Here is a 72089-nt window from a genome sequence, read left to right as displayed (position 1 = left end):
GGCTTGTGTGCTGACTCCTGGTGCTAATCCCTGAGGAGTCTCCACTTTCCCCTGAGGCTTTAGCACCCCAACTAGATCACCTTCATGTGTAGAAGCCCTCATCCCCCTGAGAGGTACTGAGTGGCCACACAGAGCTATCCAACCAGGTAGACAGCATCCTTACCTTGCCAGTCTCTGAAACCCATACCAGCTCTGCCTTCTGCACAGACACTCTCCTCAGCCTATTTGACCACTGCACCCAATGCCAGGACATCCACAACCAGGCAAGGATGCTCTCCTTACCCTACTAGGCACTAAGGTCCCACGCTGACATCCACCATAGAGACACTCTTTTATCATGCCTGGTCGGTCTACCCTCTGCAAGGAAGATCCTTTCAACCTTCTGTGTCTCTTCAAACTCAGCATGGAGCCAACACTATGCACCTGTGCCCTCCTCACATTGCACGGGTACCCTCCTCACCAAGCCCAATGCCCTCCTCACCATGCATGATACTTACCTCACCATGCATGGGTACCCTCCTCACCTCTCCAAATGCCCAGTTCCTCCATCAGAACCCTCTTCTCTCCTATTTGTAGTTCTGACTCCCCACAGGAAGTGACCTAATGAGTTCATACTCTCTTCACCATGCTGGAGCACAGACTCACTACAAGTGACCATTCCACAGCATAGTTGCCCTACTCACCTCTCAGGCTCTGAGGTCTCACAGCAGACTGCTGCTTGGAGACTCTCTCCTGAATCCAGACACTTTCTCACCAGCATGCTGACATTCCCCTCACTGCTTGCGTTCCAGTTCTGCTGTAAGGCCAGCCCTCAGCATGGTCACCTAGACCCTGGGCCAGACCATTGCTGCCCCCCACCTGACCCTTCCACAGACACCTGCCTTGCCCTCCCTACACCATTCTTTATTCAGTAAGTTACTAAGTAACCGAGGTGCTGCACGGATGGAAACAAATATGACAGAATATGAAGTCCTGTGTGATTATTAAACCTGTTGAGTATTTCCATAGTGATAAATATGCCTACACACCTCTTCACTCCAGTCACAGATGCTCAGGGATTTTACCCTCTCAGCAAAATACATTTCTAAGTTATCATATCCCACATATACTAGAATAAGTCACAGACAATATTAATATTCAGGTGACTTACAATAACAAATAATTCTCATTTGTGTATGTTCTTAGGGTCTGGCTATGGGTCACAGAAATTCTGTTCAGGTTCTTCCCACATTTATCATTTTGGAGCCAGATCATGGAGAAAACAGCTCCTTGTAAGCTGAACATGTAATAGACTCCTGCATTTAGCAAATCAGAATCATTTTCATCTATTGGCCAATGAAAATCACCTGAACAAATCTGCCAATTGGGGTTGAAAACATACTTTATATATTGCCGGTCAGTTTTGGTACAGGCTTTAATCCCAGCACCTGGGAGACATAGGCAGCCAGATCTTTGTGAGCTTTAGAAAAGCCTGGTCTACAGCACTAGTTCCTGGACAATCAAGACTGTTACACAGTGAAACCCTGTCTTAAAAAACCAAACAAAACAAAACAAAACAACAAGAAAAACAAACAAAAATCTTGAGTAAATTACACTCTGTATACACTGCAACTGAGAAAGATCTGTCTGTCTGTCTGTCTGTCTCTCTCTCTCTCTCTCTCTCTCTCTCTCTCTCACACACACACACACACACACACACACACATACACACACACACACACACACACACACACACACACACTTATGAAAACACTTGAGGGACTACAGAAATGGTTCAGTGGTTAAGAGTGTGTACTGCTCTCACAGAGGACTTAAGTTCAGTTCCCAGCACCCATAACCTGTGACTCACAACCACATCTAACTCCAGCTCCAGGGATCTGACCTCCTCCTCTGCCTCTGCAGGCACTGCACTCACATACACCAACCCACACACAGGCACGTGCATATATACGTTTTGCCACATGTCCCAATTATGCCTGATTGGAGACCGCTAAAACAACAACAACCGCCCCCCAAACAAAACACAAAAACAAAAACAAAAAACTACACAGGCAGCTGGTACTGAGTGTGGAGTAGAAAGTCATGTGCCATAGTGCCCCTCGCTGAAGGATCTACCTGAGAATCTTGTTGGAAACGCTGATTCTAGGCATGTGTAGTATTACATTCCAAGAGTGAATGCCATTTTGCATGCTACAATTCTGTATTATTCAGTTCTTTTTTATTGCTTTTTCTTACAAAAGTTGGGAAGATTTTTAAACAACATTGTAAAACAAAATTTAAAAAACCTCATTTTTCTGATAGTACCAAGACTTGATTTTTTATTTTACCATATTACATTCTTTGTAGAAACAAAACCTATATATGTCCAATTACCTGAGTAGTTAGAGCCTACCTGAGAAAGTTTCCCCATTACTTTAGACTGGGTGGGGTGGTTGTGGCCCTAGAACATGGGAAATAGAATGAGGAAGAACAGAAATGTCAGGTCGTCCTTAACTATACAAGTTAGTGTAGCTGGTTTGTTAGCTAGCTCATGGCTAACCTGAGCTACATGAGACCCTACTGCAAAGAAAGACAATTTTCCATCACCCGCAGCTAGCAATACCATGCTCCTAGTGATTTTGCCATAGATATTTTCAGGAAGAGCTGGAAGGACAGGACAGAACCATGACCCTGGGACTCTTCAACATTTCATGGAGGACACACTGAAGACTACATCTTAGGTGATAAGTTCTATTAAATATGTGTGAACCCCAGGAAGAAAGCTAAGGGAGAAATGAGCTAATTCAGAGCAGTTCCAGGTTACCTGAGTGTGGTGATATTGTGTTCCCCAAAATATTGTGCACCCCAATAAGCTTATCTGGGGTCAGAGAACAGAACAGCCACTAGATATAGAAGCCAGAAAATGGTGGCACACATGCTTTAATCCTAGCATTCCAGAGGTAGAGATCCCTCTGGATCGCTGTGAGTTCAAAGCCACATTGGAAACAGTCAGGCGTGGTAACAAGAGCCTTATATCCCAGGAAGTGATGGTGGGAAGCAGAAAGGTATTTAAGGCATGAGGATGAGGAACTAGATCCTGGTTAAGCTTTTAGGCTTTTAGTAGCAGTCAGCTGAGATCTATTCAGATGAGGACTCAGAGGCTTCCAGTCTGAAGAATCGGGATCAACTGAGGAATTGGCAAGGTGAGGTAGCTGTGGCTTGTTCTGCTTCTCTGATCTTCCAGCATTCACCCCAATACCAGGCCCTGGGTTTGTTTTTATTAATAAGAACTTTTAAGATTCATGCTGCACCTGAGCACAGAAGTTATAAAAGAGCCCGAAACTGTTCAAAAGGATTTTGTTTTCATCCTCTTCTTTCCTGTATCTCCCTCCACCCCAGCTAGCTCTGATTCTCAGGGTCCCCACATGTTCATGGAGTTCCTAACTTAAATCTAACTCACCATTTCTCTAGAAATTGAATTTTCTTTATTCTCTTCCTCATCTCCCACATGTCCCTGGAGTCACTGGATTCTGGCTTTCCCTTCTGCTCATTTACCAAACCGTGTTAGAAATGGACCATCAGCAGCTCCTCCTGTCCACTGATCTGTCCTCTGTGATGAGACTTCCCACATTACAAAAGCCTGCTGGTTCTCTTCCTCCTAGCTGTTGGGAAACAGTGGTTCCCTCACTTTTGCCTGGTCCTGCTGGCTACTGTTTCCTGTGCTCTCTGCTTCATGTTTCCTTTCACATTCACCTCTCATAAAATGGAACACTGCACCCAGTTCCATCTGAATTCCTCTTTCTCCTCCAGTTCCTCTTCCTTAGTGATATTCATGGTTCTGGGTTGATGGGGGGTGGGAGTGTTTGTTTTGTGTTTTAGTCTGGTTTTGTTATCTGCTGCAAAGGTCTTCTAAAATGTATACCTCTTTCCTAAAACATGTTAATATGCATCCAAATAAATTTGTGCATTTAAGATTTAGGTGATCATAAACAAAACTTCTATCTTCATATTCCAACCCAAAACTGCTATTCATCTTCTTCCTCTTCAAATATCTTCATAACTGATAACCTTATGAAATCAGAATATTAAAGTCATACCTCACTCCTCTGAGTCTCCTATTCTCAGCTATCAATATTGATCAAAACATCACCTCCTTATGTCCAAGTTATCTCCTCTCCTGTGCATCACTAGCATGGTCCTTGGATCAAACCCCTAGGCTGCTCAGATGGATTCTGTAGCTTCCTAATTTCTGCTTCCCTTCATTTTCACATCTCTGTAAGAACACACTTGTCTAAGTTTTAATTTTATCATGTCCTGCTTCAGATTCATCAGGGGATCTCCAAGACTGTTGCACATTGTAAAACTGGACACACTTCTCAACCTTCCCTATGTAAATATCCATTTAGACTATGCCTTTGCAGTTCCCTACTCAAGAGACTGGTCTATGTCTACATCATCTCATCTGAGCTGCTTTCAAGAGTGCTTTGGCTACTAAAATACACAAAGGCAAATGTGTGTGTGCTCCATGTTGGGCTTGGCTTACTGCTTCCATCTGTCTTGCAAACGTGAAGTTGCCATGGTTGTCTGTTACTGATGCAGACTCCATGACAATGAGTAAGTTCACCTAGGACCATGGGAATCTCCCAGTTGAAACCAGTCTTGGTGAAGACACCAAGCAAGAACTAATTAAATCGCTCAATTAACCTACTAAGTTTTAAGCTGGCTAATGGTTCAGCCACAAGTACAAAATAAAATAACATTTAGAGGGGATCCCCTGCAATATAGTGTGCACTATTTTGTGATCTGAGTTCAGTTTTTGTCTGTCCCTACAGTTTCATGCTTAGTTCTCCATGTAGCACTATACATGACAGTAATGTGCACCTATATTTGCCCATATTTTCCATGCACCCATATGTCTAGGACTTTGCTGGCACACACAGGTCTAGATGTCATCTGCTCCAAGCTTTTCTTAGCCCCCTGTGTTTACTCCTTACTTCTCATCTGCAGAGCATTCCCCATGCAATTTTTTAAATAAATATTTTTATTTTATAATTAATTTAATTTTACATATAAGCCATGGATTCCCCTGTCCTCCCTCCTCCCACCCCACAGGCTTCCCTCCAATCCACTCCCCATTCCCACCTCCTCCAGGGCAAGGACTCCCCTGGGGAGTCAGCCCAGCCTGGTGGATTCAGTTGAGGCAGGTCCAGTCCCCTTTTCCCTACATCAAGGCTGAGCAAAGTGTCTCAGCATATGCCTTAGGTTCCCAAAAGCCAGCTCACTCACTAAGGACAGGTCCTAGTCCCACTGTCTGCAGGCCTCCTAAAGAGTTCAAGCTAATCAACTGTCTCACTTATCCAGAGGGCCTGGTCTGAGCTCCATGGGAGCTCATCAGCTATTGGTTCACAGATCATGTGTTTCTACTTGTTTGGCTCCTTGTCCCTGTGCTTTTTCCAATCATGGTCTCAATACCTCTTGTTCATATAATCCTTCCTCTCTCGCGCTGATTGGACTTTTGCAACTCCACATAGGGCTTGGCCGTGAATCTCTGCATCTGCTTCCGTCAGTCACTGGATGAGAGTTCTATCATGACAGTTAGGGTATTCAGCCATCTGATCACCAGAGTAGGTCAGCTTAGGCACTTTCTCTTAGGCACTATAGACTACATTACCACTAGTCTATACTGGAGGTATCTTTGTGGATTTTCTGGGGACCTCTCTAGGACTCTGCTTCTTCCTATTCCCATGGGGTCTTCATTTATTATGGTATCTCTTTGCTTGTATTCCCACTCTGTTCCTGATCCAACTGGGACCTCCTGCTCCCCTAAGCTCTCTTTCCTCCAACCTTGCTCTCCATTATCCCCTCACTCCCAGTTTGCTCATATAGATCTCATCTATTCCTTTGTTGTTGAGCAATCCCCATGTCTTTCTTAGGGTCCTCTTTACTAGGTAGCCTCCCTGGAGTTGTGAGTTGCAGTCTAGTCATCCTTTGTTTTACATCTAGTATCCACTTATGAGTGAGTACATACCATGTTTGTCTTTCCGAGTCTGGGTTACCTCACTCAGGATGATATTTTCTAGTTCTGTCCATTTGCCTGCAAACCACATGATGTCATTGTTTTTCGCTGAGTAGTACTCCATTGTGTATATGTACCACATTTTATTTATCCATTCTTCAGTTGAAGGGCATTTAAATTGTTTCCCGGTTCTGGCTATTACAAATAATGCTGCTATGAACATAGTTGAGCATGTGTCTTTGTGGTATGATTGAGCATTCCTTGGGTATATGCCCAAGAATGGTATAGCTAGGCCTTGAGAGAGGTTGATTTCCGATTTTCTAAGAAAGTGCCATACTGATTTCCAAAGTGGTTGCACAAGTTTGCATTCCCACCAACAATGGAGGAGTGTTTCCCTTGCTCCACATTCTCTCCAACATAAGCTTTCTTCAGTGTTTTTGATATTAGCCATTCTGATGGGTATAAGATGGTATCTCAGAGTCATTTTGATTTGCATTTCCTGATGATTAGGGATGTTGAGCAATTCCTTAAATGTCTTTCAGCCATTTGAGCTTCTTCTGTTAAGAATTCTGTTTAGCTCTGTAGCCTATTTTTTAATTGGATTATTGGGTATTTTGATGTCTAATTTCTTGAGTTCTTTATATATTCTGGATATCAGTCCTCTGTCAGATGTGGAGTTGAAGATCTTTTCCCATTCTGTAGGCTGTCGCTTTGTCTTGTTGACCATGTCCTTTGCTCTCTCATAGCTTCTCAGTTTCAAGAGGTCCCATTGATTAATTGTTTCTCTCAGTGTCTGTGCTACTGATGTTATATTTAGGAAATGATCTCCAGTGCCAGTGCACTCAAGACTACTTCCTACTTTCTCTTCTATCAGGTTCAGAGTAACTGGATTTATGTTGAGGTCTTTGATTCACTTGGACTTAAGTTTTGTGGTCAGTGACAGATATGGATCTATTTGCAATCTTCTATATGTTGACATCCAGTTATAACAGCACCATTTGTTGAAGATGCTTTCTTTTTTTCATTGTATATTTTTGGCTTCTTTGTCTAAAATCATATGTTCATATGTGTGTGGATTAATGTCAGGGTCTTCAGTTCAGTTCCACATGTCAGTTTTTATGCCAGTACCAAGCTGTTTTTATTACTGTAGCTCTATAGTAGAGCATGAAGTCAGGGATCATGATGCCTCCAAAGGTTGTTTTAGTGTACAGAATTCTTTTGGCTATTCTGGGTTTTTTTATTTTCCATATGAAGTTGAGTATTGTTCTATACAGGTGTGTGAAGAATTGTGTTGGTATTTTGATGGGGATTGCGTTGAATCTGTAGATTGCTTTTGGTAAGATTGCCATTTTTACTACGTTAATCCTACCTATCCATGAGCACGAGAGATCTTTCCATTTTCTGACATCTTCAATTTCTTTTTTCAGGGACTTAAAGTTATTGTCATACAGGTCCTTCACTTGCTTAGTTAGAGTTACCCCAAGGTATTTTTATATCATTTGTGACTATTGTAAAGAGTGATGTTTCTCTGATTTCCTTCTCAGCTCATTTGTCAATTGTCTATAGGAAGGCTACGAATTTTTTTTGAATCAATCTTGTATCCTGCCACATTACTGAAGGAGTTTATCAGCTGTAGGAGTTCCCTGGTAGAATTTTTGGGGTCACTTATGTATACTATCATGTCATCTGCACATAGTGAAAGCTTGACTTCTTTCTTTCCAATTTGTATCCCCTTGATCTCCTTATGTTGTCTGATTGCTCTGGCTAGAACTTCAAGTACAATATTGATTTATGGGGAGAGCAGACAGCCTTGTCTTGTTCCTGATTTTCGTGGAATCCCTTTGTGTTTCTTTCCATTTACTTTGATGTTGGCTGTTGGCTTGCTGTAAATTGCCTTTATTATGTTTAGGTATGTTCCCTGTATCCCTAATCTCTCCAAGACCTTTATCATGAAGGGGTGTTGGATTTTGTCAAAGGCTTTTTCAGCATCTAGTGAGATGATCATGTGGTTTTTTTCTTTCAGTTTGTTTATATGGTGTATTAAATTGACAGACTTCCATATGTTGAACCATGCTTGCATCCCTGGGATGAAGCCTACTTGATCATGATGGATAATTGTTTTGATGTGTTCTTGGAATCTGTTTGCCAATATTTTATTGAGAATTTTTGCATCAATGTTCATGATGGACATTGGTCTGTAGTTCTCTTTCTTTGTTGCATCTTTGTTTGGCTTGGGAATCAGGGTAATTGTAGCCTCATAGAAAGAGTTTGGTAACATTCTTTCAGTTTCTATTGTTTGGAACAATTTAAAGAGTATTGCTATTATCTCTTGTTTGAAAATCTGGTAGACTTCTGTGTTGAAACCATCTGGTCCTGGGCTTTTTGTTTGGGAGAATTTTTTTTTTGATTTTTTGAGACAGGGTGTCTCTGTGTATTTTTGCGCATTCCTGGAACTCGCTTTGTAGACCAGGCTGGCCTCAAACTCACTGAGATCCGCCTGCCTCTGCCTCCCGAGTGCTGGAATTAAAGGCATGCACCACTACTGCCCGGTAGGTTGGGAGACTTTTAATGACTGTTTCTATTTCCTTAGGGGTTATTGGTCTATTTAAACAGTTTATCTGGTCTTGATTTAACTTAGGTATGTTGTACCTATTCATAAAATTATCCATTTCTTTTAGATTTACCAGTTTTGTGGAGTACATGCTTTTGTGTGTGTTTGTGTGTTGTGAATAGAAACTTGCTTTTTATTCTTTTTTATAATTTAATTTAATTTTACATATCAGCCACGCATTCCCCTGTCCTCCCTCCTCCCGCCCCCCCTTCTTCCTAACCCACCCCCCATCCCCATCTCCTCCAGGGCAAGGACACCCCTGGGGATTCAGCTCAACCTGGTAGATTCAGTTGAGGAAGGTCCAGTCCCCTTCTCCCAGCCTGAACAAAGTGTCCCTGCATAGGCCCCAGGTTCCAAACAGCCAGCTCAAGCACTAAGGACAGGTCCCAGTCCCACTGCCTGGGTGCCTCCCAAACAGTCCAAGCTAATCAATTGTCTCACTTATCCAGGGGGCCTGATCCAGTTGGGGGCTCCTTAGCTATTGGTTCATAGTTCATGTGTTTCCACCAGTTTGGCTATTTGTCCGTGTGCTTTTTCCAATCATGGTCTCAACAATTCTCAATTATACAATCCCTTCTCTTTCTTGCCAATTGGACTCCCTGAGCTCATCCTGGGGCCTGGCTGTGGCTCTCTGCATCTGCTTCTATCAGTCATTGGATGAGAGTTCTAGCATGAAAGTTAGGGTGTTTGGCCATCTAGATCACCAGAGTAGGTCAGTTCAGGCTTTCTCTCAAATGTTGACAGTAGTCTATTGTGGAGGTGTCTTTGTGGATTTCTGGGGACCTCTATAGTACTTTGCTTCTTCCTATTCCTGTGGGATCTTCATTTATCATGGTCTCTTTTTCCTTGTTCTCCCTCTCTGTTCTTGATCTAGCTGGTATCTCCCACTCCCCTAAGCTCTCTTTCCTTTGATCCTTTCCCTTCATTACGTGCCCTCACATCCAGTTTACTCATGCAAATCTCATCCATTTCTCTGTTGTTGGGGGAGCCCTGTGTCTTCCTTAGGGTCCTGTTTTCTAGGTAGCCTCCCTGGAGTTGTGAGTAGCAGTATAATCATCCTTTGTTTTACATCTAGTATCCTCCTATGAGTGCATATATACCGTATTTGTCTTTCTGAGTGTGGGTTATCTCACTCAGGATGATTTTTTTTCTATATTCATCCATTTACCTGCAAACCACATGATGTCATTGTTTTTCTTTGCTGAGTAGTACTTCATTGTGTATATGTACCATATTTTATTTATCCATTCTTCAGTTGAAGGGCATCTAGTTTTTTTCCAGGTTCTGGCTATTACAAACAATGCTGCTATGAACATAGCTGAACATGTGCCCTTGTGGTATGATTGAGCGTTCCTTGAGTATATGCCCAAGAGTGGTATAGCTGGGTCTTGGGAGAGATTGTTTGCCAATTTTCTAAGAAAGTGCCATATTGATTTCCAAAGTGACTGTACAAGCTTGCATTCCTACGAACAGTGGAGGAGAGTTCCCCTTGCTCCACATCCTCTCCAGCATAAGCTTTCTTCAGTGTTTTTGATCTGAGCCATTCTGATGGGTATAAGATGGTATCTCAGAGTCATTTTGATTTGCATTTCCTGAGGATTAGGGATGTTGAGCAATTCCTTAAATGTTTCAGCCATTTGTGCTTCCTCTGTTGAGAATTCTCTGTTTAGCTCTATAGCCCATTTTTTAAATTGGACTGTTGGACATTTTGATGTCTAATTACTTGAGTTCTTTATATATTCTGAATATCAGCCCTCTGTCAGATGTGGGGTTGGTGAAGATCTTTTCCCATTCTGTTGTCTACAGCCATAACAACCTGAACATGCCAAATCTCGTCTGATCTCAGAAGCTAAGCAGGGTCGTGCCTGGTTAGTACTTGGATGAGAGTATAGGTTTTTGAAGTATGACCTGATGATTCTCTCCATTTTCTCAGCAGTAGTTGTTATGTTTCCCTTTTCATTTCTGATTTTGTTAATTTGGATGCTCTCTCTCTACCTTTTGGTTAGTCTAGATAAGGGCTTGTCTATCTTGTTGATTTTCTCAGAGAATCAACGCTTTGTTTCATTGAATCTTTATATTGTTCTCTTTGTTGCTATTTTATTGATTTCAGCTCTAAATTTGATTATTTCCTGGTGTCTATTGTAGATGTAACCAACTGTCTTATTAAAATAAGAAACACAGAACCAATGTAAAAGAGAAAGCCGAGAGATCAGAGCTCAGAGCTAAAAATCTTACCTCCTGCAGTGCTCCTAGCTTCCCCGAAAGAGAACTACTTCCTGTGTGTCTGTCTTTAAATAGTCTTTCTGTTCTGCCCTCTCATTGGTTGTAAACCCAAACACATGACTGCCTCATCACTGCCTGTAAGTACTTCCCTCCAGGTCTTAAAGGCGTATGTCTCCAATGCTGGCTGTATCCCTGAACACACAGAAATCTACCTAGCTCTTCTACCAAGTGCTGGGATTAAAGTCGTGCGCCACCACCACCACGTTCTTGCTATGGCTCTAATAGCTCTGACCCCAGGGCAACTTTATTTATTAAGATACAATTAAAATCACATTTCAGTACAAATAAAATACCACCATATTTCCCCTTTTCTATTTTAATGCAAAAGAAAAAAAGGCAAAAGGTTATAACTAACAAAATAAAAACTATATACAAAAGTACAATAACTATATACAATATAAACAAGTAACAAATACCTAAACAATGTCTAGTCCATTTGTATTTGACAAATCAGAGAAAATAATTCCCTTATCTATCTTATTTTGGAAAGTCCAAAATGTATCTTATTCACTTTCTATCCTAATTAATATTCAACTATAACTAACTAATCTTCAATTCCTTCAGAGACCCAAGAAGGAAATAATATTAGCTAACAAAAATAAAAACGGGAAGTGCATGCAAGCAACTTCCAAAAAATTTGTGAGTTGACAGAAACAGCCAGCTGCCTGGACAGTCACCTGAGGTTTCTCCGCAGTGTTGGGGTATCATCTTCAGCCTATAGGCTTATCATATCTGACAGACTCATTTGCGAAGTAGGATGTACACAAAGTCAACAGTTCAACCTCACATTGGGTGAAAGAAGTCCATGTACCAGAAACACCTGAATTCCACTAGTGTCATGTCATGATTCAGGATTTTAAATTATGGAAAATGTTGAATTCAGCTGTCGATTCTTCTTGGCTGTGTATATATGGCTTCATCTCAGCATCCCCTTCTTCTCCACATCCCTCTATTAAATGCCAGTCTACTATTGAGAGGCATGAGCTTTCATCTGCTGTTCCATTGCACAACAGAAGCCATCGGCCCACTGCCTGTTCAGCTGCCTTCGAAGAAAAGGGCACTGTACCTTTTCTGGATTGTGAAGGCCACTTCAGGGATGGTGCCATATTGTCCTGGCCTCAGAAGATGCCTTTTGATAAAGCCATAACCACACTTGTTTTGGCAAGAATCAGTAGTCCTTTGTTTCATGTTCTGTCTGTCCATTTTTTCCTGTTGATTCGAGGATACTTTGTTGTCCAGTGGCTAACTTTTGCCACAATGAAAGTTAACTCCATATGCAGTTTCTTCAATGCCCATATTTTCTCTGAAGTAGATTGGTACTGCCAGGAGCTGACATGCCTCAAAAAAGAAAAATTTCTAAGTTATTAAAATATTTTAAATGCCATATTCTGTAGATCTCTGAAGGGTTTGAAGATGACCTGTGTAAAATATATCTGCTCAATTTTTAAAATGTATCTAATATGACCACAAGTTCTAGTGTAATGTCTAACTACTAACTTTCATTTCTTTATATCCTAATAGTTGGTAATAATGTAAAGTATTTAAAACTAGTAATTATCTTTTTCTTTTCTTTTCTTTCTTTTTTTAAACAAGAACCTTAAATCTAATCTCTTTTTCCTACCCCTTGACAACAACTTGTAACCAACTCCCCTAAACAATGAAAATTATCCCAGACCCAAAACCCATTAAAAGAACCAAAATACCACCTGCCCCACACCACCTCTTTGGGAATGTGGGCGTTGTAGTCTTAAAATTGCTTCCTGTTGGGTATGGGCGAAGTTATCTTTATCCTGAAAGAAAAATTTTAGGTTAATTGTCAGATTCTAGGAAAGGTAACTATATCCTTCATTATCCAGTCTGTGTATAATGCCAAAGTTCAGGGTTTATCTCAAGTCCTTATTCAAGTAGTCTTTGAGACTGGATTATCTCAGCTAGTCATCTCAAAATTGCTCTAAGCACCTTGTAGTTCAAAGTTGATCTATAGATGATGGTTGTCAGGTTAGTGATATTATTATAGTCCATGTGGAATTGTTGTTGTTGTGGAGCCCCATCTTCTTCCTGGAGACTTCAGTTGATGTTAGGCCTGGCCGTGATTTTCTGCAGAAAACTGATGAGAGACTCAAACACAAAGACATATATATACAGCTAATTGAAGCCTTTTTTCTAGAATTAGTTAGTACTCTATATGACCATTCATATCGTAACAAAGTTTAAAATGTGTGTGTATATATATATATATATATATAAATCTTATAAATTTTGAAATAAAATTTATACTTTAAGAAAAGTTTAAAGAATCAGAATAGAATCAAAGAGTTGAGATTAGTAATAGAATAGTCCCTTAATTAATTTGGCTTTTGTCCTGTCCCATAGCAGAAGATGGCTCTTTTATTCTGGCATGATACAGGGAGTTTGCATTTTCCTTTTAACAACATGCTTGAGTTTAAAGGAGAGAGCCATTCTCCAACTCCAAAGTCAGCTTTAAATTTTAATTGAACTGGGACTATTAGAAGACCAATAGTGTTAAATCTTTAGAGAAAAGCAGAAACAAACATTTAGGAAGACATAAAATTTTTTAGATAATATATACCCATATGCCGTTTCACTCTGTTTCCTGGGATAGATGATTTGTCCCTTTTCTTCGGTTGTTTCATTTGTCTTGTGTTCTTCAGATTCCTTAACCTTCATTCTCCTAAAAGACAAAACCAAAAACCTTTCCCCAAGACTAATTTTGGGGATGTTCCTTTTTTGGCAAGTTATTATCTGATTAAATGAAAAGGCATGTGTTACTGGTACAAGTTAGTTTAAATTGGATGTTCATGCTGGTTGATGAACTATCACCTCCTCTAATTAAGAGGTTTCTCTTGTTCAAATCGAAACTTTATCAATTTTGATGGTACCCACAGCTTATCTTCTTCTGTAGAAACAAAAGCAAAACCTCGTCCCCAATGTAATACATGCCCTGGTTTCCATTCTGAGGTCAGCACATCCTTCAAATGTATAGGCTGATTTAATTCGCTAGTTTTTTTTTTATTATCCAATGTCTCCCTGCAGCTGTTGTTTCTTTCTTATTGGCATTCAGAAAATTCAAAGTTAGAAGAGCATTATGCAGTCTATTTCTGGGGGTTTTTGTTACCCCTTTCTGTTTATTTAGCATATCCTTCAGAGTTCTGTTTGATCTTTCTATAACTGCTTGAACTGTAGGATTATGTGGTATACCTGTAATATGCTTTATATTGTAATAAGCAAAAAACTGTTTCATTTTAACAGAGACATATGATGGAACATTGTCAGTTTTGATTTGTGCAGGTATACCCATGATGGCCATAACTTCTAGCAAATGAGTGATTACAGAATCAGCCTTTTCAGAACTCAAAGCAGTTGCCCATTGAAATCCTGAATAAGTATCGATAGTGTGGTGTACATATTTCAATTTTCCAAATTCTGCAAAGTGAAACACATCCATCTGCCAGATTTCATTCCTCTGAGTACCCTTTGGGTTACATCCTGCTGGTAATGGCATTTGATTGTAGAAGGAACAGCTAGGACATCTCTTTACTATTTCTTTGGCTTGTTGCCAGGTTATGGAAAAATCCTTTTTTAAACCTTTACTATTGACATGATGTTTTTTATGAAATTTTGAGGCCTCCAGCACATTTCCTATCAATAATTTATCAATCTCATCATTGCCTTGTGCTAGAGGGCCTGGCAGACCAGTATGGGATCGGATGTGAATTACATATGAAGGATGACTCCTTTTCCTGATTGTATCTTGTAAATGAATAAATAGTGAAGTTAATTCTGAAGCATCAGGGATAAATTCTGCAGTCTCAATATGTAATACCACTCTTTCAGCATACTGAGAGTCAGTTACTATGTTGAGAGGTTCTGAAAAATCCATTAATACCAACAGAATAGCATACAATTCTGATTTTTGAACTGAATTATACGGACTTTGAACCACTTTACTTAAATTTTCTGATTTGTAACCTGCTTTTCCTTATTTGTTGGCATCTGTATAAAATGTACGAACTCCAGATCTGGGTTTTTCCTGTACAATTTGAGGCAAGATCCAACCAGCTCTCTTTATAAGATCAATTCTATCTCTTTTGGGATATTTCCTGTTAATATCTCCCAAAAAATTACTGCAAGCTCTTTGCCAAGGTTCAATTTCTATCCATAATTTTTCATTGTCCTCTTTAGTTAAAGGTACGACAATTTCTGCTGGGTCTATTTCTGCTAATTGACAAAGTCTCAATTTTCCTTTCCAAATCAAGTCAGGGATTTTTTTCCCCCTAAGTTTTTAATTTTTTATTTGGTTTATATGGTAAAAATATCCATTCCAATATAATATCTTCCCTCTGCATTAATATTCCAGTAAGAGAACGCCTAGAAGGTAAAATAACCAAAATGCAATCCAGCTTTGGATCAATATGATCCACGTGCCCTTCATGTACTTTCTTTTCTACCAAGGCCAATTCTTTCTCAGCTTCAGGTGATAATTCTCTTGGACTATTTAAGTCCTTGTCACCTTCTAAGGTTTTGAACAAATTAGTCAGTTCATCATTTTTTACCCCAACAATAGTTCGTAGATGAGAAATATCTCCAAATAATCTTTGAAAGTCATTAAGAGTCTGTAGTCTATCTCTCCTAATTTGCACCTTGTACTCTGTTTCACCTGAGATAATGGCCCAATTCCTAACAGTTGAATGTTTACCTCCTGAAGAGGCCAAGTTGGATGCCAAAATTCTGGTGCAATTATGGTAACGTCCTCACCTGTGTCTACCAGAACAGAAAACAAAACACCATTTATTTTTATTGTTAATTTTGGTCTCTGTTCATTAATAGAAGTTTATAGAAGTTTGCCAAAAAATTTTCTTTATGTTTTCTCCTGAATTTTCTATTCTCTCTGTTTCATCATCCTGACCAGCATGATATATTCAAATAGGCATTTGGTTATTTAATCACTCTGAGCAGGGATTTCCTCTACGGCTGCAGGAAAGTTTTGAACTGGATTTGCTATGGGGGCCTGCATGAGTCCCCTCCAGGAGTTTCCCGAAAACTGAGGCAAAGGATTACCCTGTTTGTCCTTTGTTGATCTACATTCATTGGTCCAGTGTTTTCCCTTACCACACCTTCTGCATACTCCAGAAGGAAAAGGCATTCTGTTGCCATTGTTCCTTGAAGAAACATTGTTTCTAGGAATGACCTGTTTACAGTCCCTTTTCAAATGTCCTTGCTTTCCACATCCAAAATATCTAACACTCCTCAAACCTTTTGAAATTGCTTCTCCTACCCATATATCATCATGCTCATGAGCCTCAACATTAATTGTGTCTCTAGTCCAATCTTCCAAAGGTGCAGATCTTGCCTTTAACGGCCTGATTATTCTTTTGCATGCTGCATTCGCATTCTCAAAGGCCAAATATTCAATTATTGCCTTACTAGCTTCTGAATCCGAGACCATTCTCTTTACTGCTGAAGCCAGTCTTTGTAAAAAATCTGTGAAAGATTCTTTTGGGTCTTACATAACCTTTGTAAATGACTCAGGTTTTTTTCCTGGTTCCTCAACTCTGTCCCTTGCATTCAAGGCTGCCGTTCGACATAAAATTAGGGTTTGGACATCATATAAACATTGCGTTTGTACTGAAGCATATTGGCCTTCTCCAATAAGCTGATCCTGGCAAACTTGTATCCCTTTATCCCTCCATTGTTTTTCTATGTTTTTAGCTTCATCCTTAAACCAAGTTAAAAACTGCATCCTCTGGCTGGGTTCAAGAACAGCTTGTGCCAGCTCCCACCAGTCCTGTGGTACAATCCTATTATATGTTGACCAAGAGTATAAATTTGCTTTACATATTTGGAATGCATGCCATAAGATACTATTGCCTCCTTAAACCTTTTTGAATCTAACATTTCAATTGGAGCCCAAATATTTTGTGTAATCATTTGATCAGGCAACTGCTGTACGGTTACAGGATAAATTAAGGGTGACTGTGTGTAAACAGGCTTTCTTTCTGTAACCTTATGATCCAAACTTGAAACAACTTCACTGTTAATTTCTTCTGTCTGAACTTTTACAGGTTTAACAAGTTTTTCTAAAGCTGTCATCCTGGCACTTAAATTGACTATCTTTTTAAATTGTAAAATGAGGATAAGCATAGTGATAAACTGCATAATTCCAATAATACTAATCTTCTCATATAGTTGTTCCATTGTCAGACTGCCTAAAATTTCAAACAAAACCCATTCTTCCAATGTACACATAAACCCCATTTTTTTAAATGTGGAAAAAATTCTCTTTTAAATAGTTTCCTTTAAAATATCTGATATGTTGTGACTTCCCAAATCTGCGTAGAACAGTAAAAATCTGAGCGAATTTCAAAAGAGCCACCTAGTGTCCTAGGTGTGAATTGAGAGAGAGAGAGAGAGAGAGAGAGAGAGAGAGAGAGAGAGCAAAAGCGAAAGTGTAGACAGCTAAAGCTTAAATCCAGCCACGTGTTCCCTCTTGAGCTGAGTCAAGGCTTGGCTTTACAGGCAGGGGCCCTGTTTTGCAGGGCAGGCCTGAGTTGTTTGTAGCACCGGCTTTAAGCAAGTAGCTCATGGCTAGTCCGGCCTGAGGCCAAGCAGACCTGGGCCAGGGCTAGGGAGCCGGCTGCTCGGGCTAGGGAGCCGACCCCAAGTGGTTTTTAATGGATTCATGTCACGTTGGGCGCCAGATGTAGATGTAACCAATTGTCTTATTAAAATAAGAAACACAGAACCAATGTAAAAGAGAAAGCCGAGAGGTCAGAGCTCAGAGCTAAAATCTTACCTCCTGCAGTGCTCCTAGCTTCCCCGAAAGAGAACTACTTCCTGTGTGTCTGTCTTTAAATAGTCTTTCTGTTCTGCCCTCTCATTGGTTGTAAACCCAAACACATGACTGCCTCATCACTGCCTGTAAGTACCGCCCTCCAGGTCTTAAAGGCGAATGTCTCCAATACTGGCTGTATCCCTGAACACACAGAAATCTACCTAGCTCTTCTACCAAGTGCTGGGATTAAAGTTGTGCGCTGCCGCCGCCGCCACTGCCGCCACCACCACGTTCTTGCTATGGCTCTAATAGCTCTGACCCCAGGGCAACTTTATTTATTAAGATACAATTAAAATCACATTTAAGTACAAATAAAATACCACCATAGTCTATTCCTCCTGGGTGACTCTGCTTCTTCTGGTTCTAGGGCTTTCAGATGTGCTGTTAAGTTACTAGTGTGAGATTTCTCCAACTTCTTTATGTGGGCATTTAGTGCTATGAATTTTCCTCTTAGCACTGCTTTCATAGCATCTCATAAGTTTGGGTATATGGAATATTCCTTTTCATTTATCTCTAGGAAGTCTTTAATTTCTTTCTTTATTTCTTCCTTGACCCATTGGTGATTCAATTGAGCATTATTAAGCTTCCATGAGGTTGTAGGCTTTTTGTAATTTTTGTTGTTGTTGAAATCTAACTTTAAACAATGGTGATCTGATTGAACACAGGAGGTTATTCCAATTTTTTTTTTTGTATCTGTTGAGATTTGCTTTGTGGCCAAATATGTGGTCAGTTTTAAAGAAGGTTCCATGGGGTGCTGAGAAGAAGGTATATCCTTTTTTGTTAGGAAGGAATGTTCTGTAGATATCAATTAAGTCCATTTGAGTCATAATATCAGTTAAGTCCCTTATTTCTCTGTTAAGTTTTGATTTGGCAGATCTGTCCAGTGGTGAGAGTAGGGTGTTGAAGTCTCTCACTATTGATGTATGGGGTTTTATGTGTGGTTTAAGCTTTAGTAATATTTCTTTTACAAATGTGGGTACTCTTGTGTTTGGGGCATAAATGTTCAGAATTGAAACTTCATCTTGCTGGATCTTTCCTGTGATGAGAATGTAATGTCCTTCTTGATCTCTTTTGACTGATTTTAGTTTGAAATGTATTTTTCAAAATATTAGGATGGCTACACCAGCTTGCTTCTTAAGACTATTTGATTGGAATGACTTTCCCCAAGCCTTTTATTGTGAGGTAGTGTCTATCTTTAAATTTGAGATTTGTTTCTTGTATGCAGCAGAAATATGGGTCCTGCTTTCATATCCATTCTGTTAGCCTGTGTCTTTTTATAGGTGAATGAAGTCCATTGATATTAAGGGATATTAATGACCAGTGATTGTTAGTTTCTGTTATCTTTTGGTGGTAGTATGTGTGTACTTCTCTTTTTTGGGGTTTACTGCTGTGGCTTTATCTATTGCCTGTGTTTTAGTGGTTGTATCTGACTTCTTTAGGTTGGAATTTTCCTTCTAGTGCTTTCTGTAGGGCTAGATTTGTGGATAGGTATTGTTTAAATCTGGTTTTGTCTTGGAATGTCTTGTTCACTCCCTCTATGACGATTGAAAGTTTTGCTGGGTATATTAGTCTAGGCTGGCATCCATGGTCTCTTAGTGTCTGTATTACATTTGTCCAGGTCCTTTCTGGGTGAAAACTGAAAGATCAGAGAAACAGAACAAGCCAACCATGCTCTTACCTCTATGATATCCTCAGCCTCATGAAACAAACTTCCTGTTTACTCACACCTTATATACCTTTTTGTGCCATGCCATCTTAGGTCCTTCCTGGGATTAAAGGTGTATGTCATCATGCCTGGCTCTGTTCCCAGTGTGGTCTTCAACTCACATGGAATCTGCCTGAGGAATGCTAGGATTAAAGGCGAGTGCTACCACTGCCTGACCTCTATGTTTAATATAGTGACTGGCTTTGTCCTCTGATCCTTTGGCAACCTTTTTGGGGTACACAATATATCACCACAATCTATTTCTCCAGAGTGTCTGTCTCAGGTTTCTGGGTTGCTGTCTGTCTGATGGGTCCCTTTCCTTCTGTGTGTTACATGTCCCACTGGCATAATTACTTATCAAGCAATGGAGAATAAGGTTGTCAACAGCAGGAAATAGACTGTGAATGAGGTGAGGTAGACTTTGGAGAATCTATGACAACTTTCACGACTCATGGACTTCTTTAGAGGAGCTGAAGGACAAAACAAATTCATGTCTTGAGCTCTGTTCCTATTTCCTCTTTTTTCTCCTATTCTTCTCTTTTTGTGCATGATAAACACTAATAACATGATGTCTGAAATAACAGGAAATAATCATGTTAGTTATAGAAACATTACAATATGTACAAAATCCCTCATTCCTCATGTTAAGAATGCTCATTGTTCTCAGAGAACCCCACAGACAAAGAGGCAGAACGAGTGTAAGCACCTGAGGGGATGGGGACACCAGGAGATCAAGGCCCTCTGAATCAGCTGAGCCAGGGACAGAGAAGGCACAGAGACTGAAGCAGCAAGCACAGGGCCAGTACCAGGTCTTCTGCTTGGCTATTACACCTTTCAGCTTAGTGTTAGTATGGCACTCCTGAATGTGTGACTGGGTGGGTCTTTGACTCTTCTTCGTGGTCTTGGGGCTCTTTTCCTCCTATTGAGTTGCATTGCCCAGCTTCATTGTGATGACTTTTGTGTTATCTTATTATATTTTATTTTGTCATATTTGGTTGTTATTTCTTAAATGTCTGTTTTTTACTAATAGACAGAGAGGGAATGGATCTGGAGGACAGGGTTAGTAGGGAGGAACTGGGAGGAGTTGAAAGAGAAGAAACTATAATCAGGATATATTGTATGACAAAAGAATCTATTTTCAATAAAAGAAACAAAGAAAATGTCAAAAATATTTATGATAAAATAAATAAATAAAAGAAATTGTTGTTGGCCATCCTTCTCAAGCAGGTGCAAGCCACCCAAAGGACAGTCTGAGTCCTCAAGACCTGGTCTGGTGGAAAGATAACTACTGGCCCACTCAGCCCCTTATGGCACCAGGCAGGTGGGTCCCATTATGATGAGCAAGTATGTGGTGGAGAAATGAGAGTGAAAGAGAAGCAGAGTGGTTCACGTGCTGTGGAATAAGTGAACTCAAGGAGGAGTAGGCTAAGGTGAGAGGCCTTCTTGCTACCTGGGCAATGGTGATTCCCAAGATCAGCTGCTGCTAAGAGCCATGTCTGGGTTATAGACTTAACATGGCCAGGGTCTGTGTGGCCATCTATGGCCCATGTTGCCTCCAAAGTCTACAAGGATGCCTAGTGTGTGGAAATGCCACCAGTGACCTTGTAGGGGTTCAAAAGCCATGTAGCCACCAGAATCACACCGATCTTAGTGGCTAGTGTTGCCAACTGAGGCCAAGGTGTTGACCAGGCCTGGACTGCTTCTGAGGACCAAGTCTGGGTTGGTAGCCCTACAGCAGCCATGGTCTGAGTCATTGTTTGTGGTTTCTGTTGCAACAGAGGACCATGTGGTTGCCTGGGGTCTGATGGGCCACGTGGGACCATGTTGGTCCCCAGGTGTCATGCTGTATCCAGAGCCATACAGGTCTAAGTGGCACATACTGCTATCTGGTACCATGGTGACATCCAGGCCAGGGCTGCAGGTGGGGGCCATGTCTGTGTCCAAACTCCTCTTGGATATCCCAAGGGTGCCCTGTGTCATGCAGATCCTGCAGTTATTGTTCCACAGGACCAGTACCTTCACAAGCTCCAGCAGGTCCGAGATGGAGTAGATGTTAGGGTGAGCCTATCCCAGACCCAGCTGTGGGCCTGAGTGGTAGTTGAGCTGGGGCCATAACAGGCCACTGGGACCACCCACCTCAGGTGAGGGATGGGGCCAGATCTCCTATACCCATGCCATCAGGGTCAGCTCTTCCCAACCGATGGTGAGGTGCTGTGGGATGTCCTGTATGCGATGATTATGTGTTGATCTCATTGGTTGATAATAAAAGCTGGTTTGGCCTATAGTCAGGAAGAATAAGTCTGGGTAGGAAAGCCAAACATAGATACTGGGAGATGGAGAGCAGAGTCCAGGAAGACACTAGCCAGCTGCCAAGGAAGCAAGACTTGTAGAAAATGAGGTAACAAGCCATGAACCATGTGGCAAAGTATAGATAAGATATATGGGTTAATTTAAATGCAAGAGCTAGCTAGTAACAAACCTGAGACGTTGGCCAAGCATTTATACTTAATATAAAGCCTCTGAGTGGTAATTTGGGAAGTGATTGCCTGGGATAATCAATCCTACAGGACAGAAAGCTCCACCTCCATTTACAGTGAGGGGCGAGGCTATCTTTTCTGAGTGTAGGGGATCAGCTCTCCCATGAGGGCTGGGGCTAGCTCTCTTGCTGCAGCATCCAGTGTTACCTAAGGCCAGCAAAGGGCAGGGCTGGCTCAGCATGGCCCTCTGATTCCATCACACATGGTTCCCATGGCTCCCTGGGCCACAGACATCAACAGAGACCCCAGCTGCAGCAGGACCACAGACCCAGACATGGGCCTTGGCAGCAGCTTGGGGTTTTGGACGACATCCTGGCTGGCTGGAAGCACAGGACACTCAGATCAGGATGGCTCTGGTGGTGACATGGCCCCCAGACATCAACAAGACCACAGATTATTATGGCCTTACATCAGGCTTCTGTGTAACCTTTGGTGGGAACACAGACTTCTGTTGCAGTGGGACTATGGACCCAGACATGGTCTTTGGTAACAGCTGGGTCTGGATGTCACTATTGCCCCAGGTGGCAGTGAAGGTCACTCAGATATGCTTGGCTCCAGCAGCAGCATGGCTCTTGGACACTAACATGGCTCTAGGTCTCAGGCATTCACATGGCCTTCAATGGTAATAGGAACCCCTGACATTGAAACAGACCTTGGCTGCAGTAGGGCTATGGACCCAGACATGGCCCTCAGCTGCAATTCTGGCCTGGATGTCACCATGGCATTGGGTAGTAGTGCAGGTCACTGAAATTTGCATGGCCCTGGCTGCAGCACCCCCGGTCTGGATGTCACCATTGTCCTAGGTGGTTGCACAGGCCACCCACATCTGCATGGCCTCAGTAGTAGTGCAGCCCTTGGACACCAACACAACACCAGGTGGGGGCTCAGACCCCAGGGATCCACTTGGCTCTCATGGAAAAAGGAACCACAGATATCAACACAGACCCTGGCTACAGTACAGATCCAGTGATGATAGCATACCTGAAACCAGAGGCCTTGACTAGACCAATGACTCATTGCAATGAACATTTGCAAGTAAAGCTGATTGGTCTGTGTGATACATTGAGGCTCCCAGTGCCACCAGGATGAATAAAGAGGTGTTGGGGAGGCAGGAAAAATGAAGGAAAGAAGAATTTTTTGTTTTGTTTTGTTTTTGTTTGGTTCTTTGGAGGTTTTGTTAGTTTTGCTTTTTGTTTGTTTGTTTGCTTGCTTTGTTTGATTTGATATTTTTAAAATTTTCATTTGGGGGTGCTGCTATATAGGGGGGCAGAGGATATGGAGAGACTGGGAAGTGAGCAGAACTGGGGTACATGATGTGAAATTCCTGAAGATTCAATAAAGAAATTATGTTAAATATAAAAAAAGAATATTGGTTGTCTGTATTTTGATATGAATCTTTCCAACAAGTTAAAGCTTTTTACATTTTCCACAGCTGGAACATCATAAATACTGATTTCTGACCATCATTTTATTTTAATTTTTCCTTATGAATTTTTTCTTTAATGATTTTTTTGTTTTGATTTTTAGAGAGGATCTTGGTATGTACCCCAGGCAGACCTTGAATGCATTATGTAGTTCAAGCTGGCCTCAATCTCACAAAAACCCCTCTCTCAACCTCCTGAGTTTGTGACTATAGACTTGTGCCAACACATCTGGATGAACATTTTTCTATATCATCATGTCTTCTTTATCATTTTTATTATGATTGCATAGTATTTTATTATATACTCTTAAAGTCTTCCAGCTTGCTTCCAACTTCAAATATGCAATAGTCAAGAAGTCACATTTTATACTACAGTCACCATATTTTTAGTCACCATTTCTAAAAGTGTTACAATACTTCCCAACCATGGGTGACATCCTGGGTTCTGTCCCCATAACAGGAGGGAGAGAGTGAAAGAAGATACTCAACACCTGAATGCCAACAGACTATGACATGTCACCAGATAGAGGGGAAATCAGTGGGCCATGGTTTAACTTTGAAACAATTTATTACACTTATTCATGTGTGTTTATATGTAGAAAAGATACAATGAGGTGGGTGGTAGAATTTTTGCTAGATGGTAAAAGACAACACCTTCCTTCTCCATTGTATAATTCCAGAACCATTCACATCTGTCTATAGGCAGCACAGTTGTTTGAGACTCCAGTGACCCAGAGGCATGGACAGTGGCTAATATCATCTTTGTCCTTCACTTCATCACTCACTAGGAGTAGCAGAAAATGCTTTCTTACCTGGAGGAGAGTCTGCATCTATGTCTGAGAAATCAAGCTTTTTTATGAGGTTCTTGTTAATATAAATGTTTGCTGAAAACGTGTTGAGAAGAAATCTTCCCGTGCCCTCAGAAGATTTGTGCCATCCCTTCCTTAAAACAGGTCCTAAGAACCAGCTCAGCAGGACTCACAGGGCTCACAGAGACTCAAGCTGCTATCATAGAACCTGCACAGGTCTACACTAGGCCCCCAACATACAAACTGGGGTTGTTTAGCTTGGGGTTGTTGTGCGACTCCTAACAGAGGACATGGGGTGTCTCTGTCTCTTTTACCTGCTCTTAGGACACTTTTCTTCCTAGTAGGTTGCCTCATCGAGCCCTGATATGAGGATTTGTACTAGTTTTATTGTATCTGTTATGCTGAGTTCAATTGATGTTCCTGATAGGCTTGCACTTTTCTGAGAGGAAACAGAGGAGCAATGGATCTGGAGGGAGAGGGAGATAGCAGGAGACCTGGGAGGAGTGGAGGGAGGGGAAGCTATGGTCAGGATATATTGTATGAGAAAAGAATAAATTTTTTAAAGAAAAGAACAGAAATACACAATATGAAAATAATTCTCTAAACAAGAAACAGCAAATTGTCTTGCTATGAGCTGGGTGATGAGAAGCACTTCACAGAGAGCTGCCCTGAGTGTGCAGCATGAGGTCCAGTTCCCTGCCACACATTATCTTCAGACACAGGGCCTGGAAAATTGGACTGTGGCCTAATAGGGACTAAATAAACAGGACTTTTTCCTTATCTGCATACCTGTTGAACTAATTGTAATAAATCATGAATGGAGGGCCTGATGAAGTGAACCATGCGATTTCTAGATGTTGCATCACCCAGACTGTGTACTGAGAATCAGAATATAAGTTTAGAGGTGGAGGTAACATTGTAAAGGATGTATTTCATGGGTAATTCCATCTGATGCACAGAAGCTCCTGGGTGAGTGAAAAGTAGTGAGACATCTCTAGAAACCAGGGCACCCTACCATCTTTTATGTATCTACTAAATGCTTGAGTAAAGGGTATTGTCTAAAGCCTAGTGCTTTTAGGAAATAAAATAGCATGCTGTGGGTTTGGAGAGATGGCTCAGAGATTAAGAGCACTAACTGATCTTCCACAGGTCCTGAGTTCAAGTCCCAAGAAACACATGGTGGCTCACAACCATCTGTAATGAGATCTGGTGCCTTCTTCTGGCCTGCAGGCAGAACACTGTACACATAAATAAATGAATGAATAAATGGATAAATAAATAAATAAATAAATAAATCTTTTTAAAGATTGCATGTTTTGATGCAAAATCAACAAGTTTACTGGAAGGAGTGGGAAAGAGGAACTAGGCCATTAGAGAAGTCTGCCCTGAGATCCCAGCTCTCTGCACTATGTGCAAGCATAAAGTTCCACATGCAAATATGGTTTTAGGCAAACCAGACCACAAGAGCACACACTGGGTCATTAACTGAATTCACAGGCAAGTTCTGACACCACATTCTAGAGGACCATCTGCCCCTCACCATTGTGTGGACTCCCACTTCCCACTCAGCTGCCTCCTGCAGGGGGGAGGCAAAGCTCACATCCTGTTTATTCTGAAGCTGCTCCTCTGAGCTCTCTGCTTCCCACTGTCTTCATAACTCACTCATGGTTACTCTCCACTCACTGGGCCACTGGCCACATCCTGACACAGCTCTGGTTAGCAGCTGTCGGAGGAGGCTGTCTCTCTCCTCATGCCTCTCTTCCCTTGATCCCTGTACTGCTGAGCAGGAGCCTTGTGAGTTCACAGAACTGTTGGGAACAGTTGGGAGAATTAATTGATCACAATATAGCAGAGGAACACTAGTTACTAAAAAAATGAGATCATTTGGGTTCCTCCAGCAGTCGTTTTCCCGCTCATACCCCATGCTCAACCTTCAGCTCTTCCAAACACTTCCCTTCTTGAAATCTCCTCTAGCTACTCCTATGTTCATACACAAAACAATCAAACAGCACATGCATGAACACACACACACAAACACTCCCCCCCCACACACACACACACTCCACAGCCCATGCCTGGTCTACCGTATGCAAGGAAGCTCCGATCAACATCATGAGGCTCTCAATGTCAGCACACTATGGAGCCAACACTACGCACACGTGCTTCCTCACTCTACACAGGTGCCCTCCTCACCCTTCTGAACACCCAGTTAACTCCATCAGGACCGTCTTATCTCCTACTTACAGTTCTGACTCCCCACAGGAAGTGACCTAATGAGTTCATACTCTCCTCACCATGCTGGAGCACAGACTCCCTACAAGTAACCATTCCATAGCATAGCTGCCCTCCTCACCTCTCAGGCTCTGAGGTCTCACAGCAGACTGCTGCTTGGAGACTCTCTCCTGAATCCAGACACTTTCTCACCAGCATGCTCACATTCCCCTCACTGCTTGGGCTCCAGTTCTGCTGTCAGTTCAGCCCTCAGCATGGTCACCCAGACCCTGGACCAGACCATTGCTGCCCCACACCTGACCCTTCCACAGACACCTGCCTTGCCCTCCCTACACCATTCTTTATTCAGTAAGTTACTAAGTAGCTGAGGTACTTCAAGGAAGGAAACAAATATGACAGAATATGAAGTCCTGTATGATTATTGAACCTATTGAGTATTTCCATAGTGATAAATATGCCTACACACCACTTCACTCCAATCACAGATGCTCACAGGTTTTACCCTCTCAGCAAAATGTTTTTTATAGTTATCATCTCTCACATACACCTCAATAAGTCATGCACAATACTCAAGTGGCTTACAACAACAAGTGTTTTTCATTTGCATATATCTTAAGTGTGTCCTAAGTCCTAAGTGGCCTATGGGTCATTGTAATTCTGTTCAGTTTCTTACCACATTTATCATTTGGGAGCAAGGATCATAGAGAATAGTAACTTCTTGTAAATAATGTGTAGTATCCTCTTGTATTTAGAGAATCAGATTCATTCTCATTTTATGGGCCAGTGAAAGTCACCTGGACAAACCAGCCAATTGGAGTTGAAAGCATACTCTATATGAAGGAAGATGGGTCAAAGGCATTGAGATGGTCCTTTTACAGAGGAGGAGGAAAGCACTGGGAACAGCATAGCATCTACACCTAATTCCTTTCCTGTTTACTCAGGAGATGTACGTTATTGGGTTTCAAAAGGACCATTCGTCCCATCCACAGAAAAGAGGTACTATTGCAACACAAGCATGAAATACTAAAACTTGTTGGAGAGATGTCTCAGTGATTAAGAACACTGGCTGCTCATCCAAAGGTCCCTGAGTTCAATTCTCAGCAACCATATGATGGCTCATGACCATCACTAGTGGGATCTGATGCAATCTTCTGGCATAAAGTCATACACGCAGATATAATACTCATGTACATGAAATAAGTAAAATACTCAACCTTGTGCTTTACTAATATCTGATATTGAAGTAAACTAGTGTCATATGGCTTAGTGTTGAGTGTCTGTCATGTACACCATTGAGTCTGTCATTAAGCACTGTGGTTATTCCTGGGACAGTGATGGTGCACATTCTCCTGTTCACCAACATCTGCATTCATATTATTTTATATCTGACCAGTTGAAGAAAGTCTTTGTCTAGACGTTTACCCATTTCATTGGAGGTTACCTCTCTAATTGTTTGGAATTCCTGGAGCTATTTGGAAGTCTGTTTTTTCATGGTAGGCCATGGCGCTTTATGCTGCTCAGTTCTTTCATAGTTCATGCTAACAAGACAATTCATGTAGGGAGCTCACTATTTCAGAAACACTGACATTGTGATTAAAGAGTTGAGCCTTTGAGCCTTGAGATGCCCACCCTGGCAGGAAGTGATGCTGAAGACTGAGTTCACTCTTTTATCAATCAAACACTCACACCTATGTAATGAACCCTGATAAATCTCTGAACATCAGAGCTCAGATGAGTGCCCCCTAGTTGGCTTATGCTGTATACTGGGACGCATTAACATTCTGGGAAGGAGATGCATCCATGGGGGTCAATGGAAGTTTCCTTTATGGAACGCTCCCTGACCTCACCTGGAATGTCTCTCCCTTTAGTTCTGCTTTGTAGCTTTCCACATAACAAAACTATAATCCTAGTAGAACAGAATCATTAGTCCAGTGTGTCATCCTAGTAGCTCATAAATCAGCAGGTATCATGGGATCCTAGGACTCTGCAGACAGATGACTTGAACTAATGGCATCCTTGGGAACGCCTGAACTTTAAGCTCAACTCTGAAATGAGGACAACTGTGGAGGCATGACCTGAAATTGTAGAATCATTTAATTAGTAAATGAAATGTTTTTGACTATGGCTTACTAGAACAGCCATAAGAAACATTTTGAGGATGGCTGAGGAAATACAGGCAAGATCACACATCATCTGAGAAAAGAGTTGTTAAATTTTCTAAGAGTGATAGTGGTATTGTTTTGTTGTGCAATGACAATTTAAGATGATATATATTGAAATATTGACTGAAGGGTTATGTATCAAACTAGATATCAAGTGACCTATCAAATATCATGTGCATATATTCATTCATAAATATATATATATATACATATCAAATTATCAAAATGTCAACAATCATTACTATAAATGGTAATTATATGAGTATTGATGATACCAGCCAGTCAACTTCTGTTTCAAAATATTCATGATAAGAAGTTGAAAAGGCTTCCAAAGTGTTAAGCACCATGCAGGCTTCCATGGGACATGTGGCTCTCCTCAATGTCCATCCGGAGGGCAGAGACTGTCCCTAATGTGACAGGCACAAGGTGGGACACCAAGAATAACAGGCACTACTAGTAGAAGGTTAGCTATCATTTTCTTAGACTTGCTGTTGAGGAAGGTCACCCAGTCCAGGATCAGCCACCATTAGAGGCCCACATCAGCCTCACGGCACCCACAGCACCTGACGCACTAGTCATGAGGACCAAGATCCTGAACAGGTCCTGGTAGTGCAGGTATTGGGGGACATGAGAAAATGCTGATGGAAGGACACAAACTGCCAGAGAAAATTGAGGAAGCAGTTACAGTTTCAAGGTGTCAATGATAACAATGTCACTCTGTCTGTTTGAATTTGCTAAAGAAGATCTAAATTCTCTAACACCACACATACAGAAAACAGACAACCATGTTAGGTAATAGAGGGTGTTGTGGTAGCCATTGAATAATACACTTCCATATCAGGTCAAGACAGTGTAATGTCAATATACATGATTTATTTGTCAATTATACATGAATAAATCCAAAGACCGAGGAACAAAGAGAGAGACAGATGGGTAGAGGGAACACACCATACAATTCTATAATCAAATAAGAGTTTAAAAATCTAAGAATGGACAGAGAAGCTGGAGTGCTTCTACATATGCACAAAGAGATCCTGTAGAGTCTCTGGCATATGGGAAATTCTCATTATATAAAGAGTAAAGGATGAATAAATAAGTATAACTATATATGTGAACCAGTATTATCATATGTAAAACTTTTGGCTGCCTACCTAAATTTCTATGGACATCTCTTCTCAGGAAGATCTTTCCAAGTGTCCGTGTAATGGTTGATAAAAATGCAATCCCATGTTCATGAAGAATGATTGATTCATAAGGATATTTTCTTCATCTGACAAACAAACTTCTGTTTACCACTACAAAGGGCGTCATTCCAGCCCCAACCAGAATATGGATGATTTATTATAACACATTGTTCGTTGTCACTGCTGGGCTCACCTGGGTGCCAGAACCTGGAAGGGAGGAAAGAGCATCAGGTGTTTCCCACAGTGATGCTGGGAAAGAGAAAACAAGAGTAAGCAAGCCTCAGGATGTGGTGGGAATTTGTGGAAAGCAGATTCAGGTGTGTACAAATCAACCGTTCTCCACCACCCATGTCTGACGTGTCCCTGGAAACAGGGCCGCTGCACTCAATATTCTCTTAGCTTGTTACTTAACTGTTCTCCCAGAACACATCCCAGGGGCTACTTCATCCCTAGGTCTTGGTACCTGGCGACTGTCATTCCATGTACTTATTTATATGTTGAAAAGGTCTCTCATTCTCATGCTGTAATTTTTTTTTTCATTTTACAGTAGTCTTATTTTAGAGACTGGAGAAATACTTAAAATAGTTAGATTATCTACTTATTTCTGTAATCTAGGGCAAGTAATTTACTTCCCAGGATTCCTACTTTTATTCTCTGAAAACTAAGAATAATAATAACATTACTACCTATTTCTCACAACAGAAGTCAGGATAGAATATGGGAACATACTAAGATATTAGAGTTTTAAAATAATTACATAAATATGACACATAAAAATATGAGATTGAGGGCTTTTGATTTAAGAGAAATAATCAGTTATGATCTTGACATTAATTTTTATTATACATATAAATAAAATCTGGAGAGATGGCCCAGATATAAGAGTGCTCACTGCTTTTTCAGAAAACATGACATTTCTGATTCCAACACCCATATTGACGGAGTCATACCAACTGTGACCTTAGCTGCAGAGAATCCAGCACCCACTTACAGGCTTCATAGGGAACCCACATATATATGACACACAGAAAGATATAGATATACACACTAATAAAAATAAATTAAATCCTATTGTTTAATATAGGGAGAGACTGAAAGCATAATAAAACCCACCATGGTGTAGCACCTTGGTTGGTTGACCTGGGTACTTATTATGCTACACTCTTCAAACTCAGTTTCCTCATGTGTCCTGAGAATGTCAATGGCTTGTGTCTCACAGGACTCCTTGATGAGGAAATGGGGATAAAAGTAACTCCGTCCCCAGCACTCACACCAGGAGTGAGCTGTTTTAGTTTCATAACCAACAGCCGAAACACCCTAAATTCTTCTCAGGCTACAGGACCCAGGACTCCTCTAGGTAACTCTGGACTCACGTGGCACTTTCATTGTATGGTGTCTGATCAACCCATCGCCACTGTCGGTGACCTGGATCCGAAAGGCCAAGATAATAAGCAGCTTTAGGATCCAGGATCTTGGTGATAAAATCCTAAGAGGAAAGAGAGATACAGCATTCAGCCTGGTTGGAGTGTTTCTTTTTCTGTTATAGAATTTGTATAAGATCTTTTAAAAATTATTTTAACCATAAAAAATTATAGGTCCAATATGATGCACATATGCAAATATTTAATAATCAAATCCTATTCCTCTCACTAGGCCCTTAAATATTTCTGAAATTATAGATTAATACACAATAATTATGCTTTTTAGAGGTACTCTGTGATATTTTGACTGACTTATTTCTGGTCACACAGAGATAAAAAGACAAAGAAAGGATCAAGGAATAGAGGAGCCACCCCCACCCCAGGAGTGCCATCTTCTCTGGCTGACCAGGACACAAAGTCATCACTCAGAGGCCTGATTTCCATGACATTGGAAACAATCTCTGTCCATGATAATAATGAATTCTCAACTCAGATTCACTCCATCTTTTCTTCCCCAACACCATTCTTGAAAGTTGTGCATGAGAGAATTTAGCAGATTTAAACATTCTCCATTCATAACCTCAGATATTTCATTTCTTATTGTTGGCTGTGACTCTCCTGATTCGATCCCCTTTCCCTGTTCAGCTCTGTGCCCTCCTCTGTTAGGCAGTGGGTACTACAGGAAGCATTAGAGTGCTGAAATTACAAACTGCTCTTTCAAGCAGAAACATTTCATCCTTCCCTCCACCCTCAGGTGTTGCATTTCTGTTACCATGGTTCCTTGTGGGTTGTTCAGCTTCACTGAAGCAGGGACAAGGGGTAGAATGCCAAGGCTGAAGCAACCTTTCCAGCTTCCTGATGGAAAGCTTTCTGCCACACCAGCAACACCCATGTCAACAAAACTTTCTCTTATTAAAAAGAAACAGACAGCAGGCCAGGTCCAGGCCCCACTCTCTCCCAGGATGCACCTGCTCCTCCTGGCTGTGGATCACCATCAGATGAGCACCCATGCTGGAGCAGTTCTCCTCACTCCCACTCCAAGATGCCGAATCAGTGGAAATGTAGTAGCAGTGGGAACTAAATAGCTTCCAATCCTTTGGGCAACAGCTCCAGACTTTGTGTTTGGACGAGAAAGGAAATGTAAGTGCAAGATGAAGCCATTTTAAAAGCTGCTTGATGTGGAGAGCACATGGAATCTGGGACTCCCCAAATCTACAGATCCAGCAATGAACCTCTCACAATTCAGTTGCCAAGCACTCTGGTCTACCTCTATCTACACTAATATCAGGACCCTGTCGTCGTGCTATGGACACCCAGACACCAAGGACTTAATGCCAAACTGTCTGTGTCTCTAAATAATAATTTAGTTCTTGATATAACTCATTATACCAAGAACCAGAAAATTTCATAGTTTTATATGTTGTATTATATAATACATGTCAGTAATCATGGTAGCAAAATTCAGACAATTTTTAAGTTAATGATGATAAAAATACTTCACAAAAATATTACAAAGATTCTAGAAATAAATGTAAAATGGAATGCCTTAAGAAAGTAAAAGAATATAAAAACCCAATGTGTGTAAATACAACTTTTTTATTTTTGAAAACATCATTTTAATCATTGCATTGTTTTTCATTATAGTCATATATGGATATATTTTAAACAGATCCATTTTTTGCCAGTTACTTAGGGCGTTGCTTTTCTTTACACCCCTATTAAGAATAATAGCAACAGATCAAGTTTGTCTACACTAGTTAATTGTGTCCCAGGGAAATTTTTAGAGAATAAATGGGGGTCAAAGGATGAAATATGTTGTAAGTATAACACCTTCTTTCTGTAATAATGTGTTTTTCCATTTCATAATTGAAAAAAATTGATAGAATAGTCTTTTTCAAATGCAGTACAATGGAGTGACAGAGAAATCAGGAGAAACAAAAATCATAGAAATTGAATTGAATAACAGAGACAAAACAGAAATAAATAAACAAATACAGTCTTCCTTCATGATCCTTAACTGTCTATACCAAATAAAGAGAGGTATAAAATATGTGAAAAATAAAGCAAAGAATTGAGAAGCATATTGTGGCAGATACACAGAGTTAAATTCACGCACTATTGTATATCCCTATGTGCTTGTATGGATACAAAGAATGTCAGAGATGAGAAAACAATCACAGAACAGAAGGGGATAGAAAGAACAGCCAGAGCATGCAGTGTTCAATGAAGAACTAAGAAATTACATTTTTAGTGGTAAACGTAAACAAGGCTCAGACGACAAAGACTATTGTGCACCATTTTGAAGAACTTGGATAGATATAGACAGATACATTATTCTGTCTCTTGAGAAACCTAACCCAATATTTCACCATATTGTGGGTTACATGTAGCAACATCCCTTCAAAATTACAATGTGTAAAATGGATTATTAAAAAAATCAATGTTTTACATATAATTAAAATTTAATTATATCATTTTCCCTCCAATCCCTGCCATGTTCCCTCCTCCCTCTCAAATTCATGGCCTATTTTTATTGCCCTAAGAGCTATGGGTAATTAATGCCTGCTGAGAGAGGGAGAATTAATCTCCAGGGATGAGTCTCCTAATTGGTTATCCAATACCAAGTGGTTAGTCTTAAAAGGGTAGACTTTTATCAGCCAGAACACAGCATAGCAAGATGCAGTCAGACTAGGCGTAATCCCTCATATCAAGGTTGGTCAAGGGAACCCAGTTAGAGGAAAAAGGTCCCATGAGTAGAGGAGGGCCGCTCTTTTCTAAAGGGAAATGGAGGGACAGAGGATCTAGGGAATAGGGGAGGTAGTGGTGGCTGGGAGAAGAGGAGAGACAGGAGGCTGCAGATGAGATGTATTGTATTAAAGAAGAACAATTTTTTAAAAAATAAATAAGAGATTCAGATGATGAAAAAAGGTACACTTTTAAATGCTGTTCCGTAAGTGGATCATCAGGCAATAACAGTCTATAATTATTTGTATAGTTTAGACCCTGTGTACTATATAATTAAACTAGCATTTCACACCTGTCAATTCCTCTCCAAAAATAATTACTCAAATTTTAATATAGGAATATCCTGTAATATATCAGATCAGTCATCCTCAGAACTAACATTCAGATCATTTAAAACAAGTATCTTTGGAAAACTCATCCCAACCAAGAGAAAACTGAAGAGATGTGACAGCTAAATACAGTGTTGCCATCCCAGATGAGAGTCTAGTAATCGTGAACTTCAGTCAGTGATGACGTCAGTATTCACTCGCTAGTTGTAGCAACCACATTTGCTTATAAAGATGTTCATATAGGGGATAGTGTATGTATATGTGGGGTAAAAATGGTATCTTTATATCACATGAAATTGTCTATAATTTAAAAATGTTCTCAAGGAGTCTATTAATACTTTAAATAATTTGTATTCATGACACAGTGCTTCATCATTTTATTCAAATTATATGTGTGTATATATGCAGATATATACATATATTTTAAAGATTTCTTTATTTATTATGTATACAGTGTTCTGCCTGCATGTATCCCTGCATGCCAGAAGACAGCACCACATTTCATTACAGATGGTTGTGAATTACCATGTGGTTTCTGGGAATTGAACTCAAGATCTCTGAAACAGCAACCAGTGCTCTTAACCTCTGAGCCATCTCTACAGCCCGTGTGTGTGTGTGTGTGTGTGTGTGTGTGTGTGTGTGTGTGTGTGTATGCTGAGTTAAAAAACAGCAAGTGTGCAGAGATGGTTCAGGAAGAAGCAGAAGCTAAAAAATTTAATACGATAGAACTCTTTTCACAAACAAGACTCATGTAGACAAATGGAGGCATACATATCAGACTTTCTGGTCTGATCTAGATGTACATGTGGACTCCACGTCTCAGTATGTGCCACCTGGGAATCTATTAGAAATATCACACAACTCAGGCAGACATCCCCTACTCAAGTGCAAACCACAGCAGCCAGGAGAACCAGTAGGCAAACTCAAGCAGCCTCAACTGCTGGACCAGAGACCACTAGGCCACCAGAACTCCAGATAGACTTCCTGCCCCAGAACTTTCTCCACTCTCATAGTGCACTTCAGACACTACCCCCAATCGCTCCTCCCCTAATCAAAATGTTCCATTCCCCAATTCAGATGAAGAGGTCATGCTCAACAAGAGGCCAGTCCTCAGCTGGGGAGAAGAACCTCTGTTCAACCATAGGCCACACAGAAGAAAAGACCAAAAAGGAAAGAGAAACCAAGAAATAAAACACCCACCAAAGATAAACTTGATACCTAGTCATAAAATCACCCCAAACCCAGATGCCTGGGCTAGAGGAAGAATGCAATCAACAACAGCCATGGTGGTATGTCACCACCAGAGCCCAGCTGTGCTACGACAGCAAGCCCCGCATATCCCAACACAGTCAAAGTACAAGAAAAAGACCTTAAAACCAACTTTATACAGGTGAGAGAGGTCCTTAAAAAGGAAAAATGAATGAACTCCTTAAAGAAATCAAGAAAAACACAAACAAAAAATTGGAGGAAATGAATAAATCCCATAAAGAAAGCCAAGAAAAAACAAACAGTTGAAGGAAATCAATAAAACTGATCAAGACCTGAAAATGGAAATAGAAGCAATAAAGAAAACACAAGATGAAGGAATTCTGGAGATGGAAAATCTAGGTAAGTGAACTGGAACTACAGATGCAAACATAACCAAGAGAATACAAGAGAGGGAAGGGAGGATCTCAGGCATTCAAGATACGACAGAAGAAATAGATACTTCAGTCAAAAAATATTAAATCTAAAAAATTTTTGACATGAAACAGCTAGGAAATCTGAGACTCTATAAAGAGATCAAACCTAAATATAATGGGAATATAGCAAGGAGAAGAATCTCAATTCAAAGGCACAGAAAATACTTTCAACAAAATCATCCAAGAAAATTTTCCTAATCTAAAGAAGGGGATGCCTATAAAGGAACAGGAAGCATACAGAACACCAAATAAATTGAACTAGAAAAAAGTCCCCTCACCACATAATAATGAAAACACTAAGCATATAGAACAAATAAAAATTATTAAAGACTGCAAGGGGAAAAGACCAAGTAACATATAAAGGCATACCTATTAGAATTACACCTGACTTCTCAGTGGATACTAAAAATGACAGAAGGGCCTGGACAGATAAACTGCAGATTATAAGAGACCATAGATGCCAGCCCTTACTACAATAGCAAAACTTTCAATCAACATAGATGAAGATATAATATTTCATGATAAATTCAAATTCATATAATATCTATCCAAAACTCCAGCCCTACAGAAGGTACTAGAAAGAAAACTCCAACCCAAGGATGTTAACAATGCCCATGAAAACACAGGAAATAAATAATCCCACTCCAGCAAAACCAAAAGAAGGGAAGCACACACACAAACACACACCACAACCAAGAACAACAACAAAATAACAGGAATTAACAGTCATTGGTCATTGATATCTTTCAATATCAATAGACTCAACTTCCTTAGGAAAAAAAACACAGACTAAGAAAATGGAAGCAAAACTAGGATCCATCCTTCTGCTGCATACAAAAACTACTCCTCAATATCAAAGATAGACATTACCTTAGAATAAAGGGTTGGAAAAAGATATTCCAAGCAAATGAACCTAAGGAACAGCCTGGAGTAAGCATTCTAATGTCTAACAAAATAGACTTCAAACCAAAATTAGTCAAAAGAGACTGGGAGGGGCACTTCATACTCTCAAAGGAAAAAGCCACCAAGATGACATTTCAATTCTTAACAACTATGCTCCAAGTTCAAAGGTACCCAAGTTTGTAAAGGAAACAATACTAAAGCATACATCACACATCTACAAGGTTAACCCTTTCAAAGACTCCTAGTAATGGGTGATACGGAGCCTGAACTGGCCATCTCCTGTAACCAGGCAAGGCTTTCAGTGGTGGGACTGAGATTCCAACCCAGCTACAAAACCTTCAACCTATGCTTTATTCTGCCTGCAAGATGTGCTGGGGTAGAGGTGGCACAGAACTTGTGGGAGTAGCCAACCAATGACTGGTCCAACTTGAGGCCCAAGCTACAAGAGGTAGCCCATGCTGGACCCTGCCTGGATGGCCAGGAATCTGAAATGGGATGGCTCAGAGACCTTGGGCAGAGCTAAACATAAAACCAAAACAAACAAACAGAAGTCAATGAACTGATTTCTAACAACATTCCACTATACTCATAGACTGGTGGCTAGCCTATTTGTCTTCAGAGAGGCTTCATCCAGCAACTGATGGGAGCAAAGGCAGAGACCCAAAACCAAGCATTAGACAGAGCTTGGGCAACCCTGGAGAAGAGGCTGAGAAAGGATCTTAGGAGTTAAAGAGATCAAGGATACCAGGCTGCATATATGTTATGGTTGTTTGCTTGGTATTTTCTTGTGGGATTCCTAAGAGTGGGAGTGGGGGTGTCTCTGACTCTTACCTGCTCTTGGGATGTGTTCCTCCCACTGGGTTGCCTAGGTCAGACTTGATATGAGGGCATGTGCCTAGCCTTGTTATAACTTTCTGTGCTGTGTTTGGTTGACATCCCTTTGGAGACCTGCTCCCTTATGAAGGGAAACAGTAAAGGAGTGGATCTAGGGGAGAGAGGAGATGGGGAAGAGAACTGGGAGGAGTGGAGGGAGGGGAAACTGTGGCTGGGATGCAGTGTATGAGAGAAAAATAAACATAAAAGGAAGGAACGAAGGAAGAAAGGAATGAAGGAACAAAGGAAAGAACGAATATAGGGAGGAAGGAATGAATGAATGAAGGAACGAAGTAATGAAAGATTATTTGAAACCATTAAACTCTACAGCAAGCAAACAAACTCATAGGTGCTTTGATTCTTACCAGATGTTGGTGGATCGTCTTTTTTGCAGGTCAATTCTTTGTGAGTTATAACTTTGTGAGTTAAACTTAGAGCTTTTTTTTCTTCAAAAAGTTGAGAGTATTTTTGAAAATAAACTGTAAAAAAAAACCAGAAACAAAACCACACATTTTCATGAAAATATTATGGCTTTGACTGTCTACTTACTGGTACAAAGATCTACCAAGTCCCAATTACCTAAGTAGACAGAGCCTAAGATTCCTATCACCCCACAGTCAATGTAGTCCTCAGCCTCCTATTTGAAACCACAGGTACTTCCAGGACTCCAGAAAGACCATGATTTGAAAGGCAGGCAGGCCCACTGCCATGACTCTAAAGGGAGTGAGCCATACCCTTCCATGTTAACATGAGATGAAAATGCTAACTCTTGGGGGAGATGAAGCAGACAGAGATATTCATATTCGAGAATGTAAACTGCCTTGGCTTTGGGAGGAAAGGGGGATAGGTAATTCTGAGTAGCCCTAGGTTATTTTAGAATGTGAAATGAAAAGAACTCAACATGTATCTATGGAACACTGTTTTCTACCTTGAACTCTCCTCATTTTAACCAGCTTACTCCTCCACACACATGCTCATTCTCTCCTGGTTTACAGCTGAGTAGTTTTTCGCTACAACTGAATTTCTTTACCTACCTCCCTGAGTCTTGTCCTCCTTACCCCACCACTTTGGCTTCCTCCATTTCATTCACACCAGGTTTGAAATGGATCATCAATAATTCCCCAGGATTATTAGTTAGCCATCTTGCTATTGGACTCGATCTAGTTCTCCTCCTTAGCTCTTAAGATACTGCTCTGTCCTGGATTTGAATCACCGTTCTTTTGCCATTACTTCTTGTTGCTTTTTTAATAATCTCTTTTACCTCAATCCACCCTTTAAAATGTAACAGTCTTGTCACGATTCTTCCTCCTCATACAAAATCTTCCCCAGTGATGCCATGTATTGCTATGGTCTTGCCTGTTGCCTGTATGTGTGGGATTTTGTGCTCACTAAACACAAACATATTAGGTTAGACTCAATAAGCCCCAAACTGAAATCAACACGTGCCAACTAAACCTATAACTTATCCTAGATTGTCTACCTATTTGAATAACTTCATGGTTGCTGAGTTACATCATCAGAATATTAAAGTCACACTGTACTTCTTGGACCCCTTATTCCCTGGGTCTCCATATTCATCAGCATCTACTTCCTTGGTGTTGTGCTCTTTACCACTCAAAGTCGCCATGTCTCATGTTCTTCAGACACTCATCTCATTATCAGGTTAGAAATAGACCTTCTCATTTCTCTCTTTGTCCTAATGACTCTGTTTTCAGAGTCCTACAAAAGCACTGTCTATAACTTATGTTCAGCTACACCAATTCTCTATTTGAAATGTTGCAATGGTTCTCCATAGCTGTGATGCCTTGCAAAAAAAGACAACATTTAACTTCTGTATCCACACAACATTTCAATGTGATTTTGAAATTTCCCTGGTTAACAAAAAAAGAAAGAAAGAAATAAGAGAAGATAGAAAAACAGTGAAGTCTTCTGTGTGAGCTCTGTCCCAGATTCCTTTGGCTAAGAGAATTTGCAAAATCAACTCTGATCTGCTATTAAGTTAAATTGTCTAAAAGATTTATATATTTATTACATATAATGTTCTACCTGCATGTATGCCTACAGGCCAGAAAAGGGCACCAGATCTCATTACAGATGATTGTGAGCCACCATAAGGTTTCTGGGAATTGAACTCAAGACCTCTGGAATCTTTGAGTTATCTCTCCAGCCCTCATGTTAAAATTTTTGAGAGACCTGGTTCATGGTCACCCTCAATCTTGGAAGTCTGCAAGCTGCTATGTAAACAAGCCAGGACATCCTAAGGAACTATATAAAGGTGGCTTATACTGTTAGTCATCCTAGCTGGCATTCTCCTCTTAGAGGCTGAGGTGCCTGAACTGGTAATTGACCACATACACACGTTTAAGTTCAGCTAAGACCAGAGAAGCCACTCAGTGGAGATCAGCCTATACTGACAAACCACAGAAGCATAAGATAAATAAATCGTTGTCTTACCTCATTAAGTTTATGCTGATTTATTAAACAGAAACAATACTTGATAAAAAATTAAAATTTAGGAGAAAAACTGACTTTTTCATATTGGTGCACAACACAAGCTCTGCAAGTTGCTATGTTTACCTAGGGAAATGTCCTTTTTTCTTCACTTAGAACTGTGTACTTCAGTCATTCACGCTTCTGTCTCTCACCTCTGCGAAATTCTTGGTACACATAGTTCTAGACATAGACTCTTCTAGGAAATCTGTGTCAGCACAAGACTTCCTGGACAATGTTGGAGACACTAGTTCATTTTTCTTCATTTTTTTAGACACAGATTTTTACATAATCTAGGCTAGCTCCACACTTGCTGTCCTCCTGTCTCAACATCCTGAGTAACCACTGAACCTGGCTGGCACTGATTCATTGACTTTCCTCTAAGTTTCTGGAGAAAAGAGTCCATGTTCTTCCTGGACTCTGTCTGTTAGACACACTGTAAGACATACAGTAAATGGCGACTACTTGGTTCAAGTGAATGAGTAAAACACCCTAAATACACTAGTTTCCATGCATTTTAAATTTTTCAGAAATTCTCAAATCTTTGATGATTAGAAATCCACCCATTTGCTCAGTTGGCTTCTAGATTTCACGTAATCCTGGACAGGACAGAGCAATTAGTAATTAGCTAAAGAACACTTCTTGGATAATTTCTTCCTAATTACTTCTGGTCCACAAGCTTATCCCAAGATGAAGGAGTCCTATACATATACAGCTTGTATACACATATAGATAGGCTTCTAAATGCCAATGAGAAAACATAGATATGACCTCCTAGTCTAACAAAGACAATGCTCCACAGAGTTCACTCCACAAGCCCTCATACATTCATAAATGCACTTCAGTTTTTCTAATGAGATGGATTCCATTTTTTCCAAGACAATAGCTAAATCCAAGGACAGAGTAAAAGCCACAATGTAACCCCTTGAATTATTTCTCCCCAAACAACATTTCTTCCCCATACTCTGTTAAGTGCCGGTGCTACAGCAGAACCTCTCTTCACCTGAGGCAGACATCGTCTGTTGATTCATCTGGGATACGTACAGATAAAAGCAGCCAAGAATGTGATTGCCAAGAGCAGGAAAAGTGCCATCAGTGATATAAAGAGCAGCAAGGGGCGACCAGGCTTACTTAGATGAGGGGTGGGCTTCACTTTGGGAGCTGGAAGGAGAGCACATTCATCTCATGAGTGATAAGTTTCCCCCTTGTTTCTGCTTTTCCTCCCTCCCAGCCTCCCTATTCTCCATATCACATAATTACTAATAGTGTGACCATTTAAAATAATATAAAAATAATGTCCATTGTAAAAAACATCACAAAATACATAAAAGTACACACACTATTGAAATAACTGGTATTATTTTTTTGCAATCTGAAAAATAATTTGTATATATATATATATATATATATATATATATATATATATATTCACAAAAACACTTTGATCATATCATCCTTTTTTTTGGTGGTGGGAGGTGTAATGGGGTATGATCTCACTATGTAGCCCAGGCTGGCCCCAAATCCTCAGTGATCCTCCTGCCTCTGCCTTCGAGGTGCTGGAATTACACCACACTGACCCTTTCAGCAAATTTTAAAGGATGTATATATAGTATGTTTTCCCACATAACAACACAACATAAGTACTGCCATCTGCCTGTGACTTTCCTTTTACACTGTCTTGTAGGTACATTTTCACATCACCATGTTTTCTTGGTGTTCTTTACTATGGTTGTAGCACTACATATTCTAATACCTTCCAGACTGTCTGAATATTAAAGACTCATATACAATAAAAGGTAAATATTTCTAGTCATATTCCACTTCTTTAGCATATGGTCAGTCTGCTAGTCATTGACTCATGACTGGAAACCATTTGCTAGATGAAGATAAAATGTAGTGTAGAGCAACTGCCTACCGAGGGAGAGGCTCTGCTTTGATCTATAGTATAAAAGAAAAAGCTCCTTCAAGATAAGAGCTCCACACACAGAAACAGTTTTCATAAAGTTACAATATAGTGTCAAACATAGAGGGGAAAAGCTCAATAGTGAAAAGTATGATTTCATTTTATGTTCATTTTTATAAAGCAGGAAATGCTATATACAAGATATATACATGCAAGAATGCAGGATACAAGGTATAGCTTCTGTAAATGGCAAGAGCAAAAACCATGCCACGCAAGCTTTTGTTTCCCACTAGAAAACTCTACAGCCCTTGAAGTCACTCTACAAACAATTCAATCCCCTGCGACTCCAATGAAATCCCAGACATGAGCACTGAGAGGATTAGTAACCAACATCACCCAAAGTTTATTATTGACTCTTCCTTTATCCTTCCCCCTACAGTAAGTCCAGAATTTTTTTTTTACCTTTAGCAGAATCTGAGTAGGTGCCTGAGGATTTGGATTCATTCTTGAACTTCACTTCTGCATAGGTGATTTCTGAAGCCATGTCAAGAAGAGACCTGCCTCACTCAGAAATGCACCTCGTCTCCAGCCTAAAACTCGTGGTAAGTGAGAACCAGACACGGCAATAAATTGTCATATCACACAATTATATAGGAGAAGAGAGATTTCCAGATGTGATATCCCACATGAGAATGAGAAACCACAACACAGAATCACTCGGGCCACATACAGAGATTCAATATCTTAAAACAAGAAGATAAGAATTGTAGTGTCTGAACCTACTCAGCACGATATGCAAATACTATAAAGAGGGAACTCAAAGCAGGAAGGAAAGAAATAGGAAGGAGGGGAGAAGAGGAACCAAGCTGTAAGAGAACTCTGTCCTAAGACACTCCGCAGCAAACATAAGTTCATGTGCTTCTGTATGCAAACGTGGTTGCAGATGAACCAGACGACATGAGCAAACACTTAAGGCACGACAACATCCATTTTGACTGAACAGCCAAGTTCTGACACCACATTCTAGAGGACCATTGGCTCCTCACCATTGTGTGGTCTCCCACATCCCACTCAGCTGCCTCCTTGCAGGGGGAAGGCAATACTCACATCCTATTTCTTTTGATGCTGCTCCTCTGAGCTCTCTGCTTCCCACTGTCTTCATAACTCATTCATGGGCACTCTCCACTCACTGGGCCACTGGCCACATCCTGACACAGCTCTGGTTAGCAGCTGTGGGAGGAGGCTGTCTCTCTTCTCATGCCTCTCTTCCCTTGATCCCTGCACTGCTCAGCTGGAGCCTTGTGGGTTCACAGCACTGTTGGGAACAGTTGGGGCAATTAATGGATCACAATATACCAGAGGGAAACTAGCTGCTAATAATGGGATCATCAGCTGGGCAGTGGTGGCCCATGCCTTTAATTCTAGTACTCAGGAGGCAGAGCCAGGTGGATCTCTGTGAGTTCGAGGCCAGCCCAGGCTACCTAGAAGCACCCTGAGAGTTTTCAAACAACTCATAGATTATGAGGGAACTGCAAGGGCAATGAGCAGAGCTACAATCAAGTACAGCATGGGATCCCCAGGAAACAGTCCTTTGGGCTCTGCCTCTCCAAGGCTCACCTATCATGTTTACGCTGACCAGTGGGCAGTTTTCCATGGGCTCCAAAGCTGCTTGCTGTTCCTCTCATCTGGCCCCAACACCTCACTCTGTGTCCTCTATTTCCCAGCTGTTAATATTCATCAAAACTTTGCCCTCCTTTCACTTGAAGCTCCCTTCTTTTATGTGCATCACTAGCATGATCCTTGGATGAAACCCCTAGTACTGCTCAAATAGATTCTGAATCAACGTCCAATTTCTTTTTCCCTTCGTTTTCACATCTCTGTAAGAGCAAACTTCTCTAAGTCAGGTTTAATTTTATCATGTCCTACTTCAGATTCTTCAGATCTCCATAACTGTGGCACACTCAAAAACTGGACACACTTCTCAACCTTCCCTATATGGATATCCATTTGGACTATGCCTTTGCAGTTCCCTACAAGGAAACTGGCCTGTTTCAACATCACCTCATCAGAGCTGCCTTTAAGAGTTCTTTGGCTTCTAAAATACACAAAGGCAAATGTGTGTGCACTCCATGTTGGGCTTGGCTTACTGCCACCATCCATCCTGAAAGTCTGAAGTTGCCATGGGAAGCTGAGTTGAACTGATGCCTGACTCCATGAAAATGAATAAGTTAACCTAGGACCATGGGAATCTCCCAAGAGAGACCAGGCTCAGTAAAGTCACCAAGTATATTAAATAAATAGTTCAAATTAAACTACTAAATTTTAAGTTGGTTAATGATTCATCAACAGTTACTAAATAAACATTTAGAGGGGATACCCGTGTGATATGGTATGCACTGTTTTGTGATCTGAGTCCGCTTTTTGTCTGTCCCTACAGTTTCATACTTAGTTCTCCATGTAGCACTATACATGACAGTAATGTGTCTTATATTTGCCCATGTTTTCCATGCCCCCACATGTCTAGGACATTGCTGGCACACACAGGTCTAGGTGTCATCTGCTCCAAGCTTTTCTTAGCCCCCTGTGCTTACTTCTTACTTCTCACCTGCACAGCATTTCCCATGCAATTTTTAAAGCACTGGTTCACTTGAATATACTCTAAATTGAAGTATATTTAGTGGACTCTGAGACTGGGGACTGTAGATCTTTCTGGGCTCTCTACATGCTGACTAATATATAGTAAATTGATATTACTAATTATTGAATGAATGAATAAAAACATCTACATAAAATATAATTTATGCTTTTTAGTTTTTGATGAACTTTGAATGCCAATCTACAAAGAAATCCACTATTTTCTAAATTAGCTTTCATGTCTCATACAATCTGGAACAAAAATAAATGATTAGAAGGAACTCCATTGGAGCACTGTCCCTGGAATAGCTCTGGCCATCTCTTCTCATCGCCCTGCTTATTGCAAATTGCAAATATCTGTGCATCCAATGGATCTGGCCTCTAAATGCTGCTGATGAGAAAATACAGATTCATCTTCAGTACTGGAGCCTAACACAGATGTCCCAGTATTTCACCCAGTAAAACACACACATGCTTCTCTAGTGAGAATGAATGACTTTTACAGAAGAGTTATTCTGAAACAGAGGGAAATTCCCAATGTATCCTATTGCCCAGAAAGTGTCTCTCTCGGGTTTCTGCGTCACCATCTGTCTAATGAGTCACTTTCCTTCTCTTGTTTACTTGTCCCACTGTTAGACTTACTGATCAGAGCAATGGAGGATAAGGTTGTCAACAGCAAGAAACAGATTGTGAATGAGGTGAGGAGGACCTTGGAGAATCTGTAACAACTTTCATGACTCATGGTCTTCTTTTGAGGAGCTGAAAGACAAACCAAATTCATGTCTTCAGCTCTGTTCCTATTTCCTCTTCTTTCTCCTATTCTACTCTTTTTGTGCATGATAAACACTAAAAACATGATGTTTGAAATAGCAGGAAAATGCAAATAGGAAATAATCATGTTAGTTATAGAAACATTACAATATGTACAAAATCCCTCATTCCTGATGTTTAGAGTACTCATTGTCCTCAGGGAACCCCACAGACGAAGAGGCAGAAAGAGTGTAAGCACCTGAGGGGATGGGGACACCAGGAGATCAAGGCCCTCTGAATCAACTAAGTCAGGCACAGAGAAGTCACAAGAACTAAAGCAGCAAGCACAGGGACAGCACAGGTCTGCACCAGGTCCTCTGCATGGCTATTGTAGCTTTCAGCTTAGTGTTAGTATGGCACTCCTGAATGTGAGAATGGGTGGGTCTTTTGACTCTTCTTCCTGCTCTTGGGGCTCTTTTCCTCCTGTTGGGTTGCATTGTCCAGCTTCAATGTGATGATTTTTGTGTTATCTTATTATAGTTTATTTTGTCATATTTGGTTGTTATCTACCTCCTAGATGTCTGTTCTTTTCTAATGAGACAGAAAGTGAATGGATCTGGAGGGCAGGGTTAGTGGGGAGGAGCTTGGAGGAGTAGAAAGAAGAGAAACTATAATCAAGATACATTGTATGACAAAAGAATCTATTTTCATTCAAAGAAAAAAAGAAAATAATATTTATGATAAAATAAATAAATAAGAAAAAATGTTGTTGGCCATCCTTCTCAAACAGATGCAAGCTACCCAAAGGTCCTCAAGACCCAGGCTGGTGGGAAGATAGCCACTGGACCACCCAGCCCCGTATGTCACCATGCAGGTGGGTCCCATTATGATGAGCAAGTATGTGGTGGAGAAATGAGAGTGAAAGAGAAGCGGAGTGTTTCACGTGCTGTGAAAAGAAACACAACTGAAGAAGTGAACTCGAGGAGGAGTCGGCTAAGGTGAGAGGCCTTCTTGCTACCTGGGCCATGGTGATTTCCAGGACTAGCTGCTGCTAAGAGCCATGTCTGGGTTATAGACCTAACATGGCCAGGGTCTATATGGCCATCTATGGCCCATGTTGCCTCCAAAGTCCACAAAAATGTCTAGTGTCTGGAACTGCCATCAGTGGCCATGTAGTGGTTCAAGAGCCATGTAGCCACCAGAATCACACAGATCTTGGTGGGTGGCTAGTGTTGCCACCTGGGGCCAAGGTGTTGACCAGGGCTGGGCTGCTTCTGAGTGCCATGTATGGGTCCATGGCTCTACAGTAGCCATGGTCTGAGTCATTGTCTGTGGCTTCTGTTACCACCGAGGACCATGTGATTACGTGGAGTCTGATTGGCCACCTGGAACCATGTTGGTGCCCAGGGGCCATGCTGCATCCAAGGCCATACAGGTCTAAGGGGCACATACTGCTATCTGGTGCCATGGTGACATCTGGGCCAGGGTTGCAGCTGGGGGCCATATCTGGGTCCACCACACTGCTGCAGCCAGGATCTGTGTTGATATCCGTGGTTCCTTTTTCCATGAGAGCCATGTGGATCCCCAGGGTCTGGACTGCCACCTGGTGCTGTGTTGGTGTCTAAGGGCTGTGCTACTACTGAGGCCATGCACATGTGGGTGGCCTGCACCACTACCTGGGACCATATTGACGTCCAGATCCCGGGGTGCTGCAGAAAACCATGTCTGGGTCCATGGTCCTACTGCAATCAGGGTCTGTGTTGAAGACTGTGGCCCATGTGGCCACCAGGGACAACTTGGAAGTCTGGGATCTGGGATGCAACCTGTGGCCTTAATGGAGTCTAGAGGCCATACTGCATCCAGGGCCACACAGATCTAAGGGACATATACTGCTATCTGGTGCCATGGTGAAGTCCAGGCCAGGGCTGCAGCTAGGGGCCATGTCTGGGTCCATGGCACTGCTGCAGTCAGGGTCAGTGTTAATGTCCATGGTTCCTTTTGCCATGAGAGCCATGCTGATTCACGGGGTCTGGGCTGTCACCTGGTGCCATGTTGGTGTCTAACGGCTGCACTATTGCTGAAGCCATGCAGATGTGGATCCAGGTTGTCCTACTGGTCAGACATAGCATCTCTCCAAAGGACCGTGGGCCTGACTTGTTTCAGAGGGGCCCAAAATCCTTCTGCAGCACAGAGGCCAGATGTAACCATTAACAACTCCTTTCTTTCTAAAGGGATGGACTGTAATTTAAATGGAGCTGATGCTTTTGGGTGAGAAACTTCCCCAATAATCTCAGTAGGAGATGAAGCAAAGCATGGGAAAAGGCCTCCATGTTATCAGGACTTGATGGACAGGCGTTAGGAGCAGAGGGAGCTGGAGCAGGAGTTGGAGGACCAAAACCAGCACAGGGAGGAAGAAGGTGTCAACTTTATCACAGAAACACCACATAATATATATTTAGGGTCTTTTTTTGTTTGTTTGTTGTTAGTGTTAGTTTGGCTTTTTTGATTTTTGATCACTTTTATTCTTAATTTTAACTATGTCACTTATATCTATTACTGTTTTTATTTCTTTTTCAAAGCTGGAATGCATCACTAGGAATTTTTTTTTTGGTCCCCTTGCATCTAATTTTTCCTAAATTGTTCTTTCTAAGTAGGACCAAGTTCTGGAATCCAGATATCCCTCTTCAGGGAGAGAAGGCTGAAGTTTGCTAATGAATTGCTGTCCAAATATAGTGATACCCAAGAACTCAAAAGGGGAGAGAAGGAAACAGGAAGGAGTGGGAAAGAGGAACTAGGCCGTTAGAGAAGTCTGCCCTGAGACCTGAGCTCTCTGCTCTCTGTGCAAGCATAAAGTTCCACATGCAAATGTGGTTTCGAGCAAACCAGACCACAAGAGCAAACACTGAGTCACTGTAGGTACCACATCATTTGGACTGAACAGCCAAGTTGTGATACCACATTCTAGAGGCCCATTGTCCCCTCACCATTGTGTGGGCTCCCACTTCCCACTCAGCTGCCTCCTGCAGGGGGAAGGCAAAGCTCACATCCTATTCCTTCTGAAGCTGCTCCTCTGAGCTCTCTGCTTCCCACTCTCTTCATAACTCACTCATGGGCACTCACCACTCACTGTGCCACTGGCCACATCCTGACACAGCTCTGGTTAGCAGCTGTGGGAGGAGGCTGTCTCTCTCCTCATGCCTCTCTTCCCTTGATCCCTGTACTGCTCAGCTGGAGCCTCATGGGTTCACAGCACTGTTGGGAACAGTTTGTACAGTTAATGAATCACCATATAGCAGAGGGGAAACTTAAACTTGTTACTAAAAATGGCATCATTTGAGTTCCTCCCGCAGGCGTCTTCCAGCTCACACCCTCATGCTCAGCCTCCAACTCTTCCAAACACTTCCCTTCTTGTAATCTCCTCTAGCTACTCCCATGTTTGTGGTGATATATTGTGTATCCTAACAAAATTTGTCTGAAGACCAGAGGGCAGAGACAGCCACTAGATTAAGCATAGATGCCAGGCAGTGGTGGCACAAACCTTTAAACCTAGCACTCAGGAGACAGAGATCCATCTGGATCTCTGAGTTCAAAGCCACCCTGGACTACATGAGATAGATTCAGTCTAGAAGAGACACAGAGCCAGGCAGTGGTGGCACACACCTTTAATCCCAGCACTTGGGAAGCACACATGCCTTTAATGGCTGGCGGAGAAATGTATCTAAGGAATGAGGAGACAGGAACTAAAGACTTTTTCAGGTGGAGCCTTTCAGGTGAGGACTCAGAGTATTTTAATCAGAGGATTCATGGAGTTGGTGATGTGAGACATGGCAGTGGCTTGTTCTTTTGTCTCTCTGATATTTCAGCATTTACCCCAATATCTGGTACCATTTTTTTTTACTAATAAGACCATTTAAAGATTCGAGCAACACATGTTCATATACATAACAAGCAAACATCATGTGCATGAACACACACACACAAACACCCACACACCCCACACACATACACGCTTTACCCATGCCTGGTCTACCCTATTCAAGGAAGCTCCTTTCAACATTATGAGCCTCTGAATCCCAGTCCACTATGGAGCCAACACTCTGCACAGATGCTTCCTCACTATGCAAGGGTGTCTTCCTCACTCCACACTGGTGTCCTCCTCACTCCACACTGGTGTCCTCCTCACTCCACACTGGTGTCCTCCTCACTCCACACTGGTGTCCTCACTATACACAGGTGCACTCCTCACTATACACAGGTACACTCCTCACTATACACAGGTGCCTTCCTCATCTTTCCAAATTCCCAGTTCCTCCATCAGGACCCTCTCCTCTCCTATTTGCAGGTCTGACTCCCCACAGGAAGTGTCCTAATGAGTTGATACTCTCCTCACCATGCTGGAGCACAGACTCCCTACAAGTGACCATTCCGTAGCATAGCTGCCCTCCTCACCTCTCAGGCTCTGGTGTCTCACACCAGACTGCTGCTTGGAGACTCTCTCCTGAATCCAGACACTTTCTCACCAGCATGCTGACATTCCCCTCTCTTCTTGGGCTCCAGTTCTGCTGTCAGATTAGCTTTCTGCATGGTGAACCAGACCCTGGGCCAGACCATTGCTGCCCCACACCTGACCCTTCCACAGACACCTGTCTTACCCTCCCATTCTTTATTTAGTAAGTTACTAAGTAACTGAGGTACTGCAAGGAAAGGAAACCAGATATGACAGAATATAAAGTCAATCAGAGCAACACATTCACATACAGAAAAACATCCCCAGCATTAAATCTATTGACCATTTCCATGGTAATAAATATGCCTACACACCACTTCACTCCAGCCACAGATGCTCAGGGGTTTCACTCTCTCAGCAAAATACATTTCTCAATTATCATATCCCACATACACTAGAATAAGTCACAGATCATACCAATATTCAGGCAGCTTCCAACAACAAATATTTCTCATTTGTGTATATCCTAAGGATCTGGCTGTGGGTCACTGTAATTCTGTTCAGCTTCTTTCCACATTTATATTATTTGGGAGCCAGGATCATAGAGAATAGCACTTTTTTGTAAATTGAATGTGTATTAGCCTCCTGTATTTAGAGAATCAGATTCATTCTCATTCTATGGGCCAGTGAAAGTCATCTGAACAAACCAGCTAATTGGGGTTGAAAGCATACTCTATACAAAGGAAGATGGGTGTGAGGCATTGAAATAGTCCTTTTATAGAGGATTATATAAGCACTTAGGAACCAGCATAGCATCTACACCTAATCCCTTTACTGTTTACTTAGGAGATGTCTTGTTACTAGGTTTCAAAATGAAGCATCAGTCCCATTGGCTGTGGTGATATTGTGTTCTCCAATATATTGTGCACCCTAATAAACTTATCTGGGGTCAGAGAACAGAAAGGCCACTAGACAGACATAGAGGTCAGAAAATGGTGGCACTCACACCTTTAATCTTAGCCTTCTGGAGGCAGAGCTCCATCCGGATCTCTGTAAATTTAAAGCCATACTGAAAAGAGCCAGGCATGGTGACTCACACCTTTAAACCCAGGAAGTGATGGCAGAAAGCAGAAAATTATATAAGACGTGAAAACCAGGAACTAGAGCCTGGTTAATCTTTTAGGCTTTGAGCAGCATTTCAGTTGAGATCCATTAGGATGAGGACTCAAAGACTTACAGTTTTAGGAAACAGGAGCAGCTGAGGAATTGGCAAGGTGAGGTGATTGTGGCTTGTTCTGCTTCTCTGATCTTCCAGCATACACCCTAATAACTAGCTCCAGGTTTGTTTTTATTAATACGACCTTCTAACAATTTGTGCTACAATTGACAGAAAAGAGGTACCATTGCAACACAAGCATAAAATACTTAAACTTGCTAGATAGATGGCTCAGGGGTTAAGAGCACTGACTGCTCTTCCAAAGGTCCTAAGTTTAATTCCCAGCAACCACATGGTGGCTCACAACCATCTATAGTGGGATCTGCTGTCCTTTTCTGGCATAAAGTCATACATACAGATATAGCACTCAGGTGCATAAAATAAATAAATACAATACTCAAACTTATGCTTTACTTACCTCTGATATTGAAGCAAACTAGTGTCATATGGGTTTAGTGTTGGGTGTGTGTCATGTACAATGTGGGGTCTGTCATGAAGCAGTGTGGGAGTGCTTGGGGCGATAATGGTTCATCTTCTCCTGTTCACTTACATCTGCAGTCATATCATTTTACACGCGACTTTCTCTGGACTTCTAACCAGTTCATGGGAGGTTACCTGCTGTAGGATGTCTTTCTGTAAACTGTGAATATGGTTTGCTCTCATTGGTTGAAAAATAAAATTGTTTAGCCAATAGTGAGGCAGAATAAGGCTAGGTGCAACATTCAAACTGAAGATGGAGATGAAGAAGGGTGGAGTCACAGCAGATGCTATGAGCTGCTGCCAGGAGAAGCAAGATGTGAAAGAAGAGGTGATGCCATGAAGCCACATGGTAATGCATAGATTAATAGAAATGGGCGGAGTTAAGTTTTAAGAGCTAGCAAGCAAGATACCTGAGTCATAGGCCATGCACTTTGCAATTAATATAAGCCTTTGTGTGTTTACTTTATAAGCAACTGCGGTACCAGGTGGGAGAATCATCCAGAGAAACCTCTGACTACATTTGGGTGCCCAATGTGGGGCAAGAGTTTCCACCTAAAACCTGAGAAAACTTTAAAAAAGCATTCTAAAGTGGAGCCAAGAATAGCTGCCTAGTTTGTGTCTCTTATGCAGGCCATGACACAGTGGCATTTGAGCTTGAGCACAGCATGGCAGATTCCTGTCGCTGTATTCAAAGGCATGTCTAAGTTGCTCAGCACACAGTGCGGTGGATTTAGCTTTTGCTAGTATAAACAAACAAATGAAAAAGGTTTCTGGGCTTGCATACTGCTTGATGGAGGCATAGACCCACTGATTCCCAGAGTTGTCAGTGAGCATGGCTCCCAGAGCTAGTGGTAAACATACCTCCGCCATATTGGGAAGCCAAATGGGGGCAGAGTCAACAGCCAAAGATGCCCTGCAGTTTAGCAGTTTAAAATCTCTCTTGGTCGAAAAAGGATTATAGATACACAGTAAGACAGATTCAGATGGAATAAACCTCTAAACAGTTTACAGTGTGTGTAAAAATGTACATAGGATTGGAAGAGAGAGAAAATGAGTATAGGCAGATATATAAAGAAATAAACAGTTTTAAAACAGTAAAATAAAGTTCTTTCTAGAAAGGGAGTAAAGTAATATAATAAAAATGAGCCACGTGAGGATGGAAAATACACAGAAAGTCTGGATTATGTATATTATTGTGTTGTTTTTAAATTTTTAACTGCTATGAGACATTTGACTATAAAAGCTGCAGGATTAAACCAACCTACATATTTTAAAAATATCTTGACTCCAAAATTTAAGTCAAAAGGTATGCCACTTTACAGGAGAGGTTATGTTTTTGTTTCCACAGGAAATGAGAGGCTATGGATTTATTCAAAATTAAAAATCAGATTTGATCAAGGAAGACCACCTGAAATTCTGACTATGGACATAAAAACATAAACCTGGAAGAACTGTAAGACACGTGATGTATATTTTACCTGCTCAAACGTAACAAAAAATTATCTTTGGCTGACTTATGTACAATGCACAGTCTATACTTGTATTAACGCAGATATGTATATTGCCTTTAAAAGTTTATGTATTTTCAAGATGAGGAGACCAGACACCAGTGAAAACAAATAGCCCAGATGATTCAGCATCCCAAAATGCCTCTGTTGCAGAAAGACTTCAGGCTGCTGGCTGAGATGATTTAGCCTCACAGACTACTAAAGTCAGGACTTGACCATAATCCTAAATTTTCTCAGGGTCCCCATAAGATTAACAGTGCCCCTAATCAGCAGGAGGTAGCCTAGAAAACTACACTCATATTCCCCCCAAAAAAAGGATTATGGATGTTTGTCTTTGTTTAGGGAGTTAAAATGGAGGTATGATATAGAAATGATAGGATAGAGTAGATTGTTGAATCTACTTTAATAAAAAACAACTATTAATCTTACATATATTACATTGGTATAGATTTTGGTTTATTGATACAAATTTAAGCTTAATTTTATTATACTGTATGTATATTTCTACTCTTGTTTAGGGTATTATGTTTATATAGCTTATTTTAAAATGTAATATATAATTAAGTAAAACAACTTAATATTCATCTTAATAGCAAACTTATAGTCATGTTAGTTAGATTTTATAGATATGCAGAGATATATTTCATATGGATAGGTAATTTTTAAACACTTCAAAGACCTACAGAATATGGCATTTAAAATGTATTAAGAACTTAGACTTCTTGGGACATTGAGACATGTCTGCTCCTGGCAGCACCAATCTACTTCAGAGAAGATGATGGACATCAAGGAAACTCTATATGGAGTTTGCTCTCTTTATGACAAAAGTTAGCCATTTGGACAAGAAATTACTCTTGCCTGACTGTTTGACAGTATGTTGTATAAACTGGATACACGGGACCCATAAGAAAGTGACCACTGAATTTTGCCAAAACAAGGCAAGATGGTTCTTCAGGTTCCTGCTTCACAGAGAAGACTGCCAGATGTTTTGCAGAACACAGGGAGAAGTGACTGATGAACTTTGCCAATGGGCAAGACAATCCTTCAAATTTCCGGCTTCACTACAAAGTCGGCCAGAGACTCTAGATCTATAGGCTAAAGATGGATGCCCCAATGTTGCAGAGGAACTTTGGGTGACTGTCCAGGAAGCCAGATGTCTCTGTCAATTCCAGAATTTTGGAATTTGTTTAGAATACACTTCCTATTTTCTTAGGTAATACTATATCCTTCTGGGGTCTTTGATAGAGTTGAAGACTAGATAGTTATGATTATAGTTTTGCTTAGTCATGATAAAAGATAAATTAGATATAAAACTGTAGACTCACAAAAATAGGATAAATGACAGAATATTTTCTAATCTTACCAAATACAAATAGACTAGATATTGTAACTGCAATTCCTGCTTGATAAGTGTTTAGTTATATAGAATATTACTGTGTTAAAGTTAAAACCTTCCTTCTTGATTAGACAGAAAAAGGAAGGTGCTATGGGATGTCTTTCTATATGCTGTGAATATGGTTTGCTCTCATTGGTTGATAAAATTGTTTGGCCAATAGTGAGGCAGAATAAGGTTATGTGTTACATTCAAACTGAAGATGGAAATGAAGAAGGTTGAAGTCACAGCAGACACTACAAGCTGCTGCCAGGAGAAGCAAGATGTGAGAGAACAGGTAACACCATGAAGCCACATGGCAATGCATAGATTAATAGGAATGGGCTGAGTTAAGTTGTAAGAGCTAGCTAGCAAGAAGCCTGAGCCATAGGCCACATAGTTTGTAATTAATGTAAGCCTCAGTGTGTTTATAAGCAGGTATGGGACTGGATAAAAGATTTGTTCAGAGAAACCTCCTGCTACCGTTACCTCTCTAATTCTTTGGAATTCCTGGAGCTACTGGGAAGTCTGCTTTATCATGGTAGGCCATGAAGCCTTATGCTGCTCAGTTCTTTCATAGTTCATGCTAACAAGATGATTTATGGTGGGAGCTCACTATTTCAGAAACACTGACCATGTGATCAAAGTGTGAAGCCTTTGAGCCATGAGATGCTCAACCCTGGCAGGGAAGTGATGCTGAAGGCTGAGTTCACTCTCTCATCAAACAAACACTCAAAACTATATAATAAACTCTGAAAAATCTCTGAACATCAGAGCTCAGATGAGTGCCCCCTGGTTGGCCTATTCTGTATACTGCTGCTCCTTAACATTCTGGGGAGGAGATGCATTCATGAGGTCAATGAAGTTCCCTATTTGGAACTTCACCTGATCTGTCCCTCCCTTTAGTTCTGCTTGGTAGCTTTCTACATAACAAAACTATAATCTTTTTTAAAGAATCTATTGATTTATTTTTTAAGATTTATTTATTTATTAATTATCTATATAGTGTTCTGTCTGCATGTATCCCTGCAGGTCAGAAGAGGGGACCAGATCTCATTACAGATGGTTGTGAGCCACCATGTGGTTTCTGGGAATTGAACTCAGGACCTCTGGAAGAGCAGCCGTGGCTGCTCTTTACCTCTGAGCCGTCTCTCCAGACCCAAAACTATAATCTTAATAGAACAGAATCATTAGTTCAGTGGGTCATCCTAACAACTCATAAATCTGCAGGTATCATGGGATCCTGAGACTCGGCAGACAGTTGACTTGAAGTAATGGCATCTTTAAGAACTCCTGGGCTTGAAGCTTGAGTCTGAAATGAGAACAGTCTTGTGGGGGTATGGCCAGAACTTGTAGAATAATTTAATTAGTAAATGAAATGTTTTTGGATATGGTTTACCAGAATAGCCATAGAAACATTTTGGGGATGGATGAGGAAATACAGGCAATATCACACATCATCTGAGAAAAGAGATGTTAAATTTTCTATCAATGATAATGGCACTATTCTGTTGTGCAATGACAATTTCAGCTGATATACACTGAAATAATGACTGAAGTGTAATTTATCAAACTAACTCTCAAGTGCCCTATCAAGTAACGTGCATATGTATGTATATACATACATATATATCAAATTATCAAATAGTCAACAATCATTATTATAGATGGTAATTATATGAATATTGATGATACCAGCCAGTCAACTTCTGTTTCAAAATATTCACGATAAGAAGTTGAAAAGGCTTCCAAAGTGTTAAGCAGCATGCAGGCTCCATGGGACATGTGGCTCTCCTCAATGTCCATCCACAGGACACAGGCTGTCCCTAATGCGGCAGCACAGGGTGGGACACCAAGAACAACAGGCAGTGCCAGTAGAAGGTTGGCTGTCATCTTCTTAGACTTGCTCTTAGGAAGGTCACCCAGCCAGGATCAGCCACCATGAGAGGCCCACATCAGCCTCATGGTACCCACAGCACCTGACACACTAGCCATGGGGACCAAGATCCTGAGTGGGTCCTGGTAGGACAGGTATTTGGAGAAATGAGAAAATGCTGATGGAAGGGCACAACTGCCAGAGAAAATGTGAGTAAGCACTGAGGATCAAAGTGACAATAGGTAACAATGTCATCCTGTCTGTCTGAATTTTCTTAAGAAGATCTTAAATGTTCTAACACCACACACACACAAAACAGACAACCAAGTTAGATAATAGAGGGTGCTGTTCACCTGATTGTGGCAGCCAAGTTCAATACATTTCCATAGCAAGTCAAGACAGTGTAATGTAAATATACATTATTTATTTGTCAAGTATACATCAATAAATCCAAAGACAGAGGAACAAAGAGAGGGGGAAATGTCTAGAGGGTCCACACCATACAATTCTATCATCAAATAAGACTGTAGGAATCTAGGAGTGGACAGAGAAGCTGGAGTGCTTCCACATATGCACATATGGTCCTGTAACGTCTCTAGAATATGGGAAATTTTCATTACATGAAGAGTAAAGGATGAATTGATAAGTATATATGGGGACCAGTATTATCATATGGATAACTGTTGGTTGCCTACCCAAATATCTATGGACTTTTCTTCCACAAGAAGATCTTTCCAGGTATCCATGTAGTGCTGGATAAAAATGCAATCCCATGTCCATGGACAATGCTCGATTCATACACATATTTTCTTCATCTGACAAACTGACTTCTGTTTACCACTGCAAAGGCTGTCAGCCCAGCCCCAACCAGAATATGGATGATTTATTATAACACATTGTTCATTGTCACTGCTGGGCTCACCTGGGTGCCAGAACCTGAAAAAAAAAGGAAAGAGCATCAGGGTGTTTCCCACAGTGATGCTGGGAAAGAGAAAACAAGAGTAAGCAAGCCTCAGGATGTGGTGGGAATTTGTGGAAGCAGATTCAAGTGTGTACAAACCAACCATTCTCCACAACCCGTGTCTGACATGTCCCTAGAAAATAGGGTCCACTGCACTCAATATTCTCTTAGCTTGTTACTCAACTGCTCTCCCAGAACACATCCCAGAGGCTACTTCATCCCTAGGTCTTGGTAACTGGGGACTATACCATGGAGCTCATAAGAGGGTGTTAGATTCCCTGGAGCTGTGGTTACAGGTGGTATGACCATGCAAATATGAGTGCTAGGAACAGAACTCACACAGTTCTTGGCACAAAAGTCCATAAGCTTATATATATGTTGAAAAGGTATCTCCCTATTCTTGTGTTGTAATAAAGTATTTTTTTCATTTTACAATAGTTTTATTTTAGAGACTAGAAAGCTACTAAAAATATCTAGATAATCCACTTATTTCTGTCATCTAGGAAAGTAATTTACTATCCTGGATTCCTACTTTTCTTCCCTGAAAACTGAGAATAACAATAACATTACTACCTACTTCTCACAACAGAAATCAGGCTAGAATATGGGAACATGCTAAGATATTAGAGTTTTTAAATAATTACATAAATATGACACATAAAATATCAGATTGAGTGCTTTTGCTTTAAGAGAAATAATCAGTTATGATCTCGACATTAATTTTTGTTATAGATATAAAAGAAATCTGGAGAGGTGGCTTAGAAATTAAGAGTGTTTGCTGCCTTTCCAGAAAGTGGGAGAGTTCTGTTCCCAGCACTCGTATTGGCATGGTCACACCAACTCTAACCACAGCTCCATGGAATCCAACACCCTCTTATGAGTTCCATGGACACCCACATACACATGGCACACACTCAAGAGAGACACAGATATACGCACAAATAAAAATAAATTAAATCCTATTGTTAAATAGAGAGAGAGACTGAAAGGATAACGAAACCCACCATGGTGTAGCACCTTGTTTGGGTGCCCTGGGTACTTATCATGCTACACTCTTCAAACTCAGTTTCCTCATCTCTCCTGGAGTATCAGTGACATGTGGCTCACAGGATGCCTTGATGAGGAAATGGGGATAAAGTAACTCCATCCCCAGCACTCACACCAGGAGGGAGCTGTTTTAGTTTCATAACCAACAGCTGGAACACCCTAAAGTTTTCTCATGCTACAGGACCCAGGACTCCTCTAGGTAACTCTGTTACTCACGTGGCACTTTCATTGTATGGTGTCTGATCAACCCAGCGCCACTGTCGATGACCTGGATCCGAAAGGCCAATATAATAAGCAGCTTTAGGATCCAGGATCTTGGTGATGAAATCCTAAGAGGAAAGAAAGATACAGCATTCAGCCTGGATGGAGTGCTTCTTTTTATGTTATTGAATTTTATAAGATCTTTTAAAAATTATTTTAACTATATAAAATTATAGGACCAATATAATGCACCTATGGAAATACATAATATTAAATCCTAGTTTGTCTCTCTAAGCCCTTAAATAGTTTTCAAATTTTAGATGAAGACACAATAATTACACATTTTAGAGATACATTGTGATACTTTGACTGACTTTTTTTCTGGTCACACAGAGATGAGAAGACAAAGGAAGGATCAAGGAATAAAAGAGCCACCCCCACCCCCAGGAGTGCCATCTTCTCTGGCTGACCAGGACACAAAGTCATCACTCAGAGGCCTGATTTCCATGACACTGGAAACAATCTCTGTCTGTCATCATAATGAATTCTCATCTCAGACTCACTCCCCTCTTTTCTTCCCCAACACCATTCTTGAAAGTTGTGAATAAGAGAATTTAGCAGATTTAAGCATTCTCCATCACAACCTCAGATATTTCATTTCTGATGGTTGGCTGTGACTCTCCTGATTTGATCCCCTTTCCCTAGTCAGCTCTGCGCCCTCCTCTGTTAGGCAGTGGGTACTACAGGAAGCATTAGCGTGCTGAAATCACAAACTGCTCTTTCCAACAGAAACATTTCATCCTTCCTTCCACCTCAGAGGTTGCATTTCCGTTGCCATGGTTCCTTGTGGTTTGTTTAGCTTCTATGAAGCAGGGGCAAGGTGTAGAATGCCAAGGCTGAAGCAACCTTTCCAGCTTCCTAATGGAAAGCCTTCTGCCACATCAGCAACACCCATGTCAACAAAACTCCCTCTTAGTTAAAAGAGGCAGAGAGCAGGCCAGGCCCAGGCCCCACTCTCTCCCAGGATGCACCTGCTCTTCCTGGCTGTGGATCACCATCAGATGAGCACCCATGCTGGAGCACTTCTCCTCACTCTCACTCCAAGATGCTGAGTCAGTTGCAGTGAAGTAGCAGTAGGAACTAAATGGCTTCCAGTCCTTTGGGCAACAGTTCCAGACTTTGTCTTGGAGGAAGAAAGAAATGTAAGTGCAATGTCATAAAGTCATTTTAAATCCTGCTTGATGTGGAGACCACAAGGAAGTTGGGACTCCCCACTTCTACAGATACAACAAGGAACCCCTGGGCCCTCGGATGGCAAGAAACTTCAGTCTACCTCCATCTACACTAACATCAGAGCTAGTTTGTTCTACTGGAGTACAGTCAGGAAAACAAGTGTAAAGAACACTCAAACGTTATGCCAAACAGTCTGGGTCTCAAGAATAGAACTCATCATACCAAGAACCAGAAAGTTCTCATATTACATAAATATGCACACATACACATATATGTGTGAAATATGTGTGTGTGTGTGTGTGTGTGTGTGTGTGTGTGTGTGTGTGTGTGTGTGTGTGAAAACAATAGATGTCATTAACCAGGGCCTCAAATTTTCAGAGTTAGAAGACACAGAAGACAGATGAACACAAAAAGAACCACAAGCATAAGCCCACACAGCTAGAGCCACCTGACTTTTTCACCAAAAATAATTATTGGAGGAAGATAGGCTCTTCAACAAATTGTACTGCAGAACAATGAAGCTAGATTCATAGCCATTGTGTGTTAAAAATTGACTTCAAAATAGACTCTAAATGGCCTGTGAGGCCTGGAACCCTGAAATTGTTACAGAAAAAAAAATAAAGAAAACAGTTCAAGATGTAGGAATAGGCAAACACTTCCTGAATAAGATTGCAATCTTCTTTACAGCAAAGGATCCAGTGAGTGAAGAGAGAGAGATCTGCTGAGAAAGGCAGGAATCCCAGACAAGCTGAAATGGTCTAGGGATACATGTGTTACCCAAAAGGTATTTTGTCAAAGACAGTACACAAACTGTGTCTGTTTAGGACCAGATGGTTTATTCCAAAGGCATTTCAGTTACAGATGTCAAAGACAGCCAAGAAAATTTGCTTACTTGGAGCCAAAGGGATAGATGACCTAAAGTACCCCCCCTTTCTTTCCTAAAATTAGATAATACATCATCATCACTCCACCTTCCAGCTTAGTTTATGAGAAAAACAAATTCTCTATTCAAATGTTGAATAAATTACACTTTGTAGACACTGTAACTGAAAATGCAACAAGATCATCTCTCTCTCTCTCTCTCTCTCTCTCTCTCTCTCTCTCTCTCTCTCTCTCTCTCACACACACACACACACACACACACACACACTTATGAAAACACTTGAGGGACTATAGATATGGTTCAGTGGTTCAGAGTGTGTACTGCTCTCACAGAGGACTGGAGTTCAGTTCCCAGCACCCACAACCTGTGACTCACAACCACATCGAACTGCATTCACGTACACAAACCCACACACAGGCACGTGCATATATACATATTTTAATTAAAAATGAAATCTTAAACACACACCATTGAGCATGACTCCCTGGAGATACTCACATTCATACCATCAGATTTGCTTTATTTTTTCTGGAGCTCATTTCTGTTTCTAATAAAATTCTACTTAGCCCGGTATTGCATCTCCCTCCTTGAAACTCTGCTTTACTGAAACAAAGGGGCACACATCCCAATTATGCCTGATTGGAGACCTCTAAAAAGGACTCCACAGGCAGCTGGTACTGGGTGTGTGGTACGAAGTCATGTCCCCATAGTGTCCATTGCTGATAGATCTAAATAAGAATCTTGTTGGAAATGCTGATCATAAGCATGTTAAGTTTTACCTTTCAAGAATGAATGCTGTTTTCTACACTCTAGTTTGGTGTAATTCAGTTCTTTTATGAGTGCTTTCTCTTCAAGAAGCTGAGAATATTTTTTAAACAAAGCTGTAAAGCAGAATAAAAACAATTCATTTTTTGTTAGTGCTAACAAACAAAAAATCCACTCTTTACATTTATCTTCTTACATTCTTTGTAGAAAGAAAACCTATAAATGTCCCATTACCTGAGTAGTTACAGCATGCCTGGGAAAGATTTCCCATCACCACAGAGTGTGGAGGCTGTGGCCCTAGCACTTGGGAATTAGAGTGAGGAAGAATGGAAGTTTCAGGTCATCCTTAACTATCCAAGTTAGTATAGTTGGTTGATTGGTTTAGCTAGCTAGTAAGTTTAGTTTAGTTGGTTCATTGGATAGTTTATTTAGTTGGTTAGTTAGTTAATGGCCAGCCTGGTCTACATGAGAACCTATCACAAAAAAAAGACCATTTTTCATCACCTCACAACCAGTATTACCCTTCTCCTAGTGATTTATGACCACAGCTATCTTCAGGAAGAGCTGGAAGGACAGGACAGATCCATGACCCTGGGTACTCTTCAACATTTCATGGAGGACACACTGAAGACTACATCTTAGGTGATAAGTTCTATTAAGTATGTGAGCACCCCAGGAAAGGTGATGGAGAAATGAGCTAATCCAGAGCAGTTCCAGGTTACCTGAGCACGGAAGTCATAAAAGAGCAGACAATGATCTAAAGGACTTTGTTTTCGTCCTCTTTCCTGTATCTCCCTCCCCGCAGCTAGCTCTGACTTCCCAGTGTCCCCACACTTTCACGGAGTTCCTAACTTAAAACCAACTCATCTTTCCTTGAGAAATTGAATTTTCTTTCTTCTCTTCCTCATCTCCCACTTGTTCCTGGAGTCACTAGACTCTGGCTTTCCCTTCTGCTCATTTACCAAACACTCCTGAACTAGATGTCAATGGCTCCTCCTGTCCACTAATCAGTCATCTTCCTGTGGGACTTCTCACATAACCCTGCCCACTTCTCTTCCTCCATAACTGTTGAGAGACATTGGCTCCCTCCAGTTTTGCCTGGTCCTGTTTGCTGCTCTTTCCTGTGCTCTTTTCTACCAGTTTTCCTCTACATCTACCTCTTTTAAATTGAAACATTGCATCCAGTTCCTTCTGTATCTGTCTTTCTCATCCAAATTCCTCTGTCTTAGTGATATTCATTGTCCTGGATTGTTGGGAGGGGGGAGTAGAGGTGGTTGTTTTTTTTTAGTCTGTTTTTGTTTTGTTGCATATTAGCAAAGTTCTTAAAAAAGTTACACCTCTTTCCTAAAATACGTTAATATGCATCAACTAAACTGTGCAATAGAAAATTAGGTGAACATAAACAAAACTTAAATCATCATATTCAAACTCATCTTCTTATGCTATGGGACACAGGAATATGAAATAGAGATTCAGCTGTATACGGTAAAGCTAAACCTAGAAGGATCAAGGAATCCTTCTGAAGGAAAAGTCGAATCTCAAGGAGTATTTGGTGTTATTTGGTATTAACATATCAGCTGTTTCCTACTATGAATCTTTTGTGCTCTCATAATTTCCTCAAGAATTTATAACAGTGTGAATGGACCATTCCTTGGGCATATACATTTAAAGTACTTGGATAAAGCACATAGACAAGGCTTTCTGCCTCCAGACTCCCTGCTCCCAGGGAAGTTAACCATAATGTCTCTTCTGAGGACCTTGCAAGTCTTGTATTGTAGTGTTGCTGTTTTGGTGAGATATAGACTGGTTCCCCAGGGTACCGGGCAGAATTATGGTGGCAGAGGAATAAAGCAGATGGATGAAAGAGCTTGTATTTAGATTCTTTTCCCAAAGGTCACTTGCACCATTAGTAGTGTCTCTTCTGGGGCCTTGGGAATGAAAATAAAGAGGCTGGACCTTAACAGTGTTCAAAATTCTTCCTATCAAATAAATTCATGACTGCTGACTTTATGAAATCAGAATATTAAAGTCATACCTCACTCCTCTGTGTTCCCTAATGTCAGCTATCAATGTTGATCAAAACATCACCTCCTTTTGGTCCAAATTCTCTCCTCTCCTGTGCATCACTCACATGATCTTTAGATCGAACCCCTAGTGCTGTTCAAATAGACTCTGAATTAGTGTCCTAGTTTCTCCTTCCCTTCGTTACCACACTCGGTAAGAGCAAACTTCTCTAAGTCAGTTTTAATTTTATCATGTCCTGCTTCAGATTCATCAGGGAATCTCCATGACTGTGACACATGGAAAAACTGGACACACTTCTCAAGCTTCCCTATGTAAATATCCACTTGGCCTTTGCAGTTCCCTACTCAAGAGACTGGTCTAGTTCTATATCACCTCATCTGAGCTGCCATTAAGAGTTCTTTGGCCACTAAAATATACAAAGGCAAATATGTATTAGCTCCATGTAGAGCTTGGCTTACTGCCTCCATCTGTCCTGCAAGTCTGAATTTGTCATGGGGAGCTGAGTTGAATTGATGCATGCCTCCATGAGAATGAGTAAGTTCAGCTAGGACCATGGGAATCTCCCAAGAGAGACCAGTCTCTGTGAAGCCACGAAGCAAGAATTAAAAAAATAATTCAAAGAACGTACCAAGTTTTAAGTGGGCTAATGGTTCAGCAACAACTACCAAATAAAATAACATTTAGAGGGGATGCCCTGTAATATGGTATGCACTACTTTATGATCTGAGTCCAGTTTTGTCTGCTACAGTTTCATGCTTATTTCTCCATGTAGCACTATACATGACAGTAATGTGTACTTATAATTACCCATATGTCTCATGCCCCCACATGTCTATGACATTCCTGGCACACACAGGTCTAGGTGTCATCTGCTCCAAGCTTTTCTTAGCCTCCCTGTGTTTACTTCTTACTTCTCACCTGCATAGCGTTTACCATGCAATTTTTAAAGTACTAATTCACTTGACTCTACTCTAAATTTCCTGAGACTGGGCACTGTAGATCTTTCTGGATTCTCTACATGCTCCCTAATATATAGTAAATGATTATTACTAATTATTTAATGAATAAATAAAACACCTACATAAAATATACCATTTATACTTTCCAATTTTTCATAAATTTGAAAGCCAATCTGCAAAGAAATCCACTATTTTCTAAATTAGCTTCTAGGACTCACATGATCTGGAACAAAAATTAAATGATTAGAAGAAACTTCACTGTAGCACTGTCTCTGGAATAGCTCTGTCCATCTCTTCTCAACACCTTTCTCATTCCAAATATTAATATGTATGCATCCAAATGATGTGGAAATAAGGTTTATCTTTAGTACTGGAGTCTCATATAGATGCCCAGGATTTCACTCTGTGCCACCAACAAACATACACTTGCTTCTCTAGTGAGAATGAATGACTTTTACAGAAGAGTTATTCTGAAACAGGGAAAATTCCCAATGTCATCCATCTCCCCAGAAAGTGTCTGTCTCAAGTTTCTGGGTCACCATCTGTCTAATGAGTCACTTTCCTTCTCTGTGTTTACTTGTCCCATGTTCATACTTACAGATCAGAGCAACAGAGAATAAGGTTGTCAACAGCAGGAAATAGACTGTGAATGAGGTGAGGAGGACCTTGGAGAATCTGTGACAGCTTTCATGAGTTGTGGTCTTCTTTTGAGGAACTGAAAGACAAACCAAACTCATGTCTTGCGCTCTGTTCCTATTTCCTCTTCTTTCTCCTATTCTTCTCTTTTTGTGCATCATAAACACTAATAACATGATGTTTAAAGTAGTTGGAAAATGCAAATAGGAAATAATTATATTATTTATGTATTACATACTATATTAATAATATAATGTATTATATTGTTAATTATAGAAACAATACAATGTGAATAAAATCACTCATTCCTGACATTGACAATGATTGTTGCCAATATTTTGGTATGTATTTTTCAAACAAGCTTAAAGCTTTTACATATGAATGTTTATTTTATAAAATTGGAACATCATAAATACTGATTAGGAACTATCATTTTTTGACATTATATCATAATTTTTCCTTATTATTTTTGTTTTATTTTGGGACAGGGTCTTGGTATGTACCCCAGGCAGACCTTGAATGCATTATGTAGTCCAAGCTGGCCTCAAACTCACATACACCCCATGTCTCAGCCTCCTGAGTTTTGTGACTACAGGCTTGTGCCAGCACATCTGAATGAACATTATTCTATATCATTATGTCTTCTTTATCAGTTTTATTATGATTGCATAGTATTTTATCATATACTCTTAAAGTCTTCCAGCTTGCTCCAACTTCAAATATGCAATAGTCAAGCACTCACATTTTGTGATACAGTCACCACCTTTCTAGTCACCACTTCTAAAATAGTTACAATACTTCCCAACCATGGGTGAGGTCCTGTGTTGTGTCCCCATCAAGGAGGGAGAGAGTGAAAGAAACTACTCAACACCTGGATGCCAACAGACTATGACATGTCACCAGACAGAGGGGGAAATCAGGATGCCATGGTTTAACTTTGAAACAATTTGTTACACAATTATATATCTATTTATATGTAGAAAAGATACAATAACATGGGTTGTGGGATTTTTCTCTAAATGGTAAAAGACACCTTCTCTTCTCCATTGTACAATCCCACAATCTTTCACATCTGTCTACAGGCAACACACTTGGTTGGCGCTCCAGTGACCCACAGGCATGGCCAGAGGCTAACATTATCTTTGTCCTTTACATCATCACTCACTAGGAGCAGCAGAAAATGTTTTCTTACCTGGAGCAGAGTCTGCATTGAGGTCTGAGGAATCAAATTTATTTTTGAAGTTTGTGTTAATATAAATGTTTTCTGAAAACATGTTGAGAAGAAATCTTCCCCTGCCCTCAGAAGATGTATGCCATCCCTTCTTTAAAATAGATCCTGAACAAGAAACAAACGTGGCGGCAATTGTCCCGATACCAGCTAGAGATGAGAGGCAGTAACAGACAGCTGCCCTGAGCCTGCAGCATGAGGTCCAGTCCCGTGACCTGCAAAGGGAGAATCACAGGCAGAGAATGCACCCAGGATCATTATACAGTCGTAGAAATACCAAGAATTCAAAGGGCGAGAGAAGAAAACGGGAAGGAATGGAAAAGAGGAACCAGGCCATTAGAGAAGTCAAACTCCTCACAGAGTTGAGATTCGGTCTGAACTGACCTCTACAATAAAGCCTGTTATTCCCATCCTTGTGCTGTGATTCCTACTCCTTATCGCTACAGAGCCGCCTCTTGGACTCTCTGGGGCTTTAACACCACACTCAAGTCGCCCCCATGGACAGAAGAGTTCTTCAACACAAAGACACTTAGTATACACCTTAGACTGTCCCACATCATGGGCTCAGTGTTTTCACCCTGTTCAGTCTGTGGAAGCCCTGACAGCTCTATCTGAGGAATGGATAGCCCCCTAAATCTTCCTGAGCTCTGACACCCAGTTCTTCCACACCCCAGCAAGGATTTCCTCGCTCACTTGAAAGTCACTGAGTTCCCACCTGTGTTTTCCACTCCCACATTCTGTACCTTGCCTGGTTCCTAGAAACCTTGTTTACCCTCTGTGAGGAACTTCCCCTCAGTCTGCTGAGGCCCCAGACCCCAACTTGACTTGGAGCTAACACTGTGCACTAGGGCCCACCCTCACCTCCTTCAAGTGCTGAGGTATCACACCAGGCTGACCTTGAGGACCCTCTGCTCACCACTCATTCAGGGTTCCGACTTCCCACAAGAAGGGGCCTCAAGCATGGATGCCTTCTCACCCTGCTTGAGCTCAGAGGCTCTGCACCTGCCCACTCTCAGACACAGCTGACCTTGTCACCTCTCAGGCTCTGAAGTCTCACATCGGGCTGCTGCTTGTGGACTCACTCCCCATTCAAGACACATTTCCCCTCACTGCTCAGGCTCCAATTCTGCTGTCAAGCCAGCCCTCTGCACAGACAAATCATTGCTTCCCCACATCCCACCCTACCATGGATGCCTACCCTGCCTTGTCGTGTATAATACTTTACTCAAAATGCATTATTTAATAAGGAAAGGGAAAATAGTATTTTTAAAGGATAGAAGAAGAACAAGAGAATTAATAGTGCTTCATTATATGGTTGAGGGTCCCTGTGATTCATGCACAGACACCCTCTCAACTGTATCCAGGTCAATCATAATTGTAGCTCCCAGGGTTCAGACCTAGACAAGACTGATGATTACCCTTCTTTTCCAGTAGCATAGATAGCACCTTCCAGCATTATGATAGCTAGAGAGTAGGGATGAAGTTTCTAGGTCAATGACAACTTGATTTTTTTTAATGTGGTCTGCAGTAACAGGGTCTTATCATAAAATTCTGGAGCATTGTTCACAAAGGCTGAGTTATAGAACAAACTCCAACAGCAGAGGAGTGAATAAACAAAGTGTGGTATATGTGTACAATGGAATTTTCTGTCATAAAGAAATCAAAGTTATAATATTTTCAGGAAAATGTATGCTAGTAGGGATAGTTATATGAACTGGATTGAACCAATCTCACCATGAAATACAGCATATGTTTCTCCTTTGTGATTCTAAGATTTTTAGACAGATGTATAAACTATGGTTGCACACAGGACATTAAAATAGAAGTAAAAATCTTCTAGAGGAAAGAGGGATTGATGGGAGGCACCGGGGAGAGGAAGAGCAAAGTCGGGGAATTGTGGGAAATGAGCTCAGTGTATATTCTGTAAGTACATGAAAATGTCCTACGTAATTGTACCACTTCAATGGATAGAACAATGAAACATGTCAAAAATGACAAAGTAAATTAAAACTAAGAAAAGCATTCTGCAGAGTAGTCAAGAATGATAGCAAGAACCTATGATGTTTGGGAGTCTACTGGACCTACAACTAAAAGAAGTCATACATTCCTGCCACTGGACTTTTGTTTACTAGCCCTGTCTAGTGTGGAGATATTTTCCTTTATAGGGTAACTCCATTTTAACTCTGTGTGTGTGTGTGTGTGTGTGTGTGTGTGTGTGTGTGTGTGTGTGTCTGTGTGTCTGTGTGTCTGTGTGTGTGTGCATGCATAGGTATATTTGAGAAATCTCCTATGGTAATATGTTTCCATATGACTTTTTCCAAAGGTCTTTAGTATTATTTATCCATCCTATATTACTTCACTTACCTATCCTCCTCTCCCTGACCCCAATATAAACCTTCCCACTGCATTCTATTGCTCTGCCTATGAAAGGCCCTTCTCCTGGCCCCTTAAAAATTTCCTGACCTTTATAGGTGTTACAAACACAACACATATCTGAAGATTCAAAGCTAACATCCACAACTGAGGAAAAATGTGCAACATTTGTCTTTCTGAGTCTGGCTTTCCTTATTCAGAATGAATGTCTCCACGTCATTCACTTACCTGAAAATTTCATAAGTTGATCTTTCTAAACAGCTGAATAATATTCCAATGTGTAAATATATATTTTCACTATTCATTCATGAGCTGTTGGACATCCTGGCTTCTTCCTTTTGGCTATTGTGAGCAGAGCATCAATAAACATGGATGAGCATGCATTTCTAGATTAGGATACGGAGTCGTTTGGGTAAATGCCCAGAGAGGCACAGCTTGATGGTGTGGCAGACATTATTTTTAGCTTTCTGAGGAACTCCACACTGATATTTACAGTCATTACTCCAGTTTGCACTCCTGCTGGCAATGAATAAGTGTTCCCCTTTCCCACATCCATCTCAGCATTTGTTGATGCTGGGTTTCGTTGTTGTTGTTGTTTTGTTTTTGGTTTGCATTAATCACTCTGACTGGGGTGAGAAAAAATATCAAAGATTTTTAAATTGTGTGGCTAAGGATTTTTCTTAAGTTGTTTTCTGTAGCTTGATCTTTTCTGCCTTGCCCACAGTCAGGACAAACCTCTGTCACCTGCCAGTCCCACAGCCGCTCAGACCCAACCAAATAAACACAGACACTTATATTGCTTGCAAACTGCATGGCCGTGGCAGGCTTCCTGCTAACTGTCCTTATCTTGCTAACTGTGCTTTTATCTTAAATTGATCCATTTCCATACAGTTCATTTGTCCTTTTTCTTTAGTCCCTTTTTTTTTTCTTCCCTTTTTTTTCTTTAGCCCTTTTTTTCTTTAGCCCCAAGTTCGGGCGCCAAATGTAGCTTGAGTTTTCCGCCTTGCCCACAGTCAGGACAAATCTCCGTCACCCGCCAGTCCCACAGCCGCTCAAACCCAACCAAGTAAACACAGACACTTATATTGCTTGCAAACTGCATGGCCGTGGCAGGCCTCTTGCCAACTGTCCTTATCTTGCTGACTGTGCTTTTATCTTAAATTGATCCATTTCCATACATCTATACCTTGCCATGTGGCTGGTGGCTTACTGACGTCTTCACATGCTGCTGGTCATGGCAGCGACTGCAGTGTCTCTGGTCATGGTGACGGCTGCAGCCTCTCTGGTCATTGCGGCGGCTGCAGCGTCTCCTTCTGCCTTTCTGTCCTTTTTTCCTGCCTAGCCACGGCCGATCAGGTTTTATTTATTAACCAATCAGAGCATCTTGACATACAGACCATCCCCCAGCACAGCCAAGTGCAGACCATCTCAAACACCTGCACTCAGGCCCATGGTCCTAATCATCCTCTATACGGACCTGCTGGGTAACGCCACAAAGAACCTGAGAATGGGCTCCCACAGTTTTCTTTCTTTTTTATTGGGTTGTTCATTTTCTTTCCTTTTAGGGGAGTACTTTCCTTTTTCTAAAACTCTTTGTATATTCTAGATAGTAACTCTCTATCAGATGTATAGTTGGTAGAGGTTATTTTCCTCACTCTATGGACAGCCTTTGCTCTTCAGGAGACATAAGTTTCATGAGGTCCCATTCATTAATTGTTAGTCTTAATGCCTGGATGATTGGAGTGGTTCACAAAGTCTTTTTCCTGTGCCATTGAAGTCAAGCATATCCCCATTTTCTGCCCCATCCCATTCAGGGTCTGAAATCTTATGTGAAAGTCCTTGATCCACTTGCAGTTGAGTTTTGTGCAGGATCAGTAATAAGGATCTAGTTTTGTTCTTTTGCATCCAGTGTGATCAGCACCGTGTGTTAGAAATGCTGTCCTTTCTCCAACCTGCGTTGTTGACCTCTTTGTCAGAACTGAGGTGGTCTTTTTAGTCTGTTTTTATTCCAGTATTATATTGTCTTTTTTACTGTAGCTCTGTGGTATAACTTTAAGTCTTAGACAGTGATGTCTCCTGCAGGGTTTTGTTTTGTGTTGTTTTTATCTTTGGTGTTCAAGATTGTTTTGGCTATTCTGGGTATTTTGTATCTGCAGAAAGTTAATATTATTTATTCAACTGAGAAAACTGTGTTAAAACATTAAGGGTTACACATTGACTTGGGAGATTGCTCTTGATAGGCTGACCATTTTCACAACATTAACCCTGCTAATCCTCAAGCAGGAGAGATCTTTCTATCTTCTGGTTTCTCCCTCTACTTCTTTCTTTGGTGTCTTAAAGTTTTGAAACAGACATTAAGAAACAAGTTTTTAAGGCCAGAGCAGTTCAGCCAGGGCTGGGTTGAGTGCATGGGTGATTTAGTCATAAAGGGGGAAGGGGGAAGTGGTTATAGAACATTACCATGTGTTTCCACTTCCTTCCTCAGAGAGGAAGAGATGCACACTGAAGGACTGGATCATCTGATGGTGCAGAGAGAGAAAACACTCCCCTCAGCTGCACCAGAGAAGCAGCTTAAGGCTGCCTTTGCTTTTCCTCATCTGTGTGAGCTCCAACTGTGCTGTCTGCTCTGGCTCACTGAGAACCCTGAACTCCACTGTCTGCTTCCTTCCATCCTTCTGTGCTGTGTTTCTAGATCATGCTCCACATCACCTTGATAAAGCGACAAGGTGATAGAACAAAGTCCAACAGAAGAAAAGCCCAGGATAAAATATAAAATCAAAGATGGCGAAGTGGTAAGGGAAAATGGAAAGCTCAGGGAACAGGCAGAATCATGGATAGGTCCAAGTCAAGTGTGCAGATGAATAGAAAACATTTTAGCCTTTCCAGGGAGCTAGATGTAAAACTGAGTTAATGCACGATCCCTCTGAAGGACTTTGAAACCAGATTTATCCTGCTCTTTATAGGAGGATTGGTGTAGAAAAGACAGACCTAACATAACAGGAGAAAGAACAGTGTGATGTGTGACCATGATTGTCCTTCTTTCCCATTCTCAGAGGCTGGAAAATTGTAGCCATGGTGTGGGAAGCTGAAACCAGTCAAGATGATATGCCTAGGCTGGCAGGGGCCGCAGACCCTCTTCATGTTCTAATTTAAGCTCTGAACTCTTTGATGGATTTTCTTTCATAAATACTTTAAAGCAAAAATTATAAACAGTACTTTTGAAAGATTTAGTTCCTTAATATAAACAGTGTGATTTGGTCTTGCACCTCTCCCAAAATGAATCTCTTTTCTAATTTTTCTGTAAATATTAAAACCCCTTGTTAAAGAAAAGAACAATCATTTTGATCTCAAATCA

The 72089-nt window shown here is 40.9% G+C and overlaps 2 protein-coding genes across 3 annotated transcripts; both read right to left on the bottom strand.

Annotated features, from left to right (window-relative positions):
- Positions 1 to 29463: 29463 nt before the first annotated feature.
- LOC102905478 (C-type lectin domain family 4 member A-like) lies at positions 29464 to 43108 on the bottom strand. 2 transcript variants are annotated; one of them, XM_076567946.1, is made up of 6 exons: positions 42603 to 43108; positions 41369 to 41398; positions 38113 to 38226; positions 32184 to 32329; positions 31168 to 31280; positions 29464 to 30001 (listed from the first exon to the last, which is right to left on the bottom strand). In XM_076567946.1, exons 1-6 carry the CDS (start codon positions 42682 to 42684, stop codon positions 29860 to 29862), a joined length of 627 nt encoding a protein of 208 aa, XP_076424061.1. In that variant the 5' UTR covers positions 42685 to 43108; the 3' UTR covers positions 29464 to 29859. The 2 variants fall into 2 exon arrangements, with proteins under 2 accessions (XP_076424061.1, XP_042125972.2); XM_042270038.2 differs by having other exon boundaries at positions 41282 to 41398; positions 42603 to 43097.
- Positions 43109 to 56827: 13719 nt separating this feature from the next.
- Positions 56828 to 66651, bottom strand: LOC102912880 (C-type lectin domain family 4 member A-like). The gene is made up of 6 exons (XM_076567949.1): positions 66326 to 66651; positions 65096 to 65212; positions 61528 to 61629; positions 59664 to 59815; positions 58648 to 58760; positions 56828 to 57359 (listed from the first exon to the last, which is right to left on the bottom strand). Exons 1-6 carry the CDS (start codon positions 66405 to 66407, stop codon positions 57218 to 57220), a joined length of 708 nt encoding a protein of 235 aa, XP_076424064.1. The 5' UTR covers positions 66408 to 66651; the 3' UTR covers positions 56828 to 57217.
- Positions 66652 to 72089: the final 5438 nt, after the last annotated feature.

This window comes from Peromyscus maniculatus, chromosome 3, assembly GCF_049852395.1.
Source record: "Peromyscus maniculatus bairdii isolate BWxNUB_F1_BW_parent chromosome 3, HU_Pman_BW_mat_3.1, whole genome shotgun sequence".
NCBI classification, from domain to species: Eukaryota; Metazoa; Chordata; class Mammalia; order Rodentia; family Cricetidae; genus Peromyscus; species Peromyscus maniculatus.
Note: the sequence above shows the minus strand (reverse complement) of the source record. Positions and strands in the feature narration are given on the sequence as shown.

Coding starts and splice junctions, on each gene's coding strand:
- LOC102905478 (XM_042270038.2), bottom strand. CDS start 42,684: ATGGCTTCAGAAATCACCTATGCAGAAGTGAAGTTCAAGAATGAATCC. Junction 31,281..32,183: donor TCCACAGCCAGGAGGAGCAG/GTGCATCCTGGG, acceptor CTTTCCTCTTAG/GATTTTATCACCAAGATCCT. Junction 30,002..31,167: donor CCATACAATGAAAGTGCCAC/GTGAGTCCAGAG, acceptor CCTCCCTTCCAG/GTTCTGGCACCCAGGTGAGC.
- LOC102912880 (XM_076567949.1), bottom strand. CDS start 66,407: ATGTTTTCAGAAAACATTTATATTAACACAAACTTCAAAAATAAATTT. Junction 58,761..59,663: donor TCCACAGCCAGGAAGAGCAG/GTGCATCCTGGG, acceptor CTTTCCTCTTAG/GATTTCATCACCAAGATCCT. Junction 57,360..58,647: donor CCATACAATGAAAGTGCCAC/GTGAGTAACAGA, acceptor TTTTTTTTTCAG/GTTCTGGCACCCAGGTGAGC.